This window comes from Rhipicephalus microplus, chromosome 6 (assembly GCF_043290135.1).
Source record: "Rhipicephalus microplus isolate Deutch F79 chromosome 6, USDA_Rmic, whole genome shotgun sequence".
In the NCBI taxonomy this organism is placed as follows: Eukaryota; Metazoa; Arthropoda; class Arachnida; order Ixodida; family Ixodidae; genus Rhipicephalus; species Rhipicephalus microplus.
Window position 1 is genome coordinate 97,669,872 of NC_134705.1, and position 72,089 is coordinate 97,741,960.

At 45.7% G+C, this 72,089-nt stretch overlaps 1 protein-coding gene and 1 non-coding gene across 4 annotated transcripts; both read right to left on the reverse strand.

The window, feature by feature from the left end:
• Positions 1-2,986: 2,986 nt before the first annotated feature.
• On the reverse strand, positions 2,987-53,887 carry LOC119167451 (protein-cysteine N-palmitoyltransferase Rasp). 3 transcript variants are annotated; one of them, XM_075866269.1, is made up of 12 exons: positions 53,631-53,887; positions 53,414-53,505; positions 38,448-38,515; positions 37,150-37,260; positions 36,237-36,431; positions 34,910-35,140; positions 33,773-33,888; positions 31,774-31,980; positions 27,810-27,845; positions 24,079-24,340; positions 4,851-4,995; positions 2,987-3,516 (listed from the first exon to the last, which is right to left on the reverse strand). In XM_075866269.1, coding segments are annotated over exons 1-12 (1,572 nt in total). In that variant the 5' UTR covers positions 53,633-53,887; the 3' UTR covers positions 2,987-3,409. The 3 variants fall into 3 exon arrangements, with proteins under 3 accessions (XP_075722384.1, XP_075722382.1, XP_075722383.1); XM_075866267.1 differs by having other exon boundaries at positions 53,672-53,886; XM_075866268.1 differs by having other exon boundaries at positions 24,139-24,340; positions 53,672-53,884.
• On the reverse strand, positions 22,247-22,408 carry LOC119168787 (U1 spliceosomal RNA). The gene has a single exon (XR_005109478.2). It is a non-coding gene; the product is annotated as a U1 spliceosomal RNA (small nuclear RNA).
• Positions 53,888-72,089: the final 18,202 nt, after the last annotated feature.

The following is a 72,089-nucleotide window of genomic DNA, read 5'->3' on the forward strand; positions in this document are numbered from 1 at the left end:
CGACGTTATGCGAATCATGTGGAGGGAAGGTGACAATGTTGCCATTTTTTTATTAAGTGACACGTCCTGAAATGACGCTAAATGTATGCACAGATGCTGTATGCACCGACATATGTTGAAGAGTTGCAGATGTTTATATAAAGAATTGTATGCACTTGCACAACAATGCCAACTGAAACATGCGTATTAGCAACACCAGAAGCTTGAAGCGCTGATGCTCGCGAGGATGCTGGCCCTGGACACTGCTACATAAATCAACTTCAGTGTAAGGCAAGTAACCACATTTGAAGTTAACCCGGCGTGACAGTTGCGTCGAATGAGTACATATGTAGTGTTTATGAAATTGCGTAGGCAGCACTGCAACCACTATTGACGTTTAACAAAGATTAGCGTCTATTTGAAAAGCAGTTCTGAGACCTTGCGTAGCTCTTCGTTAAAATGCTTCATTGTCACGCAGAATGCTCGGGTTTGATTCCAGCTGGGACGCTGACATTTATTCTTTGCAATCGTCGAGTCGATGCTACTTATGTATTGTATTTCTTAATGCTCGCGCGTTCAAATTATTTCTCATCGTTCCTGGGTAGATACTAAGTGCCAATCACTCTTGGCACATATCCGCATACCTGCGGCACATACCCACCTGTCGGTATGTACCACTATCTGGCGGAAAGTGTTTGACGATGTACGCGACGGAATTGTGACATTATTCATGTCTTGACCAGCGTGTCTAATTCGTGAAACCATTTTACCCTCCTATGATAATTTTGGTTCACACTAAGTTAAGGAGGTGACCGCGAGAGCACCCAAACGTAGGCGGCTAGATAGATAGATAGATAGATAGATAGATAGATAGATAGATAGATAGATAGATAGATAGATAGATAGATAGATAGATAGATAGATAGATAGATAGATAGATAGATAGATAGATAGATAGATAGATAGATAGATAGATAGATAGATAGATAGATAGATAGATAGATAGATAGATAGATAGATAGATAGATAGATAGATAGATAGATAGATAGATAGATAGATAGATAGATAGATAGATAGATAGATAGATACGCTCACAGTCGCCAAAGATGACTAAGAAATGCTTCGCATTTAAACGAAATATCAAAACACAGTTGTGAAGTTACGTCTAATGTGAAAGCTTTATAACGAGCAGAGTAATATTTCACCTGCCCTTTGGCGACGTTGGTGTTCGCGGATCACCGTGCTGGCGTTCCGAACATACAGCCTGCGGGTGTTCATGGCAGAAAATGTGTGCGCCAAGATAGTGTACGCAGTTACACTATCTTTGCCCACGCGCTCACTTCCCTTTAGACCACCTTTTGACTACACTATGCAATGCCCGTGAATCCTCTATTCTACCCTCCTTTTTTTCCTCGTCTTCAGCCTCACATCTCTCCTCCTCACTCTTACTTTCTTTTTACCGCCTCCTTGCTGTACAATACTGTGCATGGCTATGCTGTCCTTTATCCTTCATTCCCGCTGACATCGTTTCTATTAACCCTCACTATCTTTTCCCTGAACTTTGCTGGCAGTGGGTTATACAACCCCATCCCATCTTCAATTTTCTTCCTTCTTCTCCCTCTGAGATCACTATTCCCCACCCAAAATCTATTTTTTACCACTCGTTTCACTATACTACACAAGGCTACGCTGCCATTTACCCTCTCCCCTTTTACTTTTTCTGTCACTCGTCCTCACTCTCAGCTCCCTTACCCAACCGGCTGCTATACTATACTGTAGATGGCTATGCTATGCATGGCTGTGCTCTACATGGTTTTCTCTGCAACTACGATGCTAGATCATTACTGCATCTAGCATGCTCTCAGTCTACTAGATGGTGAAGTATTTTACTTCAATTCCCATCATTTTCACTTAATACCTTCTTTGATACACATCGTATCACGCAATGATCCTTGGTGGCATAAATAAAAGGTTCACCACCATCATCATCATCATCATCTTCATCAACATCATCATTATCATCATGCAACAGAGCACGTTGCATCCGTTGTGATTTCTCAAAGACGAACTCTGTTAGACAGCGTATATATGTGCGACTTCGTCCGTATGTATGCCAATGCACTCGAATTACGGGACAATTATTGGCGAGTGAGTGCGTGAACTAACTTTATTAGGTCACATTAGACGCGAGTTAACGTCACCTGGCAAGGCCCACTTGGGGACGGTCACGTTAAAACTGACCGCTGTCGCGTGGGCCCTCTGGACGGCCAGAGTTTGAGAGATCAAGTCGTGGTCCGTAATTAACTTGTTCATTTCCTTTTGGTGGAAAGGGGACCAGCAAAGTCACAGCCCACAGGACATGCTCGAAGTCCCCATAATACCGCAAAGGGGCAATCTGGTATTGGGAACAGTTTGGGGTATATTGTGTGCATTGCTGCTGGGCTCACGTAGGAATCGCTCTTTTCATTTCGAAGATGAGTGTGTGTGTGTGCGTGCGTGCATGCGTGTGTGTGTGTTTGTGTGTGTGCGTGTGTGTGTGTGTGTGCGTGCGTGCGTGCGTGTGTGCGCGCGCGCGTGTGTGTGTGTGTGTGTGTGTGTGTGTACGTGTGCGTGTGTGCGTGTGTGTGTGTGCATGCGTGCGTGCGTGTGTTTGCGTGTGTGTGCGTGTGTGTGTGTTTGTCTGTGTGTGTGTGTGTCCGTGTGCGTGTGTGCGTGCGTGCCTGCGTGTGTGTGTGTGCGTGCGTGTGTGTGTGTGCGTGCGTGTGTGTTTGAGTGTGTGTGTGTGTGTGCGTGCGTGCATGTGTGTTTGTGTGTGTGCGTGTGTGTGCGTGCGTTTGTGTGTGCGTGCGTGCGTGTGTGTTTGTGTGCGTGTGTGTTTGTGTGTGTGTGTGTGTCTGTGTGTGTGCGTGTGTGTGTGTGAGGAAGGGAGAAAGAAAGATTTACAAGTGATCTACCATAATTGAATAGTGTACATCGGATCGAAGGAGCACACGCATAGTCTAGATATGCAACGTTGTAAATATCTAACTTTTATTTATAAAAAAGTAAAGGAGCAGCTACAAATGAATGCTTTGCAGAATATTATATCCACAAAAATAGGAAAGAAAGAAACATGAATAAGTTATAATAGCAATCAAAAGTTGGCCGGAAACAGCTTACAATAAAACGCTCACAACGACACCTTTCTGGCCGTGTGTGCACACGTTGAACCAAATTGTCTCCTTCTTTCTCTTTGTTTTTTTCCTACTACATAACCCAGAAATATCAAGTTGCCGAAACGTTATGTGCGTAAATATTTCCACCGCTATCTAGTTATAACTGAACAGAACCGAAATATTCCACGAGCAACAGTTAAGAAGACGTAAACTTCCATCGTCCCTGCGTTCATAGGAGCACGCTGTGGTTCCTGAACAACTAACACGGCCTTTACTAGGTTTCCTTTCGCTTTCCAGTTGCTTCCCACTCTGCGACATCAAATGAGACATGGCAGGCACTGTACAAGACAACCAGAACGGGAACCAGTGGGCAGGGAAATCCTGTAAAAGAAATAATCGTTTAACTTTAGAGACAGTCTTTCTTGGTTTTTTTTTGCTTTCAAAATTTACTGCTATGTTTATACTATATATTACAACATAAATAATCACGCCTGTACTGTTCATCTCTTCTCACGACGCTCTGCCTTTTTATGAAAAATTCACATGAAAGGTTATCTAGAAGTAACAGCGTATTAATATAACAGCACGTAGTACACATGCACTAGCTTTTGAGAAAGTAGCATTCAGAGTACAGAGCAATGGTAAGCAGCAAAACAACAATAACAACACAGTTGTCTCACAGTGGCTACATGTTATGTGCTATTGTACAACAGTGACATCAAGTACAAGAGTGGTGCGTGTAGAGCGAACTGGAATTTTTCAGCCCACGTCTAATGAGTTACGGTGATTCCACCGGTTATCGTGATCAGAGTTCCGTTCATCCACTCATGTAACCGAACTACCGCGACTTCAAGGGTTTGTGGCATCGTTCAGAAAAAAGGCAAAAAAACACAATCTCAAGATAGGCCATCTAGTCCAGTTTCCTGTGCGGTATATAGTAATTATACATAAACCGTCAGAAAGTATTTGTCGTCACCACCAGTGCCACCATGTCGTTCCGCATATTGTGCGGGTATATATGAAACCGACAGAGAAAAATAGTCTAGAAGGAAATCCCACCTACGAAGCGTTATTAGTGTGTGCAGCCTGTCGAAAAATCATCACCATTAAAAACGAATATGCGCTAGAAAAATTTTCTTATTCCAGCAACCCATCAGTGGCCTATTAAAAATGAGAAAGCCAACCGCTAGCGCAATGAATCATAAACGGGTGTGGGCCAAGAAAATTTGGTAAATTGATCTAACCTCAACCACTTCACTGAAATTCAGGAAGCGATGAACGACGTGCCGCAGTGCGTTTACACTGCGTTTCACACATCAGGTGCAACGCTGTTGAAACTAGCGTCACTTCATGCATTCGCGTAGAAAAAAAAAGTGAACATTTTTTTTTTACTCTGAATAACCTTGTCTTTGCGTTTGTTGGCCCAATAGTAATTGAAGGTGTGGTGTACGCTATGAATAAACAAATCTCGATATGCAGCTGTTATGATACACTCATCGTCTTTTTGCTTTCATTTTTTTGTATTTTATATGCAGCCCGTTCAGCGTACTTCAGCTTTCGGGCTTTAGGCATACGGTGTACCTCACGATCGTATTGTTGTTTCTGTGTGCCTAATCCCAGAAAATGTTATTACAATAGCAGAGATCATCAAACCTATGATTAGAAAGCGTGACATTCCACCCCTTCGAACAAAATTCAGCATCGCTACGACTTACCAAGAAGGACTCCTTTGCAAAGCACCAGTACGACGTTCATTTCAGCCAGGTGAAACATGCAGGCGCAGATAGTGAGAAGGTAGTGCGGGGATCCAATCAACGCCTTAACCTCTCTCAATCTCTCAGGCACTGCCAGGTACCGACTCTGTAAAAGAAAGAATAACTGAGCATGGCTTGCGAAGATTCTTTAATACGGCAACGTGTAATCGAATTATTACGCCGAACATAGTTGCAAAACAGATAACTTCAACTCAAACTCATGACACCGTCGAAGAGTGAAACCATTTGGTGCCACCCGAACACGTTAACTATATGCCATGTTGTATATTGATTTACTTCCGAGTGAATGCAAAACTGCGTTTGTTTTAAGGGAGAGAATTATACGCAAAGCCACTCGTGTATTCCACGGGCACACTAAAGAATATAGGTATGGCGGCTCCTGTTTGACTGCATACACAAACACTGCCAGTCAATGTTTCATGTAATTTGCCAAAATAGAGTATCCTCGGTAGGTCACGCAGGACACCCCAGAAAACAAAGGCATGGTAAATCGACAAAACCGCTTCTTGTTAGGAAAATAGTGCCTCATGGTGGCGCGGTTGTTTTTTTTTTTAAAGCTTTTAAGATTTTTGTTTAACTACGTGTTCTCACTATACCAAAAATATACCGCGCTGGAAGTTATAAGATCTTGAAAAAGTTTCAGTCCTAGTCTTAAAAGTGTAAATGAATTCGTTCTTAAGTGCCGTAGAAAACTATATGCCTGCGATTATTGTTAATTTATATTTGCTATTACAAAAAATGAAAGCTGAAGAAAACAGGTCATGAATGCAACTGTGAGCTGTTTGAAAATTGTCATGAATTCTACGGAAGGATGAATGCTCCTGTAGACTACCAGGCCTAAAATAAGGTCAGCGTGAATATATTTAGAAGCAGACACAATGCATAAATTCTCAATTTGAAAATTATGATTCCTTTTTTATGGTTGCCTGTCTCAATTTTAAAATTACAAGAGAATGACGACAGTAAAGAATTGTACTAACAGAGACAGAGAGCGACAGATGTAGAGAAAGACTGGCAGGTTAACCAGATATCATCACCCGGTTTTTTACCCAGCTCTGGGGTGGGGAAAAAGGGAGCAAGAATGACGGCGTAGAACAACAACAAAAAAAAAACACCAACACGCATACGCAAGATAACAAACGATACGCACGAAAAGGACCTTCTGGTTCAAGTCGTTCACAAAGGCTGGTTGATCGCGAAAGTCAAAATTGTTCTAATGGATCACCAACAAGACACACTGTTGAAATTGCCGAAATTTGGAATGACTGATTACCACGGGCTTGGGGCTCAATAGCACAAGGAAATCCTAGCGGTTATTAGAGAGATCACATCTTAAACTTTGATGAAGAAAAAATGACAGCATAATCACGAAGTGAGCAATTATGAGTGTGTGAAGCTCCGTAGGTTGATAAGTATAACCATGAACCTTTGGTTCTTGCTCAGTACATCATCGAGAACGGCCGTTCGTCTGCCTGCCTGCCTGCCTGTTTGCCTGCCTGCCTGCCTGCCTGCCTGCCTGCCTGCCTGCCTGCCTGCCTGCCTGCCTGCCTGCCTGCCTGCCTGCCTGCACTTCGAGTACTAGGGTTGGCTACCACGATGAGCAAGCATGCGCCTTAAGGAGTTAACCTGAAACCTACGCCAGCGCGTGACGGTCTCTCTCACCTTGGATCTCATCTGGGTGGCAGCAACGTCCACCGTGGTGGATCACCGGTTATGGCGCCTAGCTTCCAAATTGAAGGTCACGGGTTCGGTACCGGTATCAGCGGTTACATTTTGCTGGGGGTGGATTGGTAGAGGCCCGTTTTTACTGTGCGATAAGTCAGACCTTTCTTGTCACTCTAGAAAGTGCAGTTTTATTAAGGTGGCAATTTCGACACGTTGGTAGTAGGGCTTTAAGGACAGTAAAAGTGTATCGTGTGTGTGTCGTCCTTGTTACCCAACTTGTTACTCAACAAATGCTTTTACTGTTCTTGAATAAGGATGTGGCCATGAAGGATTTTAGCAGAATATATATATATATATATATATATATATATATATATATATATATATATATATATATATATATATATATATATATATATATATATATATATATATATATATATATATATATATATATATATATATATATATATATATATATATATATATATAGATATATATATATATATATATATAAATATATATATATATATATATATATATATATATATATATATATAAAATAAGGGAAAGAATCGTATACCTAAGGGCTCGTTTTTCCGTGTTTTTGACACAATAATTATGAAAATTATTAGACAGTAATGTCAAGGAATGTACATGGGAAGTTATTAGAACCAATAGAATGTAAATAAGAAGAAAGAAAAATGGATGAAAAAATAACCAGCCGTGTGCACGATTCGAACCTACGACCTTTGAATAACGCGTTCGATGCTCTAGCCACTGAGCTACCACAGCGGCCTTCCCTCCATCCACTTTTTTGGGTTTATATGTGAATTTAGAAGTAGGAGTGACAGTCAGCGCCATTATAAGCCAAGTGACGAGTGTGCACCACTCTTTTATGTGCATGTTTGGCGTCACGTAGCACGTGAACATATTACGAGCGGCCAGCTGATTAATAGTCCCTCGTATACAACCTAATGACACCAAGTCTGCCAGTACGAGACCCTCGTTAAATGAAATGAGGGAAAGAAGTGTATACCTATAAGGGCTCGATTTTCCGTCTTTTTGACACAATATTATTGAGATCTAACAGACAGTAATGTCAAGGAATGTACATGGGAAAGTTATTAGAACCAATGGAATGTAAATGAGAAGAAAGAAAAGTGGATAAAAAAATAACCAGCCGTGTGCAGGAATCGAACCTACGACCTTCGAATAACGCGTTCGATGCTCTAACCACTGCTCCCCTCCATCCACTATTTTGGGTTTATATGTGAAGTTAGAATCTTATTTACATTTCATTGGTTCTAATACATTATATACATTCCATTGGTGCGGCGATGGCGTAGTGGTTAGAGCATCCGCCTCGCATGCAAGAGGTCCCTGGCTCAAATCCCGGCGCCGCGCAGTTCCCAATCGGATTTAAAAAAAAACCGCGTGTTGATGGAACTGCATTAAGATGCCTGGGGTGCAGCCTCACCGGCAACCACCGCCGGGAACGCACTCCCTCACCAGAGAAGGATTGGCCACCCTGGTGCAGTATCTGGCCACTACCTCCCGCATGCATACGCCAAATAACTCACGGCTCTCAGTCTCCAGCAGCTGCGAAGCAACTGACCACGGCGGCGGTCAGATCTGCAATGCAGCAGAGGGTGCTAAGAATCTCTGGATCCGGACAGGCCGCCATTGGAACCTGAACTTGGCAACATTTAACGCTAGGACTTTATGTAGTGAGGGAAGTCTAGCTGTACTATTCGAAGACCTAGAGGGTGTTAAGTGGGATATAATAGTGCTCAGTGAGGTTAAGAGGACAGATTAGGCCTATTTCTATTCTACAGAATGGGCACGTCCTTTGCTATCGGGGCTTGGCAGACAGAAGAGAACTGGGAGTGCGGTTCCTAATTCACAGAAACATAGCTGGCAACATTGAGGAATACTATAGCATTAATGAAAGGGTGGTAGGTATTGTAGTTAAACTGAATAAAAGATACAAGATGATGGTGGTACAGGCTTACGCGCCTACATCCAGCCATGATGACGCTTCAGTTCAAAGCTTCTATGAAGACGTGGAATCGGCAATGAGTAAGGTGAAAACACAGTATACTATTGTGATGGGCGACTTTAATGCAAAGGTAGGGAAGAAGCAGGCTGGAGACCAGGCAGTAGGAGATAATGGCAGCGGCACTAGAAACGCCAGAGGAGAGGTACTAGTAGAATTCGCAGAACGCAATAATTTGCGGATTTTAAATACCTTCTACCGAAAACGAGAAAACCGCAAGTGGACATGGAGGAGCCCTAATGGCGAAAACAAGAACGAAATAGACTTTATAATTACTGCACACCCAGGAATCGTAGAAGGATGTGGAAGTGGTTGGCAAGGTTCGATGCAGTGACCATAGAATGGTACGGTCTCGAATTCGCCTAGACTTGAAGAAGGAACGACAGAAACTGATACGCAAGAAGCCAATCAATGAGCTAGCACTGAGAGGGAAAGTACAAGAATTCAGAGTGTCGCTACAGAACAGGTACTCGGCTCTTAGTTAGGAAACCAACCTTAGCGTAGATACAATGAATGATAATCTGACGAGTATCATTACGGAGTGTGCAGTGGACGTTGGAGGCAGGGTAGTTAGACTGGACACTGGCAAGCTTTCCCAGGAAAAGAAGAACCTAATTAAGAAGCGTCAAATCATGAAAGTCTCAAGTACAACAGACAAAATAGAACTGGCAGAGCTTTCGAAGTTGATTAATAGGCGTAAGGTATGCGATGTAAGAAGGTATAACATGGAGAGAATTGAACACGCTCTCAAAAAACGGAGGAAGCGTCAAAGCAGTGAAGAGAAAACTAGGGATAGGCAAAAGTCGGATGTATGCAGTAAGGGACAAAGAAGGCAAAATAACTACCAATATGGATAGGATAGTTAAAATAGCAGAGGAGTTTTACAGAGATCTGTACAGTAGCCGAGACAACCACGACCTTAATACTATAAGAACTAGCAGTCCCCCAGATGACACTCAATCAGTGATGATAGAAGAAGTCAGAAAAGCTTTGGAGAGCATGCAAAGAGGCAAAGCAGCTGGTGAGGATCAGGTAACATCAGACCTGCTGAAAGATGGAAGACAGATTGTGTTAGAAAAACTAGCCACCCTGTTTACGAGGTGTCTCCTGACGGAAAGGTTACCAGAGTCTTGGAAGAACGCTAAAATCATCTTAATACATAAGAAAGGAGATGACAAGGACTTGAAGAATCACAGGCCGATCAGCTTGCTCTCTGTAGTATACCAGCTATTTACAAAGGTAATTGCTAACAGAATGAAGAAAACATTTGAATTCAATCAACCAAAGGAACAAGCAGGATTTAGAACAGGCTACTCAACAATTGACCACATTCATACTATCAATCAGGTAATAGAGAAATGCTCAGAGTATAACCAACCACTAAGCATAGCCTTCATAGATTATGAGGAGGCGTTTGATTCAGTAGAAATACCAGCCGTCATGCAGACACTGCGGAATCAGGGCGTAGATGAAGTATATATAAACATTCTGGAAGAAATCTACAGGGGATCAACTGCTACCATAGTGCTTCATAAAGAAAGCAACAGAATACCAATCAAGAAGGGTGTAAGGCAGAGGGACACAATCTCCCCAATGCTATTTACCGCGTGCTTACAGGAGGTTTTCAGAAGCCTAGAGTGGGAACAGTTAGGGATAAGAGTTAATGGAGAATACCTTAGTAACTTGCGCTTCGCCGATGACATTGCATTGCTGAGTAACTCAGGGGACGAATTGCAACTCATGATTACGGAGTTAGACAAGGAGAGCAGAAAGGTGGGTCTTAAAATTAATCTGCAGAAAACGAAAGTAATGTACAACAACCTCGGAAAGGAGCAGTGCTTCGAAATAGGTAATAGTGCACTTGAAGTTGTAAAAGCCTATGTCTACTTAGGGCAGGTAATAACCGCAGAGCCTAACCACGAGATTGAAGTAACTAGAAGAATAAGAATGGGGTGGAGCACATTCGGCAAGCACTCTCAAATTATGACAGGTAGATCTCCACTATCTCTCAAGAGGAAGGTATATAAAAGCTGTATCTGGCCGGTACTTAGCTATGGAGCAGAAACCTGGAGACTTACAAAGAGGGTTCAGCTTAAATTGAGGACGACGCAGCGAGCAATGGAAAGAAAAATGGTAGGGGTAACTTTAAGAGACAAGAAGAGAGCAGAGTGAATTAGGGGACAAACGGGTGTTAAGGATATCATAGTTGAAATAAAGAAGAGGAAATGGACATGGGCCCATCATGTAGCGCGTAGACAGGATAACCGCTGGTCATTAAGGGTAACTAACTGGATTCCCAGAGAAGGGAAGCGGGTTAGGGGGAGACAGAAGGTTAGGTGGGCAGATGAGATTAAAAAGTTTGCGGGTGTAAATTGGCAGCAGCAAGCACAGGACCGGCTTAACTGGCGGAACATGGGAGAGGCCTCTGTCCTGCAGTGGACGTAGTCAGGCTGATGATGATGATGATGGTTCTAGTAACTTCCCCTGTACATTCTTTGGCTTTACTGTCTGTTAGATCTCATTATTATTGCGTCAAAAACACGGAAAAACGAGCCCTTAGGTATACACTTCTATCCCTTATTTTATTTACCGAGGGTCTCGTACTGGCAGACTTGGTGTCATTAGGTTGTATACAAGGGACTATTAATCAGCTGCCCGCTCGTAATAAGTTCACGTGCTACGTGACGCCAAACATGCGCATAAAAGAGTGATTCACACTCGTCGCTTGGCTTATAGATGGCGCTGACTGTCACTCCTACTTCTAAGTTCACATATAAACCCAAAAAAGTGAATGGAGGGAAGGCCGCTGTGGTAGCTCAGTGGTTAGAGCATCGAACGCGTTATTCGAAGGTGGTAGGTTCGATTCCTGAAAACGGCTGGGTATTTTTTAATCCACTTTTGTTTCTTCTTATTTACATTCCATTGGTTCTAATAACTTCCCCTGTATATTCCTTGGCATTACTGTCTGTTAGATCTCATTATTATATATATATATATATATATATATATATATATATATATATATATATATATATATATATATATATATATATATATATATAATGAGACTACGTTAGGATACAGTCATTGTAAGGCCACGTGTTCACGTGTCAGAAATTGCTCATTGCTCAAGACATGCAACTAGGAACTTGCCATTGAATCCCCGAAGTCGAACACACAGGGCTGCCGGCTGTGCGGCGAGTGACGGCACAGAACACTTCCGCCATCCGTAGCCCTTCTGACAAACCATCTCTCATTAGCCCTCAGTCAGAATGATGACTTCCAAAAACTATTAAATGCGAATGCATTTCTTAGTCGGGCTATGTTGGGTTTTCATCGGGATCCATTCACCGCTCTCTCCCATAGCAACAGCTGTGGGCGCGCGCGTCCCTAGTAACCGGGGCCACCACTATTTCACGCTACGACGTCGGCAGCTGTCAGCAACAGCTACAGGTGAGAGCGCTTATTCTCACGCTATAGTGCCTAGAATATAATCTAGGCACTATACTCGCACCTAGAAGCCGGAACCCCCCCGCCTCCTTTTCTTGAACGTGACTTGCCACCGGCTCATTGCAGATGAGCCGGTGGCAAGTCACGAAGTCGCGAAGTCGCGAAGTGGCGAAGTTGAAAAACGTTACGACCACCTGAGAAAGCCTCGAAATCCATACAGCTGGAGGTCACCTAGTTATGCCGGCAGGAATCTAGCCAGCCAGAGTCACCATTAACAGCCAGATTTATCCTGCAAGCTTCGTCGCACGACAGGATTGCTCAAAAAATGTCATCCTTGGCTTAAACTTCTTATGCCTTCATCGTGCTGTCATCAACCAGAGAACAAAGTCGATAACACTATCAACCGAAAAAACATGGCTGCCTCCGATGCCGCCATCAAGGCACGCCTTAAAGAGCTCGTAAATCACTCCAGATATTTTTCAAGCATTTCAAGTAAACGCCCGCATCGTGTGCAGAATGCCATCGCGATTAATGATTCTTCACGTGGCAGCACTAGGAACTTTGGGCAAGCCATCAATTTTAAGAAAAGCCCCTCCTTTTTTCTGCGCCTTTCAGGCCTCCACATGATGTGCTGTGCCACATCTCTGATGCACCGAGCCACGTATGCTAAATATGCTGTGACTGGTTGAGCAAGAATGACTTTCGGTCAGTCTGCAAGCAGCTGTCCGCTCTGCTTGTTGGTCGTCCTGTTTCCCGCGTACGTCCAACACGTGCGGGGAACGACGTGACCCCATATAAGTTCATCGCATTGGCAATTATTTGAATGCGTGCGCAACGGAGGTTTCATACCAGCACGATTACAGCAGCAACAGTTTGCCAACGAGCACACAACTACAATGCAACTGACGGAGTTGACGGCTGCAGTCGCGGCAACTGGAAATAGACGGTGTTTTAAGCAGCGCGTTATTGATGATGTATGCAATGCGAGAGCGCAAAGGAGCTTGCGAGAGGATACCAGCAGAGGAAAGCGCAGGAGAGAGTGAAAGTTGTGATCGTCACAGCTTTGATAATCAAACCCGTTCAAGTCTGCTATTACCATATTCACTCGCACAATCGATGAACCCCTTGTTTGGTCGTGGAAAACTTGATTTTTTTAATTCCGCACATAATAGGCACACTGGGTCCGGCGATGGCATAGTGGTTAGAGCATCCGCCTCGCATGCAAGAGGTCTGTGGTTCAAATCCCGGTGCCGCGCAGTCCCCAACCGGATTAAAAAAAATCCGCGTGATGAGGCAACTGCATTAAGAGGCCTGGGGTGCGGCCTCACCGGTAACCACCGCCGGGAACGCACTCCCTCACCAGAGAAGGATTGGCGCACCCTGGTGCAGTATCTGGACACTACCTCCCACATGCATACGTCAAATAACTCACGGCCCTCAGTCCCCAGCAGCTGCGAAGCAACTGACCACGGCGGCGGTCAGATCTGCAACGCAGCAGAGGGTGCTAAGAATCTCTGGATCCAGACAGGCTGCTATTGGAACCTGAACTTGGCAACATTTATCGCTAGAGCCTTATCTAGTGAGGGAATTCTAGCTGTACTATTCGAGGAGTTAGAGGGTGTTAAATGGGATATAATAGGGTCAGTGAGGTTAGGAGGACAGATGATGCCTATTTCTATTCTACAGAATGGGCACGTTCTTTGCTATCGGGGCTTGGCAGACAGAAGAAAACTGGGAGTTGGGTTCCTAATTCACAGAAACATAGCTGGCAACATATAGGAATACTATAACATGAATGAAAGGATGGTAGGTATCGTAATTAAACTGAATAAGAGATACAAGATGATGGTGGTACAGGCTTACGCGCCTACGTCCAGTCATGATGACGCTTAAGTTGAAAGCTGCTATGAAGACGTGGAATCGACAATGAGTAAGGTGAAAACACAGTATACTATTGTGATGGGCGACATTAATGCAAAGGTAGGGAAGAAGCAGGCTGGAGACCAGGCAGTAGGAGATTATGGCATCGGCACTAGAAACGCCAGAGGGAGGCTACTAGTAGAATTCGCCGAACGCAATAATTTGCGGATTTTGAATACCTTCTACCGAAAACGAGAAAACCGCAAGTAGACATGGAGGAGCCCAAATGGCGAAAATAAGAACGAAATAGACTTTATAATTATTGCACACCCAGGAATTGTGAAGGATGTGGAAGTGGTTGGCAAGGTACGATGCAGTGACCATAAAATGGTACGGTCTCGAATTCGCCAAGACTTGATGTAGGAACGCAGAAACGGACACGCAAGAAGCCAATCAATGAGCTAGCACTGAGAGGGAAAGTACATAAATTCAGAGTGTTGCTGCAGAACAGGTGCTCGGCTCTTAGTGAGGAAACCAACCTTAGCGTAGATACAATGAATGATAATCTGACGAGTATCATTACGGAGTGTGCAGTGGAAGTTGGAGGCAGGGTAGTTAGACAGGACACTGGCAAGCTTTCCCAGGAAAGGAAGAACCTAATTAAGAAGCGTCAAATCATGAAAGTCTCAAGTACAACAGACAAAATAGAACTGGCAGAGCTTTCGAAGTTGATTAATAGGCGTAAGGTATGCGATGTAAGAAGGTATAACATGGAGAGAATTGACCACGCTCTTAAAAGCGGAGGAAGCGTCAAAGCAGTGAAGAGGAAACTTGGGATAGGCGAAAGTCGGATGTATGCTCTAAGGGACAAAGAAGGCAAAATAACTACCAATATGGATAGGATAGTTAAAATAGCGGAGGAGTTTTACAGAGATCTGTACAGTAGCCGAGAGAACCACGACCTTAATACTATAAGAACTAGCAGTAACCCAGATGACACCCCACCAGTAATGATAGAAGATGTCAGAAAAGCTTTGGAGAGCACGCAAAGAGGCAAAGCTGCTGGTGAGGATCAGGTAACATATGACCTGCTGAAAGATGGAGGACATATTGTGTTAGAAAAACTAGCCACCCTGTTTACGAGGTGTCTCCTGACGGGAAGAGTACCAGAGTCTTGGAAGAACGCTAACGTCATCTTAATACATAAGAAAGGAGATGACAAGGACTTGAAGAATTACAGGCCGATCAGCTTGCTCTCTGTAGTATACAAGCTATTTACAAAGGTAATTGCTAACAGAGTAAAGAAAACATTAGAATTCAATCAACCAAAGGAACAAGCAGGATTTAGAACAGGCTACTGAACAATTGACCACATTCATACTATCAATAAGGTAATAGAGAAATGCTCAGAGTATAACCAACCACCATACATAGCCTTCATAGATTACGAGAAGGCGTTTGATTCAGTAGAAATATCAGCCGTCATGCAGACACTGCGGAATCAGGGCGTAGATGAAGTATACATAAACATTCTGGAAGAAATCTACAGGGGATCAACTGCTACCATAGCGCTTCATTAAGAAAGCAACAGAATACCAATCAAGAAGGGTGTAAGGCAGGGGGACACAATCTCCCCAATGCTATTTACCGCGTGCTTACAGGAGGTTTTCAGAAGCCTGGAGTGGGAACAGTTAGGGATAAGAGTTAATGGAGAATACCTTAGCAACTTGCACTTCGCCGATGACATTGCATTGCTGAGTAACTCAGGGGACGAATCGCAACTCATGATTACGGAAATAGACAAGGAGAGCAGAAAGGTGGGTCTTGAAATTAATCTGCAGAAAACGAAAGCAATGTACAACAACCTCGGAAAGGAGCAGCGCTTCGAGATAGGTAATAGTGCACTTGAAGTTGTAAAAGCCTATGTCTACTTAGGGCAGGTAATAACCCCAGAGCCTAACCACGAGATTCAAGTAACTAGAAGAATAAGAATGGGGTGGAGCACATTCGGCAAGCACTCTCAAATTATGACAGGTAGATTGCCACTATCCCTCAAGAGGAAGGTATATAAGAGCTGTATCTTACCGGTACTTAGCTAAGGAGCAGAAACCTGGAGACTTACAAAGAGGGTTCAGCTTAAATTGAGGACGACGCAGCGAGCAATGGAAAGAAAAGTGGTAGGTGTAACTTTAAGAGACAAGAAGAGAGCAGACTGGATTAGGGGACAAACTGGGGTTAAGGATATCATAGTTGAAATAAAGAAGAGGAAATGGACATGGGCCAGTCATGTAGCGCGTAGACAGGATAACCGCTGGTCATTAAGGTTAACTAACTGGAGTCCCAGAGAAGGGAAGCGGGTTAGGGGGAGACAGAAGGTTAGGTGGGCAGATGAGATTAAAGAGTTTGCGGGTGTAAATTGGCAGCAGCAAGCACAGGACCGGGTTAACTGGCGGAACATGGGAGAGGCCTTTGTCCTGCATTGGACGTAGTCAGGCTGATGATGGTGATGATGATTGCAGATTCTTTGAAACGCGTTTGTACCGTTTGCGCTGTCTTGGCACAGCCTGAAAACAGTGAGTTCTGAAAGCCCTTGTGTTGTACTGAAGGCGGTGGCAAGATCTCTGAGGTGATTACGAACGCATGTAGGAAGCGTTCATTGAAAGATATACCCAATGAGCTGACACTTGAGCGCGTCAATGTGTCCAGCGAGTGTTTCATTTGCTTGGTATCTCTGGCGGCTGGTGCTCTCAATACATCGGTGGTAGTTGCATTGATCTCGCTTTATTCTAAACTGTGGCGTGCGCATGCTTCTTAAAAACCCTCTCCCTGTACACTTTAGTGACCACAACGATATGTATATAGCCGTCTCATTTTATCCCGGTAAAGTTAACAGCAATTGTCGAGCCCATGTGGGAACTACATCATCTCGTCGTTTCAACTTTTTTTTTTAAATGTGAAGCATTTCTTAGCGAACTTCGGCGATTTTGAGCTTATCTATCTATTTAGCTAGCCGCCTACGACTTTTAGCTCTCCTGGCCATTTCGATTATGGTATCAATACCAAACTTGGTATGGCATAACATGACTGTATGAAAAACATATTTGATTAGAAAAAACATGAAAATCATGACATGCATGTCATGAATTTTATGATTAACAGTTCATGGTCCTGCAGCTCTTGCGGCGGTTTCGTACACTGGCATGTTGCAAAACAGGTATGGTATGGCATGACTGCATGTCGAACACAAGCGACTGACCCTAACATAAAAATCACGGCATGCGTGTCATGTAACAACATAGCTACATGGCACGCTCCTGATGCGCTCGCGGCCATTTCTCTAGCGCCACGTATACCAAATTTGATATTACATTACGTGAATGGATGACGAAAGTATGTGACTGGTGCAGACATGATAATCATGAGATGCGAGTCATGTAACATCATGACTGCATGCCACACTCATGATGCGCCGGCGGCCGTTTCGCTAGCTTCACTTATACCAAATTTTGTGATACGGGACGTGAATGGATGAAAAAGGTATGATACTGGTGCAAACACGATAAACATGAGATGCATGTCATGTAACGACATGACTACATGCTACGCTCAAAATGCGCTCGTACCAGTTTCGATAGCTTCTCATGTACCGAACTCAGTATTACGTGACTCGAACGAACGGCATAGGTAAATGACACATACAAACATGATAATCACTACATGCGTGTCATGTAACAACATGACTACTTGTCACACTGATGATGCGCTCGCGGCCGTTTCATTAGCTTCACATATGCCAAATTCGGTATTACGTGACGCAAATGGATGACGAAAGTATGTGACTGGTGCAAGCACGATAATCTTGAGATGCGTGTCATGTGAGAACATGACTACATGCCACAGTCAATGCGCCAATACATTTCGACGTGACGCGGTGCGCGTGCTTACCGGCGTTCATTTCGTCGCGTCACGCCGGCGTTGCCATGGAAGGCGCCGGTCCTGCTATATACTTGCAGGCGCGCGCCGCGCTGCGCTGCTCTGACGAAAAGAGTGAGACGCCGTCTTGTCTCGATAACGCATTGGCGCGAAATGCAACATGTCGTGTTTTGCGCCGGTTGCTGTCAAACTGCACCGACGGACGCTGGTCGCGCCTGGCATTAGACTATGGAGTGCTCACGTTTTGCTAACGTAGCATTGCTGCGCCCAGTGTGCGTGTTCGTCAACGCCACAGTGGAGTATATTGGGCCCTTCTTGATGCACTTCCGGCCGTTTTGCTAGGTCCACATATGACAAATTTTGTGTTACGTGATTTCTAAGGATGACGAAATATATGACTGGTGCAAACATGATAATCCTGACACGCGTGTCGTGTAAGAACATGACAACACTTCACGTTCATAGCGTCCTCGTGGCCGTTTCGCTAGCTCCACGTATATTAAATTTGGTATCACGTGACGTCAATAAATTGATTGATTTCAATTGATGTGTGGGGTTTAACGTTCTAAAACCACCATGATTATGAGAGACGCCGTAGTTGAGGGCTCCGGAAATTTCGACTACCTGGTGTTCTTTAACGTGCGCCCAAATCTGAGCACACGGGCCTACAACATTTCCGCCTCCATTGGAAATGCAGCCGCCGCAGCCGGGATTCGATTCCGCAACGTGCGGGTCAGCAGCCGAGTACCTAATTCATTAGACCACCACAGCGGGGCATGATGTCAGTAATTGACAAAGGTAAACGACGCATCCAAACATGATAATCATGACACGGAAGTCATGTATGGCATCATTTACCACCACCTCGTAACGTTGTGCTGATTTCAAAGTGACATATTTATTTATTTATTTATTTATACTGCAGCCCTAATGCGGGACTATAGCAGGAGTGGATTAGTCATACAAAACTAATATAAACAGAGCAACAATAATAAACCAACAATAAAACTTAAGTACAAAAGAAAACATCCCTATGGTATTGTAAACACGATCTTTATCTATTTTCTAAATGGGCAATAGTGGCATCAATGAAATTTTGAAAAGATAGTGAACGAATACTGCCCGGTAAGGAGTTCCATATGTCTACAGTACGTGGGAAAAAACTACATTTGAATGTGTTAGTACGAGCGAATAAAGGCTTTATGTTCAAGATGGGGGAGATTCGGGTGCAATATTTTTCCATCAATGCGATGTAGTTACCACAAAAGATGCCAGGAGAGGATTTGATGACTGTATATAATAGTTTTAAAGATTCGATGCAATAACGAGAATGTAGTGGTACGATGTTCAGTGGTTGCAGAGGCTGTCTTGGTGAGAAGTTGTGGCTATAGTTGCGGCATATGAAGCGGATGGCCTTACGTTGAACGCTATCAATGATTTTTAGGTCACCTTGTTTGTGAGGGTACCAAACGACAGATGCGTATTCTAGAATAGGGCGAATCAATGTTTTATACAGAAGTAATTTGGCATCACGGGGGGATTTACCCAGAGTACGGCGCAAATAACCTATTATTTTTAGAGCTTTCGGGCTGATATATTCACTGTGGTTGGTTCAGGAAAGATTTTGTCAGGATCACACCCAAATATTTATATTGTGAGACCCTTTCAAGTTGTATACCATCCAAGCAATATTCAAACAAAAACGGATTCTGTGCATTGGTAAATGACATGACGACTGTTTTATTGCAATTGACGTTCATCTGCCAAGTTTCACACCAAGAGCTGAAAGAAATGAGCGATTGTGAAAAATGGTGATGATCTTCCGCAAAATTAAATGGTTCGTATAATACGCAATCATGAGCATAAATTCTTATTTTAGAGGATAATCAGTGAGGTAAATCATTAATGTATATCAGGAATAATAATGAGCCTATTACAGATTCCTGAGAAACACCTGACGTGACGTCAACAAGGAATGAATCCACTGAGTTGAAGAAAACAATTAATAAGCAATAATGAAGGAAACTGGCAATCCAAGAAACAAGACGGGAATTATTGAGTATGGTATCTAATTTCACTAGCAACTTTGAATGAAGAACAGAGTCAAAAGCTTTAGAGAAGTCAATGAAAATGGCATCTATTTGATTTCCTACGCCTAGGTTAGAGGCGACGTCATGAACAAAATCGACTAATTGTGTAACCGTGCTGAAGCTTCGACGGAAAGTGTGCTGAGCAGACGTTAGAATTTCTTCGGAGTCGAGAAATTCAATGATGTGCTTGTGAATAATGTGTTTCAAAATCGTGCATGACTGTGGTGTGAGAGATATTAGCCTGTATTTAGATAAAAGCTGTTTATCACCAGATTTAAACAAAGGCAGAACTTTCGCAGTTTTCCATGAAGATGGTACTTCACCACAGTCTAGGGACTTTTGAAAAATTACAGTGAGGTAACTGGCTGTCCATGCGGAGTATCTCACAAGAAAGGAATTCGGTATACCGTTAGAACCGGAACATTTCTTGGTGTCGAGATTCAAGATTAAGCCTAATACACCTTCAGTGCTTCTTTCAATATCACCTATTTTATTGGTTTGTACGTCATGATTAAAATTGGAAGAACATGATTGTCGAGGGTGAAAACTGGCTGAAAATAAACGCTAAATGCATTAGAAACTACGACGGGGTCGTTTGTAAAGGTGTCATTAATCTTGAAAGAGGAACTGGTTGTTGTACTAAGCAAGGCTGAAGTCCAGAACCTGCAAGGATTGGATTTAAGTAATAAAGGAAGTTGTACAGAAAAGTAGAAGTCTTTAGCGTTTTTTGAGCAAGCGCGAAGTTCTGCCTTGGCTTTCTCAAAGGAAGCTTGAAGCTCAGGGTTAGCATGTCTGGTTTTACGCAGTCTGGCAACACGGCGAGATAAATGCAATATATCCCTGTTAATCCAAGGCAGATTGTTATTCACCTTTTTTTGTTTTTAATGGAATGTAATTATTGATGCAGAATTTCACTAATGTCTCAAAATAACCAACAACACTGTTGACAGGAGACACAGTGCTAAGTGACAAGAAATGGTCAAAACTATCCGCCAGAGTATCAGAAATAGACGCGTCATCAGCTTCGTTGAAATCCCGAAATGTAGAGTAGCTGTAACGTGCATGCGGGATAGGACAATTTATGTGTGCAAGGACGGCATCATGGTCCAAAATTTCTTCTAATATATCGTATTTAAAGCCAAAGTTCGCAAGACTGTCACTGATAAAGACTAGGCCGAGTATGGAGTTCTGCCGCGTGTTCTCTTCAACAACTTGTATCAGGTTATGGGACGAGAAAAATGAAATGGTTGCCCTACAGATAGATGAATTAGTGGTGGAATATGTGAGCGAAGGCCAATGAATGCCCGGAACATTGAAGTCACCAAGAATGATTAAGTTTGTGCGGTCGAGGCTATGGTCATGAATGAACTGACAAATGTTATCGGACAAGTCACTGAAGCTTTCAGCAGGGCGATAAAGGCCACAAATTGTTAAATTCTGCTTATGTGCTAGTAACCTGCACCAAACTGATTCTACGTTAGGAGAACCTCAAAAAATTTTAAAGTTAAAATCATCGCGCTAGAGTAAAGCAACGCCTCTCCCTTTCTTATACTGGCGGTCGCACCGGATGGCGATGTAACCAGGAGGAGTGAATTCCGTATCATGGATATCCTCATGAAGCCATGTTTTACTGATGCATTAAACATGAGTGGAAGATGAATAAACTAGCGAAAAAAACTGTGGAAATTTGTTAGCTATGCTTCTATAGCATTAACATTCAAAAGTGCCAGCTGCGTAATAGTTGATTGGGACTGTCAACCTAATGAAAATGGTGCGTTTGGCGGTTTGGTGCTTATAGGTTCAAAACCAGGAGCTCTAACCAAACTATTCGTGATGCTATCCCAGTTACAACGAATATTATCAATGAATAAGTGATCAAATCTGATTTTAATGTTAGAGCCATTGTTACGTTGCTCAACCGAAGCATCCCAAAGTTTCTTGCCTAGTGAGCGCACTCTAGATGAAAAATCTTCGGAGAGCTTTAGACCGGTCTGTTTCAGCTTATGTGCGTTTTTCAACATTACTCATTATCAACATTTTCAACAATACTCATTCGTGCTTCGCATATAATGGGTTCGCACTGTATGTGGGATCTGCCATTTTTTTATCTACAGCAAGGCTGCCTTTTGCGTGGCCAGAAGGCACGCCAATAGTTTTTTCGCTACAAAGAACTATTGTGTGTCAAGGGGATGCTCCATCCTTTCCAATGTGACGTCGCTGCATTGGCAAGGACCACGTACTACCGTAGCATGCAGTATTTCTCACTTTTGAACAAATTAACGGGGCCTGCGCGTGCGCCGAGCCCCACTACCAAAAATTACATGCCCCATCTGCCCCAATTAGGGGTAGTGGCGTGCTTCAACCAACCACAGTGTAGTGGAAGGCCTCGACACGGGGCGCTGACCATGGTGATCATCAGCAGCCCGACACCAAGTAAGTATGCTGAGGGGCGCGTGGTAATGGTGGGCCATTTCAAAAGACGCGGTGCTAGGCACTGGTGCCAAGCACTGTTTCATGTGAATAAAAATACTGTTTTTAGCTATGGTACCTCGTGAAACTACTGGTGAATATCTAGAAGATGGTTTGACACAATCTTATAATCTTTTATTGCAGTATTAATGAGCATAAATATGTTAATTAAATGCAGACAAACTGCATTTTTGGTGGTGCAATGAACGTTTAGTGGCACTTGGATTCAGTGACTCCTGGTAACACCAAGGAACACCCTTTCCGCGCAGGCACACTAAGTGGTCAAGAAGTCGTCATGCCGTCGCTGTTATGCTATCGCCAGCCTGCCAGAAAGGTCACACAAGTGTCGTTATTCCGGCGTTCTGTTGACGCTAAACGATGAAGATTGCACAATTATGGACTCAGTGGCTATCAATTCTAGTTAAAAAGTTAATTGTGTTAATTTCTATAGTTACTGCCGTATTTATTGTTTGTACTCGTCTGTAGGTAACTTCTGCCAAAGGAAGGCAGCGCCGCAAGTAGAACGCAGATACCTCCTATCTGTAATTAAAAAAAATGTTAGACATATTTCTTGAAACACTCGGTATATATACAGAAGAAGCGGCCGTTGTAGAGCTATGATGGTGCAGCGGCCGTAGTGGAACTATGATAGTGCAGCGACGATGCAACTACATAGAAAGAGTGACAGTGATGGGTGTAAACCTGTTTGCTGACAGAGGCAAGTACGCTGCTTGTACAATGTGTGTTGGGGGCGCCGCTTTCCTCATGATCGTTAACATATTGACATTATACTTATGATGGAGCTTTTGCGAGTGCAACCAAAGCATGCAGCCGGGGGTGTGCAATACTTGTTAAAGCTTTCATATACTCTTTTTTATACATATGTCTTAATGGTATGCATATCTTCCGCCACGGTGTATCGGTGGCTACTGTGACGCGGCTGCTGACCGCAAGGTCACGTGTTTGATTCCGGCTCTGCGGCGGTCGCATCACGATGGAGGTGAAATGGCAGAGGCTAGTGTACCGTGCCATGTCAGTGCCCGTGTAAAAACACCAAATGGTCAGTATTTCCGAAGCCCTTCACTACAGCGTCAGTCGTTATTACGAATTACAGTAAAACCTCGGTGAGGTGATCAACAGCTCGTAGAAAACTTGGTGTGATGCGAGTATCTTCGTGGCGCCAGCCAGGGTCTTCAGCCTTCAGTGTAATGCAGTATGGTTGTTGCGAAGTTGTTTCGTGATGTTCCATACGAAAGTACGCTTGTGCGCAGGTAAGGACACGGGCTGCCCGCACTGTCACGGAAGACGTGGCAATAACGAGCGGGTGCGAAAATCCAATCGTGGGCGTGCGTTCTGCGCATAGGTTTGCGCAGGGTTCCCCATCAGGGGGTGGGGCAAAGGTTCGTCGCGGCATCCACCGCTGAAAATAGTATTTCAATGCTCCCCCTGCTTGGGCCAAAGTGGTATCTTGTGGTATTTCTACATAATTAGTTAAAATAAATAAAATTAGTTCAGTGGAATCCCGAAAAATAGCGGTACTGATACCAATCAAATAATTCACAACTACCCGTTCGTAGTACAAAGCCTCGATAAAGTCCGCACGAATTGACAAGGAGATGCGAATGAGTTTCTACCTGCTTACCCATATATTTCCATACGGATTTGAATGTGGATGCTTTGTTGTTGGCGTCGCAGCTCGTACCTCGAGATTCTTGACGAAGGACGACTTCCTTGCGTGGGCCACGAGCACTTCGATGGTAATGCCGAGTACGCTGAGTGCGCACCATATCCCGTCCGACTTTGCCATGTCATGCCAGAACCAGGTGAAGGCAAATGACGCCGCTGTGCCCAGCACCAACCACGTTGCCCCTTTACGGCCACCCACCACCGGTTCATAGAAGTACCTATTGGGGCAAGAAGTTATGACACATTTTGAAGATAGACAGACAGGTAGACGGTTGGACAGACAGACAAAGAACTCTATCACGGTCTTGAGGAGCAGCGCAGTCTTGCAGAGTTTTCCTGACTTGCTGTCGGCTAACAGAATTTTTTTCTAAATCATACTTTAAAGATGCTCAACACAAAAAATAAAATACAACTTATTGAATTTCCCCGAAACCTCCCCGAGTTCAAATATGTGGTCACTGTTTCTCCCTCAAGTTTGCTACCATTCCTACAAGCGCTAACAGCTCTTGTCCTATAGTTCGACATAAAACGTCATTAGGAACGCTAGCAACAAGCATTAATTTTTCCGCATTTCACACTCTTCGGCTACGCGCTGTTATCTGAGCTTTTTGCGCCGATGATAACGCAGAAATTGAAGAGAAATTAGTTTATTGCGTGTGATGATCCTGCAAAATGCGAATATAGACAGATGGGACACGTGACTGCAGGAAAACAAGCGGGCTATGAAACAATTTGAACTGACATCTCCCGTATATAGACCACTCGACAGCTACATGCTCTCATGACGTCACGTGAACTGGTTGTCAGCGTCACAAGCTGTTCCGAGAAGACGACCAACGCCTGGGGAGAATAACTTGCCGTTTTCTTATTGTAGTTCCAGGGGTTGTTTAGTTGCCCTTGAGCTATCCAAATTACCTGCGGGCTCTTATGCCTGCAGCGGGTGATTTTCGCAATAATCTAATTCACCAGGTGGGGAGACAGATTTGATTGATTGATATGTGGGGTTTAACGTCCCAAAACCACTATATGATTATGAGAGACGCCGTAGTGGAGGGCTCCGGAAATTTAGATCACCTGGGGTTCTTTAACGTGCACCCAAATCTGAGCACACGGGCCTAGGTGGGGAGACAGAGATGCACACGCGTGAAAAAAAGTAGCAATTACTGACCTGGTGTCAAGTATGAAAATTGCTTCACTAGCTTGAATATCAAGGAGGCTGCTTGCACCCACTCATTAAGAGATTATGCCAGTCACGCCCTGCAACTTTGCAACTGAAACAATCAGTTAAGAAAAAAAAGAAAACGCCAGGCCTGCGCCGAAGGAGCAGAACAGTCACAGCGAAAGCTAGAGGAGCGGCCTTTCGGAGCCTTTTCTTAACACTCATTCAGTAGCTGCTGCAAGTACGCTTGCTTTATACCAACTACGACATTAATAATAAAAAATCTTTGGTAGTAGGCCAGCGCTCGCTATGCTATTTTCATCATTGTACTGAGAATCGCGGTATCCGCTAATAACTTGAAAGGGATTTTGTGCCAATTGTTCATGCAGTAGCTGATGACAATGAAGAATTATTCCTGAAGTAGGTATGTGCCAGAGTTTAGAGTTGAACAAGGAAGAGCTTATGTAACGCGTTTGAGCATTGGACGACCCACTCGTTACGCTATTTGCATTGTGCGCCGAGTGGTTGTTGTTTCGCTGTTTTAAAACGCGTTATAAGTCCAATTACGCAATTGCTTTCCCGACATCAAGCCTGCATATGTTCGAAATAAGAGTTCACTACGTATATCGCAACCTTCACCACCTAGAGAGGGTGCTGGTGCAAGCCCAACATGGCTGTCGTTTGGGGGATCGTGCAGCCGGCGCACCGGCAGCCGCCACTGACGTGCCCGTCATTTCGACCTCTGTACTATTTTCGGCTGCAGCCACCGTGTTGTCAAGGCTTTGCTGAGAAGGATATTGACTCGAACATGTATTATATCGCACACTGCGTGTTGAGAAACGCATGTGTCGTGTATATTGATGGAAAAGAAGTTTCGAACGCCGGGCACATCGTCTGCTGCGGTGTACGACTTTGTGAACGCTGCTCGTGCCACGGCCGGGGAAGACCGAGCGGCCGTGCTCGTTCAAAGCAGAAAACATCGCCTTTGACTGCACGGCGTCTGTACAGCAGCATCCAATATATTTTGTGATTTATCTAGCTCAGCAAGCAAACAAAGAATAAATCACTGCCACTACGACTCGCAGTACCTGTCTGACTTCCCAATAACCGAAGTAGAAATCGCCTGCGACAAAATATAAAGCGCCAGCGAGCCGCCAAAGCCGCAGTTGATAACGCCGACTGAACGATGGCATGGGCTGGCTGCTTGGACATACCCCAAACGACAGTTATGACGGATGCCGCATGGCGGTGTCACCATCTGTGAAAGTTGCGAATGGACAGGGACAAGCACTTGTCACTGTCTGCCCTGTCCGCGTCTACGTAGTGCGTTCTTATTTCAAGCAGTCATGCATCACCAACTCGCTCAATCAACCATATTGACCTGCCTAAGGCAAGTTTGCCAATAGGTCCCAAGCACCAGTGTCGCTCAGGGGTGGAACACTGGGCTGTCACCCAGCGGACTGGGTTCAAGCCCCACAGTGTCAATCACACTGTGCTTTTTAGTTTTGTGCAATGTGACTGCGGACAACTACGGTTTGATCTCAATCTCAGATCTCAGATCTCGGTTTGATCTTAGTTTTGGTCTCAAAATAGCTTTCGCTGTAAAAAACCGAAAATATTCCTCAGGAAGACAGCTAATTTTCACCCCGGTATACCGATATGTTAGCATGTCCTTGATCTGCAAACATACGTCGTATTGTTATGTCCATTTTTGTTAATTCAAGTACCCTGACACACTCGATTGATGGGTGGGCTTTAACGTCCCAAAACCACCATTTGATTATGAGAGACGCCGTAGTGGAGTGCTCCGGAACTTTGGACCGCCTGGGGTTTTTAACGTGCACCCAAATCTGAGCACATGGGCCTCAGCATTTTCGCCTCCATTGAAAATACAGCCGCTGCAACCGGGATTCAATCCCGCGACTTGCGGGTCAGCAGTCGAGTACCTTAGCCACTAAAACACCGCGGTGCGGTACCCTGACTTCCTCGTTTTTAGGGTAATTCTTACAAATAACAGCACAGTGCAGTCGTTGATAACGCTCGTGAAAAATGCCGGTTCGACATATTGTACTTCGTAGGAGAGGGAACTTCCCGAGACGGTTCATACGTATTGGTGAACTAATCAAGTGCATTCTAATGAGCCAGCTGTGAAATTATTAGGCACTACCAAGCACGGTATTGCAAATACTCCGTAATATTCGTTATCTAAAATATTTGTTTGAGCTGACGCGCTAAAGGTTTCAGAAAATCCACGAATTTATCGTTGTTCGTTGATATATAGCACTTGGTACTCTTCTACGGGAGAGCATAAAAGCGTCCCAGTAAGTAATAACACATCTGTCACACTGGAATATGCAAGTTCTGTCGAGACCAATCATTGCGGCCATTAGGACGTTCCTAAGATGTAGGACTACAGTGATACAAGCTTGCGAACGGTTCCAATTCTCAGGTGTGCAACAAGTTTTTTTTACTCATCTATATTTAGAGTGAAAAAGGCTGTAACAAATATGATATTTGGTAAGCCTTACCTTCTTATGTATAGATGCATTCCTCTATCAAAGTACCTGAAAATAAAATAAGCAACTTGAAATAATGAATAAATAGCCATAAAATATGATGTTTCAGCTAATACCCTTCAACTTCTGGCTTTTTTAAAACTCGTTTGCGAGCACTTTTCCAAATCAGAAAACAACAGTAGTTTGGAAGTTAGGTATCTGCCGATTTTCGCCCCTGACAAAAAAATGCTTTTTACTTTTTCTAAACAAGTTCACGTATACATTTGCTTTTCTTAACAGCATCAATCATTCACCTTAGTGGCATAATTGGGACAATAATGAGTAGCCGGCGCCATAATGGTGCGCCAACATCTCCTTATATATCATATCAATAAAAAAAATTCCTGGCCGAAGCAGGGAACATATTCTGTGTGGTGCACAAAAACATTTACTTTGTTCTCAAGTGTGATTCACTCCGGTTCGTGAGCTATCACCAATCCTTGTAAAAAAAGTAATAATAATAGTAATAATGTTACTGCGAGTTGTATTGAAATGGTTTTATTTACAAGGGACGAGCGATGGTCGTTCGTGGTAGCGCACTGCGATCTTGCCAAGCCTCTTCGTCTTCTTGTCTTTCAATTCTCTGCCTTTCGCATGTCCGTTACATTTCCCCGCAAGCAGGTGAAGCCCGTAGGGCGAGTTATGATGCAAAAGGAGGGTAAGAAGGTTTTAGGCGAGCAACGTGAGAGAGCTGCATTCTGCTCGATCATTGACCATTGGGCAAAAGACGAGCTATTACGTAGGTGAGCTGGCTGAGATGCTCCAAAACTGCAAATGTACCTGAATATTGTTACAGAAGCTGTTGACACAATTCACGCTAGCGTTGTGGTGTCCAAAGCAACACAAAGTCACCTTTTTCGAATGATACTGGTTCGTGACGGTCGTCGTATCATGCCTTCAAACGATGTTGAGAGGCCAGAGTCCCAAGATGAGCGATTCGATGGGCTTCTTCCGCGAGGCACAAGGTGTTCGATACAGAATCGTCATTGTGTAGAAGGAAGTGTAAGAAAGTGTCTAGAGGGCTTAGTGGAAACCTGGCGTACAACAAATAAAATTGGCTAAAGTTGGTTGTTTCATGTTTCGCCGTGTTGTACGCGTACGCTATAAAAGGCTGAACGTCATCCCAGTTCTTGTGATTGGAAGAAACGTACATGGCAAACATGTTGGTCTACGTTCTGTTTGTCCGTTCAACGAGGCCATTCTTCTGCGGATGATACGGTGTGGAATGACGGAACTGTGTCGTGTACATGCGAAGCAATTATTCAGTGGAATCATCAGTGAACTAGCGGCCACAGTCGCTGATAATAACACGTGGTGGGCCATGGCGAAGGACCACGGAGTGGAGCAAGAAGTCGGCCACGGAAGCAGCGGGAATGGCCGTGGTTTCGGTATACCGCGTAAGATGATCCACGCAGACAATTATCCAACGATTCTTCCTGTTAGTTAACGCAAATGAACCCGTAATGTCAATTTCCACTTGTTCAAAAGGCGTGCTAGGTGGTGTTAATGGCGGAAGGTGACCTATAGTGTTGCGGTGGCCGGGCGCTTGTGACGTTGGCATGTCTCGCAGATAGTGACGTAACGCTTCGTTATTTCGTACATATTGGGCCAGTAAAACCATTCCTGCGTGCGGTGCAGCGTTCGTATGAAGCCGATATGACCTGAAATCGCATCGTCATGCATAGCACGTAGAACATAGGAGCGAAGGCTCTCGGGGACAACTAACACAAAACGTGCTCCAGGTCTAGAGTAGTTAGTCTCATAGAGCAACTTGTCTCGAACCTTAAAGCGACCATTGTGTTAGGAGGTACGGGCGGCGGCGAAAAAAGGATCCAGGTTAAGATCGTTGCGTTGTTCTCTCTGAAAATCAGCCGCGTAGGGGAACGTGCTTGTAACCGCAGCAAGGCAGTCGTCCAAATTCTCAGCATTGTTGTCGGTAGTCGCAAGAGGAATCCGTTAGAGGCAGTGTGTGTCAGTGTGGCAACGGCCACACTTGTACGACACCGTAAAGTAGTATTCCTGAACTCGCAGCGCCCAACATGTGAGCGCCCAACAAACCGACCAGCCAGCATAGCGAATGACGATTGGTGTTTATCCTAAATGGCCTCCGTAAAGATAACAACGGGACTTCAGTACGGCGAAAACAGCTGCCAGACATTCCTGTTCCGTAACTGTGTAGTTGCGTTCAGATTTGCTCAGGCAACGGCTGGCATATGCCACGACATGCTCTGTGCCACTGTGACGCTGTACATGCACCGCTCCTATGCCTATACCACTATCGTGAGTGTGGACTTGAGTTGAGCAAGAATAATAAAGTGACGCAACAATGGTGCTGACGTTAGTACAAACTTAAGTTCTGAGAATGTCGCGTCACACTCTCGTGTTCAGTTGAAAGTCACATCCAGTCGCAACATGCTTGTCAGCGCGTACACGAGCTCCTCAAATCGTGGAACAAAAGGACAAAAATATGAGCATAGGTCTACAAATGAGCGAAGTTCTCGTGTGGACTGTGGTGGTTTGAAAAAGCGCACTGCTTCTATCTTGCGGGATCGGGTCTGACGCCATCCTTGTCGACTAAGTGCCCCAGCATCAGAGTGTGATGTTCGCCATAGCGACATCTTTTGGAATTCAGAACCAGCCCGGCGTTTTCGATGCAGTAGAGAACAAGACTGAGATGGTTGTTATTTCTTCAAACGTGCGGCCAAAGATCACATCATCGTCAAGGTAGCACATGCATATCTCCAGTTATACTACGTATTACAGTCTCCATAAATCGTTCGAGGTGACAGGAGCATTATAAAGGCGAAAAGGCATGACATTAAATTAAAATGGGCCATTCCGAGCTACGAAAGCTGTCTTTTCTCTGTCGGTGGGTTCCATAGGTATCTTATAATAACCGGATCGCAAATCAAGCGTTGAAAAAAAAAGTAGGCGGCGTGCAAGCGATCTATGACGTCATCTATCCGCGGTAAGGGATATACATCTTTCTTCGTCACAGTGTTTACACGCCTGTAATCTACTCAGAATCTGCCTAACTTTTTTTCAATGACGAAGCTGTATATGGGGATTCCTAAAGATTTGGTCGGTAGATAAAGACTAGCACCAAGACTTGTCATCGTCAAGAACGGCTGTGTGTCACAAAAGCTGCGCAAGTCCCACTACTCAGCGCTGTCCCTCTAAGTGTAACGAACGCAAGAGAAGGGCGGCAAACACCAGTAAAAATTTTGGAAAGACGTCACGACTCACCGGTAACTCAGAAAAGACTCGATAAACCATCGGGATCAACCCAGTGATAAAGACTTTGGCCCCGCGTTTCAGCTATGCTGAAACGCGGCGCCAAGGTGTTTATCACTTTAACACTCCGTAGTGACGTTTCAGCTGTGCTGAAACGTCGCTACGGAGTGTTTCGGGAGTACACACAATAAGAGAATACGAGGGGAAGGAAAAGGCAATGGTGGCAACGGAAAGACCCTGAACTGAGGGAATCCCTACGTGAACAATGACGTGCCCGTGGGTCTATGGAAGGCTCGAGTGCTCGGCTTCAGCGCAAATCTCTGACTCTCACTTAGGACTGCTGTGTCGTTCCCGCGTCTGTCCGTAATTTAACTCAAACCTTCTGCATTGAGAATCAACCTACATTGAACTAAAATCAACCATATAAAACGTACCAACAACCTAGCATCACCTAACTAAAGCCTAGCAACAGCCTAAAAGTGATCAGCTCCTTGCTGAGTCCCGCAAAGCTCCTTGAACCACCCCCCGTGCTAAGTCCCGCTATAGGCTTGAAGCTTAGTGGGACTTGGCACGAGATTCACCATTTTGGGATGCACGAACATTCGTTTCTTTACTGAGGCTTACATTTATTCCAAGTAGGCGTTGATCAGTGTTTAAAAGTATGGCTCGTTCGGAATGTTAGGTCACTCTTCGATAGACTCACCTCCAAAATTGAGAGCAGAGGTTCAACCTCGCTATGCACTTGGCGTGCAGCGGGAGCTCGATTCCTTCAGCTCGGGCCAGAGCACCGGCGACTCCGTAGTTGAACACGTAGCGCACGTAGAAGAAGAACAACAGTGATAGGCCGAAGCCCACAAGGCTTGCCGGGTCGAGCTTCCCGATCATCCAGGGCCACTGGGACATCGCGGAACTGCGTGGTTGGCGTAGGATATAACAGCGGTAAAGATGGCGTGAGAAGAGAACACATCCGCGGCTTTGCACTAACAACTAAGCTTTGTTGTAAAACAACAGAAATATATAGGAAACCGCTATATGCGCAAAATCATGAAACATGAGCAGAAAAGCCCATACATGTGATAAAGGCCGTTCAGTAAACAGACAGGAACGGCACATTCAAGCGGACCGGGGTCCATGCTTGCAAAAACGCCTTACGCTGAGTCCTTTCGTAGAGTACTATTTTTGACAATCGCGATGCGGTACATTTGATAAGCGAAGTTGACTCACCAATGAGAAAGTGCACTCAGGAAAGAAAGTTTTTGTGAATTCGGCGCAAGGTCTACTAGTTACGACTACATTTCGGCTTGTCGCTGCAAGTAGTTTATGATTTACCGGTATTTCTGAATAATATTTGTTCGTGTTGTTGTCTGCGCCCAGTTTTTCATGGTATCGAAAAATTGCTGCTCCTCAATACGTTGCTGCCTTTACTGACAATGTGTCTGACGTCGAGATTTCACCAGAAATTTTTTTTTCTGGAAGTGCTGGAACCTCTGGACTATAAGAACATTTTTGGGAATGAAACCTTTGCGAATCCATGTTTAGGCAAATGCTATTGTGCGCAGAGTTAACATGGTAATAAAAATCTTCATGGCCGTTATGAAAAAGCAATGAGAAATAGAGACTTTTGCTTCTCAATCACAATGTGCAGAAAAGTTAGTGCCGATATTCATTTCGAAAAGCAAGCTCATAAAAATACGCATCCCTTTCAGGCACCGAACAAAAAGCTGTAAATATTCATAAAATGTGCTTTGTTGTCATTGCTTTTACACAAACGTGGGTATATTTTGTAAAACACATATCTTACACTAGTGTACGCAGTCCGCGGTTTATTGAGAGCACTCCTTTCATCAATAAAATACATTCATTGTGTCATTCTTAGGGCGACTTCAATGGAGATGCACCAGTTATACTTTCATATGGAAAAGAAAAACTAGGCACTTCTTAAAATATATGCATTATTAAATTACTCATTTTTTTAGAATCAAACATATTGTATCACTGAGCAACTTCCCCAAGACGTAAGAGACCGATTCATTCAAGCGCACTGACAATGACTGTTGAAAACTGCGCAAGAAAGTGAAAACTGGACTAATATTACTAGCCTTAGTGCAATAAGTTATAAACAGGACAAGGTGCTCAGTAGGCTGGCACAAACCTTCTCACTACAAAGTCATTCTATCGACACATTTGGTACATATAAAACTGGAGAGGCACCTATGTTGAAACTTATTATACCCCGCCTGTGAATATTCATCCTGTAACTGCCTTCGAGTACTATCCCTTAGATCGTTCGTCCCACCTGCCATACACGCGTGATAGGTAACCTGAGTGCCTCTACGCACGAGTTACACCGTCATCTAGTCACTGCAAACGAATTATTCTTCAGTATCTTCACATTAATTACAATCGCAACAAGACAACTAGTGTGATGCCGATTTAAGAAACCTTCTATTCGTACGTGCTTATTTCTATGGACCATCCGGCTTCGCAAGTAGGATGCGTAGCATTAGGATTGGCTAAACGTTTCTGTTAGAATGAACAGCAGAAATTCTGGCGTGAAACGTTTTGGTCACCATGGGCCCGGACATGCGGCAACCAGTACTCTTTGCAAGAGGCGTTATAAAAAGCCATGTTATTTTATATTCCTCTTTCTTGCATTGGTAACTATTATCTGGAAAAATGCCAATGAGCACAAAAGGACGCACCTGTACAGGTAGTGGGCCATGACTTCAGCCAGAAGAAAGTGAGCACAGCTTCGGAGCACACCTGATATGGCGGCGCCCATTTCCCGCAGAGTGCACTGCGACCTTACTTTATCCAGCTGTATAAAGGTTTGAAGCCTTCTTACAAACATCACCCATCACGTAACAATACCTGTGATTGACCGTCCCAAAACCACTATATGAATATGAGAGACTATGTAGTGCAGGGCTTTACAAATTTAACCACCTGGAGTTCTTTAACGCGTACCAAATGAAAGTTCACCGGACTCTGTTGACAATACAGCCTCCGAGGCTGGTACTCGATCCTACGATCTTCGGGTCAGCAGTCGAGAGCCACAACCACTAGACTACCGTAGCGGGGGCACCACACATACAACCGTTATTAATTGTCCATTTACACGTGGCGTATATACTCTAAAAGGTTGAACAATTGAAGTTCTGCGCTACTGAGTATAGTTCCGAACATAGGATATGTAATCAAATTTCATTCATAGTGCACACGCAGAGCTTGACTGAATTATAAACTGGCTTGGCGGAGGTCATTTGCCATTCATGGAGCATTACCAAGATTATTGAAAGGAACTGGGGAATGGGGATCAACACCTTTATTCAAAACGAGAAACAAATTAATTAGAATGATTTCATTAGCTAGAAAAAAATTCAGCCATTCCTGATGTAACGCATGTTCTTAAGCAAGTTAACTTGCAGATGGCGAGGAGCTTTTATGAAACAAAATCTCGCCTAAAACTGCTCTAAGTACGGTATTTATGGCAAGCTGTCAAGGCAAATGTATGCTAAGCCGTCCTGCCAATGTCCAGTCTGCCAATGACATGTCTATTAGTAAGTGAAGCCAACTTCTCAATGATCAACTAGCCCGTTATTTGGTTAGCAATATACCAAGCCAGCTTACCAATTACGTAGCTAATAATATAATAAGCTACCTTGTCAGCTCGTTAACTCTGGCTTTGCATCTCAACATAAAGTTCTCCATATCCTCAAATCTATACTTTAGGGTAGCAAGTGAAATGTGCGTTTTTCTTCACCTTGTTTTCTTTCTCTTATATTCATGACGCAAGATCATTATGCTTTAGATGTTCAAGTATCACACACAAACAGTACCTGTGCCGCATAGTCGTAGTAATTCTGCAATGGTCCAAGATACACAGTAGGCAAGTACATCACGTAGGCTAGCGTCTTCCAATACGGAGGCCACCGGCTGCGATGGTACTCGGGCTTTTCTCGCTGGGTGCGTATCAAGTCCAAGCTGAAGCTGAGGCCGCGCAATATATTCCAATGGAATGCGACGTAGGTTACCATGTTTGTCTCAGCTCCGTACTTGTCGTACACATACTGCACCAAAATAAAAAAAAATGAATAGTATACAAACCTTCGGATGCCTAACCGTCAGGCGCGTATAATTTTTACATATAAATATACAAATACGTTCTTCGGTGGCAGAAAATAAAAAGATACGAGGTATTGTTATCAAAACGAAACTTTCTTGCGAACATCACCGGATTCGCTGACCATGCTGCTCCAGAAACAATTGTTCGCCGAGTTCAAGCTTGCACAGTTACGCTCACCTTGGATCCAGCTTTCGGCTGCCTTTTCCATCTCTTATATCCCAATTCGCTCGTGGTTTTCTTGACTTCACACTTCACTTCCGATCAAAGCCTAGCCAATTGAGGCCACTATTACAAGTTTCGTCGCATAATATTATCTGGGGTTTTCACAATATGATTACGAGGCACCGTAGTGGAGAACCCAAGAAATTTCGGCCATCTGGTATTGATTAATGTGCCCTCACATCGCACAGTACACGGGTATCACCTTAGCCTGGTTGTGACCGCCATGGTAGGGATCAAACCTGTGACCTCGGAATCAGCAGCCGAGCACTGTACCTATTGTTCCACCAAAGTAGACAAGTTCGGTCACAAATGGTCGTCGACGTCTTGGACATCAGGCCACGTTAGAGAAATTGGTGAAAAAAAAAGTGATATAATTACAATTGCTCATTGAGGTGTCGCATCCCATAACTTTGACGTGATTAAGAGGGACACCTTAGTGGAAGGATCCCGAAATTTTAACCACTTGGATTTATTTAACGGCAGCTAAATCTGACAATATATAGGCTTCAAGAATTTTCGGTTTTACTGAAAACGTGGTCACCGCGGCTGGAATCCAATCCCGCGAGCATCGCGGCAGCAATAGACCAGCACAACAACAAGACGACCGGGACAGGTGGAAGAGTAATATCGCAGGACGCTCTTTCAGCATGTGGGCCCTCCTGTTACACAGGGCGTTATATTTTTAGAGGTTTTCATATGTGAATGTTTTTGAACATTTTGTTTAACTGGCTAAGTGACAAAAAGCAGCTGATGATGTCGATTTCTCTTACTGATCCTGCCGAATAAAACAAGACAATAGGAAAGCCATAATTTCTCACGTGAAAGAAGCTTGTGTCAAAGACTTTCTTCTGCAAGAGCATGATGGATGCAAAGACGTAGCAGAACGCGGGCACCCGCAGTGAGGCCACTGCGAGGAATGCGGCATGCTGTGCCAAGAAAGCGAGTGCCACTTCCCAACCCAGTTGGACGGCCACAAACAGTGATGCGTACAACGCGTAGAACACGGGCATTGCCTGCGAGAAAAAATGCAAAAAACCTAAAATTGCGCTATTCCGGTGCACTTGTAAAGGTTAAATTCATGTATGCCAAGTTATTCTTTTGTAACTGCTCTTTGAGCCCGTAGCCGGGCACCTACAATTAATACATGCCCCCGGCAGTGGTATTGATGTTTGCAACATTGACTCAGTTGACTTTCTTGCAAGGTTTTTTTGCTACCAGGAACTTCAGTTTACACAATCACTTTTGTTACCAAACATGTTCTGAACGAATACTGCAGTTATTATACGTTGTAGTGTTTCTGGTGAATGTTTTAGTGAATGTTCTATTCTAGTGAGTAAGCAGTCGCCAACGACAGATTCCTGAGCAAGGAGATACTGTGAGGCGTGTCATTCTCATGGCCCGCCTCAAAGTAACCCCTTGCTCAGGAATCAGGACACACAGTCAACGCATGGCTACCGGAGAGTCTTCTCTATCTATCTATCTATCTATCTATCTATCTATCTATCTATCTATCTATCTATCTATCTATCTATCTATCTATCTATCTATCTATCTATCTATCTATCTATCTATCTATCTATCATCTATCTATCTATCTATCTATCTATCTATATATCTATCTATCTATCTATCTATCCATCTATCTATCATATATCTATCTATCTGCGCTTCTCCAGTTAAATGTGCGCTTTGACGTAAATCGCTACGCTAGATACTGCACGTCTGGCTCACCGATGGTGTGATACGGGCAGTGGTCCGGCCCAGCAAAGGGTGCAGCAGGAACCATATCCAATTCTTCGTGACGAAATGCCTCGTCGACTTCCATTCCCCATGCGTATCATCCTGTGAAATTAGGAGCGCGGGTATATTATTTTGCGGCATTTGATGTATTTCCGAATATGAACCGCCTACCTCTGTTCGCAAAAGAATAAACAACTGACACATTAAATTAACGCAGTATTCGTGAATGACTGACGGACTGCGTATAATATTCTGCATTTGTAATAATTTTGAAATTATTTAGCCAATATTAGCCATCACACAGGCAAAAGCATGTTGGACTTCGCCATGCTACCTCTCATACGGCAAACACTAAGCAATATTAGCGAGTGCAAAAACGAGCAAGTAGCACATTCCCGTTAAGGAGAAGAGATCCGGATGTTATGTTCTGTATGGCGCCCGTAAAGGTTGACTAAATGGCCACGAGAGGCTGCACTCTTCGCTCAAGTAGTCTCTAGTTCCATTCGCGTCAGTTTTCAAGTGTTATTTGCAAGTGACGCGTGTATACCACTGAAATTTTCGACTATTGTCAAAACATACTATAGCAGCAACTCGCTTCCTAGCTTGTTTCGTTGCACAAAGTTAATAACGCATCTTCACTGCGACCACTGAAAGCATGACTAATGGGCAACCCCAGCAGTCGCGAATGTTATTTCTATAGGTTCTACGTAGATCCTTTGGTCGATAACCTTGATCCGTAAAATTTTACACCTCATTGTTACAGCTCGATTGCACAAAGCTATAGGAGTGGTGCTGCTTGTTGCAGTGGTGATGACACCAACTGCAGCATTTTATTTAATGAGCATGCTGTGCAGGTTAGTAACACGAAAGCTTCAGAGACATCATGAAGTGCGAAAATTGACCGCCGGCAACAACACCAGAGATGTAAAATATTATCACATGATGATGTCACCTTGACGTGACAAACCGCTTAATTGGGCGTCGTCACTACACTATGGCAATACATAGCGTGTCATCGTATGAAGACGTCATCAGATAAAACTAGCTCTTTGGGGGGTTTCTCAATTGCGGAGGCAGTGCTAGACTGGCTGAGATGCAGGAAGCTTGCAATTCCTCACATCTTATAGGATGCGCCAAACCATGTTATCGGCGCAAAGCCTTCGGAAATGGGAAGGATTAACACAATGATTTGGAAGCAACAGAAGATGGTTTACATCTTTGATTAAGCTTAGGCGAGTGGCTAAGGAACACTTTAAGTATTTATTTTTTTGTACAGCGCGGAAACTCACCATTTTGCGCTGAAGGCCGTACGGACTGCTTTTGAAGGCATGTCGCATTTCTTGTTGTAGAAAGGCATCTGAGATAGAAAACGCATAAATTGGAAGGATATCGTGAAGGAGTCAAAATGAAAAAAGGAAACGAACGGCTGTAGAATTTAAACGTCGTTGGTGCTTTTGAGCCGACAGGTTCGAGTGTAGTAATATGGCACATGATTATCACAACAAATGTAGTACAGCTAGAAATTTGCAGCGTTAATGCGACTGGCATGCGTAAGATAAGTACATTTCTAAACACAGTTGAACATTTCTGTTCGCAGCGAGTGTGGTTTTTCAGCAGTATAAAAATGCATGACGAAATATACTGCGTTATGAGAGAACATTTTCGTACAGCCCCCGTGGTGGTCTAGCGGTTATGATGCTGCTGACCAAAAGGTCCTGAGGTTATATGCCTAACTTGCGGAGCATTTTTCCATGGAGGTGATATGCTAGAAGCCCACGTGCTTTGATCTCAGTGCACGTTGAAGAACACCATCTGGTCAAAGTTTCCGGAACGTACTGGCTACTGCTACATTGTCCCTCAAAACCGTATGCGAATTATAAGGCATAAAACTTGAATGCTCATCATTTCAACGCTGATTTACAATGAAATTATACGTAAGTATACTTCAATATAGGCATCATTACGAGGCTGCATTGAGCAAATAGGTCGGGCATGCTAGCTATCCCAAAGCGGATATTACATCCAAAGCGGATACTACATCGAAACTACTTAATGGAGTCTCATGCCTCTGCAAATGCTTAAATTGTTCATAAATTTCTATGTCAATTATACGAGTGTATACAGCGCAATTCGGTGTATCCGCATGCATTTTGTGTCTGTTTTTGAGTTGTTCCATTGATATCGTTTAGTTGCGAATTTTTACGAGAGTGACCTCTAATTCTTAAAATGTGTGAAGTAAACTTCTTATGCTATTTATGTTTGAATTTTGTGTGTAGAATTGCAGGTTGCTTGAAACCAATGTATTGAATATATATATATATTGTTTGTCAGTGCTGATGTCTAAGCTTTGCACTGTCACGGACTGCGGAGGGACAAGGGCCTTTGTCAGGCTGTTCGCCTTTAGCCCTTTGCCCCTGCAGTGAGCTCTGTATCCGTCTTACTGTAAATAAAAGTACTACTACTACTACTATTAAGCTATTTATCAATATATCATTAACATTTCACAAACAGAAGTCATCATTATCTTAAAGACCAACTCACACCTTGACTGAGCAGTTTAATGAGAAGCGTTGATACATGCATATAAAGAACCCAAGTTCATGAAATGACCGTAGAAGCTTTTCAGGAATCTGAACCCCCTTGTTAGAATACAAACGGTCAAGGTGAGTTCCACGCACGATGCGAGTGCGAAATGCACTCGAAGCAATTTGGTTTTCTTTCTGAGCCCTCGTACTTTGCATGCAGTAGGTTGGCGTCATTATTGACGACATTTATGCAGCAGAGGGATGACACAGGAATCATGCTTGAGTATGCGAAAGGAATATCGTGATCTACAGCTGCAGTTCGTGTGTCCCCGCCGCGGTGGCCTAGTGGCTAAGGTACTCGGCTGCTGACCCGCAGGTTGCAGGATCGTATCCCAGTTGCGGCGGCTGCATTTCCGATGGAGGCGGAAATGGTGTAGGCCCGTGTGCTCAAATTTGAGTACACGTTAAAGAACCCCAGGTGGTCGAAATTTCCGCAGTCCTCCACTACGGCGTCTCTAATAGTCATATGGTAGTTTTGGGACGTTAAACCCCACATATCAATCAATCAATTAGCAGTTCATGTGTGCTCAGTCTATAAATTATTGGACAAAGAATCGTGGGTTTCAACGAACTTTCAGGGCATGTGCTCTATTTAGAAGTGTATCATAATCACCAAACTTATTTTTTGAAGTTTTACACGCTTTTAACTCTGTATGAATAATGACTGTGTGCAGCGCTGGTGCACAAACCCTCTATAGCAGATCAGCACACGACATAAGCATGAGAAACCACTTGTCCATTATACATCTTGCACAATCTTATCTTTCGTCGTTTTGAACTTGATAAAAAGCGTAGGCTTCACTTAGGGTCATCTCTGTCTGCATCCAGAGAAATCTTTCACGGAATGTCCCATCCAACTTATTTTTCTTAATACTGAGAAATTAAAGGCTTGCGGACAAACAACTGATTTATTAAAAACACATCGATTCCCAAATAACTCGAGGTGCATGCATGAGTCACAGTAATAAGCACCGCGTCAATGTCTGTTCAACCTGTTCTGGCATGTCGTCGGCGAAAAACATTGCAGCTAAAGGCTACAGAGTAACTGCTGAGGGTTATGAAAAAAGAAAGAAAGAACGGACCTGGACAAGCGGCTATGATAGGGATGTCGCATTTACATGCCAGATTCATGGAATCTCATTGTCTATAGGTGCTTGTCTGTGTGTGTGATGTGTCATGTACTGTCTTCCTGTCTGTTTCCTTTTTTCAATCTCTCCGATCCAGTTCCTACGTGCAGAATAGCAAACTGGTTACTGAACTGTACTGGTCGACTTTCCTGTCTTTTTTCTCAACCATTTATTCCTATTATGCTGCTTATCAATGCTAAATTGTGCATACGGCCTAAGTTACGTGCGCTGCCATGCTCTCTTCAATAAATCAGTTTTTAGTTGAGCCCAGTCTTGTAATTTATTGTCCTCATTTCGTTGTGCCTCGAATGTTTTAATTACGCATGCTTCGAATAGTGTCCACAGAATAAGTGTTTACTGATTTAGAGTACGTGGAACTCTACTATACTACGAGAGAGCAGGGAGCAGACCCAGTCAGAGGAAAAAAAACTAGTTAGGTCAGTGTGTTAAAACAAGTGTTTAACAATTTGGAGTACTTTCTACTCAACTATGAGAAAACATTGAGCCATCTTTAAACACTAAGAGACAGATGTTATACCACTGAGTGTGTTTAGAAAAAGTTGTTATGATTAGTGCATTCCGTCCCGTGCGCTTCACCTTTTATAATGCCGAATCCACAAAAAGTACGCTATGAACGAGCTCATGGTACAAAGCGTTGGAAGCCCGTGTTTGGAAAAAATGGTTAATGATTTAAAGTACTTGGTACTCTACCATGGGAGAATGCAAAGCCATCCCGGGGTGGACGGCAGCGATATCGGTTGAATCATCAACAATGACATCATAGCAAGTAGGCCATGGTGCAGTCATTTCTACGAATCGAAGCACCTTTTTATATATTTAAAATATGTGATTTGTTCTTCTATATACACGTTCCTGTTGCTAGTCTTTCATTCAGCTAACTCGAACTTTTTGCACACTTGAGCAAAGATATTGGCATGACAGCTCTGAAGGAGGTTGCATTAGGTACATAATATTAGCTTTTGATTATTTATATGAGTAGTAATAATATCGTTATCAACAAAAAGACGTTTGCATTTAACAACGGAAATCTTCCGGCCCAGCTTAAGGGGAGGATGAGGGTGGGGGCTCCCATTGACTTTAGGTTGCAACCAACTATGGCTGTTAATTACACACTCATGGTCATAATCATCACCACCATACTTATAATCCATCACGGGGCGATGACGTCTCCGAGGGCTCTTACTTCGCCGTTTGATATCGAGATTCGAATCCCGGCTTCGGCGGAGGCATTACGATGGAGGCAATATGAAAAGACCTTTCATGCGCTTGATGTTAACCAACCCTACATGATCGAAATTAACCTCCGAGTATCTCACTACGGCCCACCTCTTGATCATATAATGATTCGTGCTCATAAGCTCCACCTATTGTTCCAACGATCCCAAGTTATCCTTGTCCTGCGCGAACTCATTGCCTTTGATGTTTTCGAACCTACTGATTTCGTAATCTCCCCCTACTTTCTGCTTTTTTCAGCTGCGATCCGCATCTCTTGTTGTACACTACGTTTCTTCAATTGCTCTAACTGACCAGAGGTTACATGTCCAAAGTTATTGTTTGTTACATTGGTCTGATTGAGCTAACTGACTTGAGGCTGTCTGTCCTAGGCATAACAACCCACATAGGCCTGTGTCCATCATCATATGTTGATACATACCCCTTTCCTTTCCTCTAACAGTTTCCACTCTCTCGTTATTTTTTTTTTCACAAATGAGCACTTCACTCTCGTATGCACCTCTGGACCCCATTAAAGAGACCGACTACTGATTTTTTTTCGGTGCCCCGCCGCGGTGGTATAGTGGCTCAGGTACTCGGCTACTGACCCGCAGGTCGCGGTGGCGAAAATGCTGTAGGCCCATGTGCTCACATTCAGGTGCACTTTTAAGAACCCGAGGTGGTCCTAATTTCCGGAGTTCTCCACTACGGCGTCTCTCATAATCATGTGGTGGTTTTGGAAGGTTAAACTACACATATCAATCAATCAGTTTTTTTTCTGGCGTCACAGATAACTTACTCTTGTTAGCGATCGTAGCTGCTGCAACTAATCCCGAAAGCACGTATAGTCTTTCGGTGAATTTTGAGTTTCTTGGCTGCAAGACCATTCTTTGTGTTAACAGAAGATGGCCCAACTGAGCGACGCTATACTTCCAGGGGTGTCCCTCAAGGCGGAGTTTATAGGCCGACGCTAATCAATCTTGCACTAATTGGCTAAAGTACCATTAAAATCTCAATATACGCAGATGACATCTGTGTCTGGACTTCGGCAGTCACACGTCCTCAGATACGTTTCCGGATTCAAAGAGCAGCAACTATGATGGCCAACAACTTGTTAAAACAAAGTCTCAGCATATCACCAGAAAAATGCACGCTGGTGGCCTTCACTCACAAAGCATTGACACATTACTGTCATCTCAATCTGCGGGCAAGTCATTTCTTACGCCAGAACCCGCCGGTTTCTGGGCATCATTAATGAAAGTGTTGTGGAGCTTATGCACTAACGCGTATGCGCCTTCCAAAGAGAAGAAAAAACCCCGTGCTCTGATTGCACGAGAACCTGGGCCGCCTTTGCCAGACTTGTCGTACGGCCATTTTTCGTTGCAACATCGTTGCGACTTCTCCGGTTCAATAAACGTCATCACATTTGGTGGAGGCTGCTGAGATCCCCAAGCAGACCTGGAGCTCCGCTTTCGCAAGTTGCCCGAGAGACCACCGCGAAACATGACTGACGCAGTCGCCAACCCACCCATCCCAGCCCAGCCAGCACTACCGGCTGTCCCGTCTACCTGCCCCGACGCTACTCACCAACGAGACCCACCAATCTTCAGCGGCAGTGGTGAGCAAGACGTCGAAGACTGACTCTCGTACGAAAGCGTAAGCGCCAGCAACAAGTGGCACAACGACTCTAAGCTCGCCTACGTTATCTTTTACTTGGCAGACGTAGCTAAGCTTTGGTTTACCAACCGCGAAACCGCCATCGCCAACTGGTCCTCCTTTAAGACACCCGTGACTGAAGCGTTCGGCCGACCAAAGGTCCGCAAGCTCCGCGCTGACCAGCGCCTGCGCCACCGAACCCAGCAGCCTGGCGAGACGTTTACTAGTTACATAGAGGACGTGCTCGACCTCTGCAGGCGTGTGAATCCATTTATGCTCGAAGAAGAGAAAATTCGGCAGATTCTCAAGGGCATCAAGGATGGCGCATACCAGATGTTGCTAGCGAAAAGCCCGAACACGGTGGCAATCCTCATAAGCCTCTGCCAGAGCTTTGATGAATTGCACCGTCAGCGTTCCATCACCCGACAGAGTGTCCCACCGCCGGATTCGGTCTCTGCCGTCGCACTTACAAACGCCAACGTTCGCCGAGAAAGTCCGTCGAACCAGATCAAAGACTTCATCAGGGAGGAAGTCGCCCGACAGCTCTCCCTGCTGCCGCATAGCGACGCGCCCAGCGCAAGCCTGCCTTCGACACTGCAGCAGGCCATTCGCACTGAAATTTGTGATCTCCTCCCTACAGTGCAGGCCCCTTACCCAGCACCTCCACCAAATGTGATGACGTTTATTGAACCGGAGAAGTCGCAACGATGTCGCAACGAAAAATGGCCGTACGACAAGTCTGGCAAAGGCGGCCCAGGTTCTCGTGCAATCAGAGCACGGGGTTTTTCCTTCTGTTTGGAAAGCGCATACGCGTCAGTGCATATGCTCCACAACAATGAACAGAGGCACTCAGACTCGGATCGCCACCCATCTACTGCTCATTTCCCATCCCCTCGTCACTGATCGCCATCGCCTATGCGTCGTCGACCACCTCCTGAGGAGGAAAACTAATCAGTGCAGTTCCGGAGGCAAGAACTGCAACTTGTGCGCAATTCCCAAGGCCTCCGTTTTCGCCGCAAAATGTTGTTGATGTCGATGTTGAGGGAGTCCCCACAATAGCGTTAATTGATACCGGGGCCGCCGTTTCTGTGATGGACGCCAAACTTTGTCGGAAACTGAAGAAAGTGACCACATCTCTCTGTGGCATGGTGCTGTCCACGGCTAGCGCGCAAAGCATTCATCCCTCGGCTCTGTGTACGGCGCGCGTCGTCATCCAAGACGTTTTGAACGTCATACAGTTTTTTGTTCTGCCATCTTGCTCTCATGACCTTATCCTCGGTTGGGATTTCTTATCACGTCATGAAGCTATCATCGATTGTTCCCGCGCCGAAGTGTCCCTTGTGCCAACACTTGAATTTCCACCACCCGACCGGTCTCCTCGGCTCTGCAAACTCATCGCTGACGACGACATCACCTTGCCCCCCGAAGCTTCGGTCCCTATAAGCCTTTCATGTGTGGCGCAACCTGACGCCACGGTGGTGTTTACGCCATCTCCGGTTTTTACTGAACGCAAGGACATCGTTCTCCCATTTGCCGTTCTTACAATTGCGTCTGCTTTAACCGTAATGCTGGTTACCAACCACTGCAACTACCCCGTTGGCTTACTTCGTGGTGAAACGTTGGGATATGTGCAACCTGTCGACCATATCGATGATATTATTCTTTCCGACGAAACGCCATGCCACATTGCCGCAATAACTCATGCGTCTGAGCCATCAGGTTTGTCTGCCTTCGACAATGCTATTGACGCAGACCTTCCCCTCTCGCATCACCGCCAACTTGTTGCTCTCCTTAACAAGTTTCACTCTTCTTTCGACTTTCAAGAGCCCGCTTTCGGCCGCACCACGACTATCACTCATACTATTGACACCAGCTCACATTCGCCTCTGCGACAGCGTCCTCACCGCGTTTCCGCCGAAGAGCGCCGCGTCATTACAGAGCAAGTAGACGACATGCTTAAACGTGGAGTGATACAGCCTTCTCAAAGCACTTGGTCATCACCTGTGGTTCTGGTAAAGAAAAAAGATGGCACCGTTCAATTTTGCGTGGACTATCGCCGCTTAAACAAGATTACGAAGAAAGATGTCTACCCGCTACCACGAATAGACGATGCTCTTGACTGTTTACAAGGCGCCGAGTACTTTACATCCTTGAATCTGCGTTCTGGGTATTGGCAGGTGCCAATGGCTGAATGTGATCGCCCTAAAACAGCCTTTGTAACGCCAGATGGCATATACGAGTTCAAAGTGATGCCATTTGGGCTCTGCAACGCACCTGCCACATTTGAGCGCATGATCGATACCATCTTGCGTGCCCATAAGTGGAAAACTTGCTTGTGTTACCTGGACGACATCGTAGTCTTTTCGTCTGATTTCCCGACACATCTTGCTCGCCTCCATGAGATTCTGACGTGTCTAACTTCTGCAGGCCTACAACTTAACTCCAAGAAGTGCCACTTCGCAGCACGAAAACTAACCATCTTGGGACATGTCATCACAGGAGACGGTGTTCTTCCGGATCCCGATAAGCTTCGAGCTGTCGCTGACTTCCCGTTGCCCACATCACTGAAAGCCTTAAGAAGTTTCGTCGGTCTCTGCTTCTACTTTTGTCGCTTCGTGCGCAACTTCGCGTCCATAATCGCACCTCTCATGAGTCTGCTTTCCAACAGCAAAGGTATATCTGCATGGTCACCTGCATGTGACGACGCATTTCGCCAGCTGCGCCGCCTGCTGACCTCACCACCTATTCTTCGTCACTACGACCCCGCTGCTGCCACAGAAATTCACAACGATGCAAGTGGCATTGGTCTTGGTGCAGTTTTGGCACAACGGGGCACCCAAGCCGAATACGTAGTCGCCTATGCAAGTCGCGCTCTCAAGAAGGCTGAATTGAATTACTCCGTGACAGAGAAGGAGTGTTTGGCCATAATCTGGGCCTTGACGAAGTTTCGCCCGTACCTTTACGGCCGCCCTTTCGACGTGGTCACAGACCACCACGCTCTATGTTGGCTGTCCACATTAAAAGACCCGTCTGGACGCCTGGGACGTTGGGCACTTCGATTGCAAGAATACGACATCTGTGTAGTATATCGTTCCGGTCGCAAGCATGCGGATGCCGATGCACTTTCGCGATCGCCATTAACCCCAGGTGTGGCTTTTCTGTCACCACTTTTTACCACCTTGTGACGAATAGACACCTCTGACATGCTTTCGGAGCAGCGTAAAAATCCATATCTTGCATTGTTACTCGACTACCTTACCGATCCGTCTGCTGTTCCTTCCACGAGAGCGCTACGCCGACAAGCAGCCCACTTTTCCGTGCAAGACCGCATTCTGTACTGCCGCAACTACATTCCTGGTGGTCGGAAGTGGCTCCTTGCTGTCCCAACTCATATGTGCTCTGACATCTGCATGAATTTCCATGCAGACCCCCAAAGTGCTCACGCAGGTGTCCTGAAAACCTACGAAAGGCTGCGCCAACGATATTACTGGTGAGGAATGTATCGCTTTGTGCAGAAATATGTTCAGTCTTGCACCGTTTGCCAACAGAACAAGACACCTCCACAGCACCCTACTGGCATGTTACAGCCGCTCTCATGCCCGGCTCGCCCATTCGACCGCGTGGTTATCGATCTCTATGGCCCCCTCCCATATAGTCGCTCTGGAAACCGGTGGATTATTGTCGGTGTCAATCATCTGACACGCTACACTGAGACTCCAGCTCTACCGACAGCGACCGCCCACGAAGTTGCACTGTTCATTCTGCGCAGCTTCATTCTCTGCCATGGGGCTCCACGTGAATTACTCAGTGATAGGGGTCGAGTGTTCCTGTCGGAGGTCATTCAAGCTATTCTCGCTGAATGCAACATCATCCACCGGAAATCTACCGCATACCATCCAGAGACGAATGGTCTCACTGAACGGTTCAACCTCACACTTGGTGACATGCTGAGGATGTACACCTCCTTCGACCCCACTAACTGGGACGCTGTCTTACCTTTTGTTACCTTCGCTTACAACACCGCGACGCAAGCGACTACCGGTTTTCCCCCGTTCTTTCTGTTGTACGGCCGCGAACCATCCCACCCGCTTGACACCATACTCCCGTACCGCCCTGATGCATCGGAGTGCTCCCCGCTTTCGGAAGTCGTCAGATACGCTGAAGACTGCGGTCAGTTGGCTTGGTCTATGACAAGTGAGGCTCAAGGTCTACAAAAAACCTAACATGATGACGTTCATCACATGGCGCCTACGTTTCATACTGGCTCCCTCGTGTGGCTTTGGGTGCCCCCGCACGTTCCTGGCCTGTCTTCTAAACTTCTGGCCCGGTACCATGGTCCGTTCCTTGTCATTGACGCAACCTCGCCGGTGAATTACATCATCGAGCCCCTAACACAATCGCCAGATTTGCGCCGTCGAGGACGCGAGACCTTACACGTCGACCGTCTCAAGCCCTACTACGACCCCCTCATTGTGCCTACTCCCTGAGTCGCCAGGATGGCTACTCTTCACCCCGGGGGGTATTGTAGTGGAGCATATGCACTAACGCGTATGCGCCTTCCAAAGAGAAGAAAAAGCCCCGTGCTCTAATTGCACGAGAACCTGGGCCGCCTTTGCCAGACTTGTCGTACGGCCATTTTTCGTTGCGACATCGTTGCGACTTCTCCAGTTCAATAAACGTCACCACAAAAGGAACTTTGTTGGATTCCGCATGTGGCCTATATTAAGGAGCGCCTGATCGCTATTTCCCAATCGTTCAAGTTCCTGGCAGGAAAAACGTAGGGGATTTCAGTAGACGCAATGATGGAACTCTACAAAGCCCTGTTTCTCGGTTTCCTGAAATGTAGCTTGCCCGTGCTTAGCAATACCTGCAAGACCAATGTTCATGTTCGACAGGCAGTACAAGCCCGAGCAGTGAGAGTGTGCCTTGGTCTGCCCGGATGTGCGTCAACAGAGGCAACAATTGTAATTGCTGGTGACAAACTCACAATGTTGTAGAAGTCCTGAGAACGCACATCAGACACTTCTCACGTGCTCCCTGTCATCATCTTGCACTGTTGCCTTCAGAGAGGCGCCAAGCATCGTTTGCTAAAATGATTGTGAAGTACAATGAGAAACTGCCCTCGGGCTTTACTCCTGCATCTAAGCCATCGATACTTCCTGGTGTCTTGCTTGACTCACAGTGCAAATTAGTGTACCAGAGATTCGGAGGAAATCTGAGCTTCATCACCCGTGCTGAAACAACTGTCTCTTCTTCTTTTTCACGAGAAATATTCAGACAGTGTACATATATATATATATATATATATACCAATGGCTCCACGAACCGGCAGTGTTCGTCAGGTGCAGTAGTTGTCCCAGTAAAAGGTGTTACCATCAGCTTTAGGACTGAGCTCTCCACTATACACAGCCTTCATAGATTATGCGAAGGCGTTTCATTCAGTAGAAATATCAGCCGTCATGCAGACACTGTGTAATCAGGGCGTGGATGAAGAGTATATAAACATCCTGGAAGAAATCTACAGGGGATCAACTGCTACCATAGTGCTTCATAAACAAAACAACGGAATACCAATCAAGAAGGGTGTAAGGCAGGGGATACAATCTCCCAAATGCTATAATTAGCGCGTGCTTTCAGGAAGTTCTCAGAAACCTTGACTGGGAACAATTAGGGATGAGAGTTAATGGAGAGTACCTCAGTAACCTGCGCTTTGCCGATGACATTGCATTACTGAGTAACTCAGGGGACGAATTGCAACTCATGATTACGGCGTTAGACAAAGAGAGCACAAAGGTGGGTCTTAAAATTGATCTGCAGAAAAGGAAAGTAATGTACATCAACCTCGGAAGAGAGCAGCGCTCTGAGATAGGTAATAGTGCACTTCAAGTTGTAAAAGATAATGTCTACTTCGGACAGGTAATAACTATGAAGCCGAACCACGAGATTGAAGTAACTAGAAAAATAAAAATGGAGTGGAGCAGATTTGGCAAGTACTCTCAAATTATGACAGGTAGATTGCCACTATCCCTCAAGAGGAAGGTATATAACAGCTGTATCTTGCCGGTGCTTAGCTGCGAAGCGGAAACGTAGACAAAGACGGTTCAGCTTAAATTGAGGACGACGCAGCGAGCAATGGAAAGAAAAATGGTAGGTAAGAGACAAGATGAAAGCAGAGTTGATTAGCGAACAAACAGGTGTAAAGGATATCATAGTTGAAATCAAGAAGAGAAAAGGGACATGGGCCGGGCATGCAGCGCGTATACAGGATAACCGCTGGTCAATAAGGTTAACTAACTGCATTCCCAGAGAAGGCAAGCGGGTTAGGGGCAGACAGAAGGTTCGTTGGGCAGATGAGATTAGGAAGTTTGCAGGTATAAATTGGCAGCAGCAAGCACAGGACCAGGTTAACTGGCCGAACATGGGAGAGACATTTGACCTGCAGTAGACGTAGTCAGGCTGATGATGATGATATTGATGATAATAATGATGATGATTATTATGATGACTCTACGGCTTCTACAGCAGCGGAACTATCTGCTTTGCGCGCTGCACTTAGAGTGGTCAATCGGGAACCACCGCAACAGTGGTCGATTTTCAGCGACGAAAAGGCTGCCCTACAGTAAGTGCTCTCAGCACTTCGTCGCGGGCCGTACGAGCAGCTTGTTTTCGAAATTCGATGCGTTCTCCACACTTCACACGAGAAAGGGCATCATTCACGTTTCAGTGGCTGCCAAGTCACTGCGGCATCATAGGGAATGAACATGCCGATACTGCCGCGCGGGCCGCTCATAAAGGAACACGAGAAGAAGCTATACCACTTTCGCGGACCGATAAAGCCTGTAATTTTCGACTACTTGCACGTGAAATCACGCTTTCACTATCGTGCCCACCAAGGAACGAGACGAATCGTCAACACCGCCTGTTTTTCATGGCTCTTCGCATGCCCACTGGGCTCGACTGAAGAGAAGCCACCTTTCTTCATCGCTTATGGCAAAGAGTGGAATTTACAAAATCTTATTCCTTTGTCATAGGAATGGCCGACAACGCTCTCTGCGATGCCTGTCATTGCGAAAAGACGCTACACCAGATCCTGTGTGACTGTCCGTTGTATGACATCCAGAGGCAGTCACTGGCGTTCTTTATTGTGCGCATCGACAACAGCCAAATGTCTGTCGACACTATTCTGTCAAGTGCCCGAGAGAAGACATTGCAACAGAAGTCGACAAAAGCTCTGTTGAAAGTCTTACGTGACACGGACTTGAACAAACGGCTGTAACAGCAATGTCACACACCGTGAAAGACAAGACTGGACTATGAGTGTTCGCGCATGTGCTGCCTAATGTCTGTGTTTATCTCTCTTCCCTCTCCGCTCTCTATCTTTCATCTCCCCCATCCTCTTCCCATGCGCAGGGTAGCAAACCGGCTGCCTATAGGCTGGTTAACCTCCCTGCCGTTCTTTTATTCCTGTTTTCCTTCCTTCATTATGAGCAGAATTTTTTTCGATCTGAGAGCTTTTAATGTAGCAACGCTGAAAATTGATAGCGATACCGGTAGTATATATCTGGCGACTCATGCATGCTGCCGTTCATCTGCTTCCATGGAGTTCCTGTCACTATGCCTGACCACGTTTATTCTGAGCGTTACAACTATATTTATCAGCATCAAGTCGTTACATTGAGACGACATGGCTTTTTACAGCTTCCGTGTATTTGTACCACGTTGCGTGCGCCTGCGCCCAAGCTTGTTGCGCCTGTGTCGTGGATGGCTTGTTTTGTCGTCGTTACTCTCAGGGCACACGAGACAAGCCAAGTCACCAAAAACGTCATCGCGCATATGCGCGGCCGTGCCAACTAGCACTACACCTCATTTCTGAGCCAGATTGTAAGTAGAAGAGTGAAATCACTCCAAAATCTTGGTAACCAGAAAAAATTGCGTGCATGGTTTCATGAGTATACAGACAAATTGCTCATGCCGCGCTGACAAGCATTAGATTATTACGTCATGCAAAAGCAGCGCAACTATAATTCGTGGTACGAACGTGGACCTATAAATACATTTTTATGGAGCAGTAGATTTTACTACAAAGAAGCAAACAATATTTCATACTAACAGGAAAATCGTTGACCGCGTGCACTAGCTTACGCGGTCACGTGACAGGGTACATCGGCTAATTGAATTTTATGCCACCAGCTGGCGCCACAAGATATTTTGCGGTTTTGTATGAAGACATAAAAATATGACTTCACTTTTCACGAGAAAAAACAAGGTTGGTTTGAGTCACTATGAGAGACAACCTTTCCATCCGTGCAGTCACCTCATTTCATGTTCATGGCCGTTGTCGGTACTATTAAACCTTAATGACCCCGCACTTCTCCTCCCTACTCCCCACTAATAATAATCATATAGGTTACAAGAAACAGTGCTAGCAAGTTCTCGCGCCACCCATTACGTTCTATTAGAGGAACGGAACCCGAAGCTCCCTGTTGCCCTTGTCCTGTCAAGCACTTTTCGGTAATTACAAGGTTACCCAAACAATGCCGAATACCAGAATGGGGCCAGCGAAGTTTTTTCGCCACGTCCTTTTTCTAGTAGCTTATTACCTTTTCTGCATAGCATAAGTGGGCAAGGGATGCAAGTTTAATTTAAAGCTTTCGCTTTTATAGCTAACAGTGTGGGATAAAGTAGAACATTCAAACTCTGGCAAACACCCATGCTGGGTGCTTGGCCAAGAATTGGGCAGCTTCAAAAGACAGCTCTCAAAGAAGAGGTTAAATTCTGTCCAGTTGAGGTGAAGGAAGTAAAATATAAGCAAATACTGGAAATTTAGAAACACATTTGTAGTACTTGGAGCACATTAGAAATGGGGCGCCAAAATCAATCAATCCAACAAAGTGATTTGGAAAAGTAGAAGAAACTGAATTAAAAATTGATTCTATACCCTAAATCTTTTTGAGCCTTTTAAGAAACTCCAGCAAAACATTGGCAACCTTTCAGTCACTATGTCCAAGCTACTGAATTTTGAAATGAACTACATTTGTTGCATTTAAATCTAATAGGAGTGTTGGGAATACGGCCCCGAAAGTAACATTGCACAAGACATAGTATCAATATCAGCAAGAGAGGTCGTGCTCCGCTTTTTCATGTACTTCTCGAAAAGAACAATGAGAGGAGGCAGCCAGACCAGCTCTGTCAAAATAAAAACCTGTAGCCGCTGACAGCCTAAGAATAAGTACAGGTTCCGCCCACGAGGCCGCATTGCCCTTATTTTTCATGCTTCCTCCGTGTTGCCACTTCGATGCGCAGAAACGACAAAACGCGATAAAGCGTTGCAAACCAATCCAAGCTGCTTCAGATTTCACAATCACAAACACAATCACAAAAAAATTCACAATCACAAGCACCAACTGCATTGATTAGGGACAGTCGAGGATGTAGCTGTGTACGTGCGGACGAGGGTAGTCTTCTTTATTACGTCTTCCTAGCCATTGTGTCATACCAAAGGTCAGTACTACAGATGGACACGCATAACACAAATAGATAGTGGTACACTGTACTATTTATTATTCTTAGCTTGTCACCAACAATAGATATGGAGCTTGGTAACGTAATGTAGTGGTTGTAGGAGAGACAAATATGGTCGTTCTGATTACTTACTGTCTTCGTTGACCGAAAACCGCCACATGGCGTAGAGAACGGCCGATACAAGGAACACCCAGTGAAACACCTTCTTCCGGTTCCATTTCCACCTGGGGCGTCAGAAATTCCCGGCACATTTACATTCCCGAACGTCAACTTACGACACATTTACTTCCACGCGCACACAAGATGGCAAGCAATCCGTGTTAAAAAGCTAATCACTGGTCAAACTTACATATGACGCAGCACCAAGTATCGGGCACTTCGGCAAGTTACCTCTCAACGTCATTTTGTCCTTCCGCTGTCAAGTCTGGCTTTTCTTCTACAGTAGTGCCATCTCCTGACATTGTGTGTTGTTTTACGAGCATTCTTCGTCTCCTGGCTCTTAACTTTAACCGTGTAGACACTGCCAGTGTGCTCAAACTTGCCGATTAAGATTCGAGCAACCGCAAACGTCATGAACATCACTTATTGTCCCTTGCCTTGAGCGAGAAGTGAAAGCGACAATACAGCAAATTAACAAAACATGAAAGGCTATAATTTCATTGGTGTTTCCTGCACTCTGTCAAGCAATACGTCAGCAACGCGGGAAATCGTTGTCGATGGACCTGCATCTTAAAAACAGATCAGCAAAAAATATAAAAGCGAGCAGCTATACTACAAAGAAGCAATGAATAATGGTTTACAGAAGATGAAGATGGTATGCAGGCGGCAGCTGTTTTTAAGGTTAAAGGTACACATGAACCCTGCATGTAATAGTTATAGAGCTGTGAATACCACCAGTCTACAGGTGAGGCGTCAGTTGAGACGACAGTGGAAGCTGCTTTTAGCTTGCAGACATCTAAAATAGAGCCTAAAGTGAACGCGCTTGCTGACAAGCCAATAGCTCTCCATGTATCTTATACGCTCGAACTTGATTATGAAAATTTCAAGTGGGGAATAAACTTAGATCATCTGCTAATTTTGGTAATCCGAAAAATGGCAGCATATCCATGAGTGAATGATGGATAGTGGGGCAAAGCATCCGTCCGTCCATTCGTTCTTGCTTCCGTCATCCATGTGTGCTTTTGTGTGGCCGCCCGTGCGTCCACCCGCGCGTCCGTGCGTGCGTCTGTTCGTGCGTCTGCACGTTCATCTGTGCGTCCGTCCCTGCTTTCGTTCATGCATCCGCTCCTGCGTCCGTACATGCGTCCATCCGTCCGTGCAGCCATCCATGCGTCCGTCTATGCATCTGTCTGTATGTTCATTCGTCCACCTATTCAACACTCCAAGTACCACCATTTCCATCTGCCATGAACTGTTCGCCACCGCTAAACAAGCGCTGCCAGTCTACGCTGCGCGCGCCTTCTATCTTATCTCCCTCTTCCCCTTCCCTTACCTTTCGTTCTTATAAAAAAACCAAGCCGGACAATAAGCACTCGCTTTTTGCCCTGGCCACTATGTTCGTGCATTTCGGGGCGCGGCCCAGCCGCGGGGCCGGTTATAACAGTGGCGACGAGGATTTCAACAAAGAACGAGACCCAGCTGCTTCCTGAAGGTGGGCAAGCAGCCACCCCATCGACAGGCATGAGTCACCGCCTCCCGGAATTCAACGACGACACAGATAAGTGGCAAGCGTACCTCGTGAAGGTTGAGGCATATTTTGAAGCAAACGAAGTCACTGACGATGCCAGGAAAAGAGCCCTGTTGGTAGCCGCACTTGGGTCGCGAACGATTGATGTGCTATGCGGTAGAGTGGCACCGCAGAAGCCAAACGCACTCGGCTACGATGCCGTAGTGAAAGTTCTAAGCGAGTATTATGACCCCCGACCAAACAAAATTTCAGAAAGCTTCAAGTTTTTCCACCGAAACCAGCAAGAAGGAGAGTCTGTTCACGCATTCATTGTGGAAATACGGCGCCTAGCGCATAACTGCAACTTCTCGTCCATGCTGCCTAGGATGTTAAGGGACCGTATCGTGTGTGGGGTACGTTCAAGAAATTTGCAAAAGCAGCTGCTTGCGAAACCTGAGTTGACATTACAAGAAGCAGAGGCACTTGCGTTGGCGGCAGAAAGGGCAGAGTCAGATTCGGAGAACATAAATCGAGAAACACCCCCGGTAACAGTGTCGGCAATGAAGGAGCAACGCTGGGTGCCGCGAGGCCAGAAGAAAAACTAAGACGGAAAGCCATGCGAGTGCTGCGAAAGCGTAATCATAAGCGCGCGACCTGTTCAATGCGTGGGAGGCACTGTTACAAATGTGGAAAACAAGGGCACTTGGCACGCATGTGCCAAAGGATCGACAACGTGTTGAATGTAACAGCCCAAGCCAACGACAGTGACAGCAGCGCGTCGCAACTGTGGTCCGTAACTTCGAAGAACTCATTGGTGCCACCGATTCAGGAAACGTTCACGTGGAACGGCGTAAAGCTGAAGATGGACGTTGATACCGGCTCGCCCGTATGCGTCATTCCTAGAGCAACCTACAAAGCCCACCATCATCAATTGCCGAAGTTGCAGGAGCCAAAGATAAAGCTGGCGTGCTATTTGGGGAAGCTACCCGTACTCGGAGTACTGTCATGCGTGTATGCCACAAATCGGCGGAGGTTGATTGCAACCTAATCGTCTTGGACTGCGAAGGTCCTCTCCTGTGCAGTCGTCATTTGCTGCAGAAACTACAAGAGCAGGGCGCAGCAGTACTCCACGTAGCTGCGCCACCACTCGGGTCGAGCCCGGAGTCTCCGCCCGCGCCTGCTGTGTTGGACCACTACTCCGCCCTGTGCACAGAGGGCGTAGGACTCATGAAAGGCCCACCGGTGCGCCTTCACATCAAGCCTGGAGTGACGCCAAAGTTCTTCAAGGCAAGAAAGGTACCCTACGCTCTGTTGGATAAAGTTTCAGAGGCATTAGAAGGACTTGTGGCAGCTGGCATTTTATCACCAGTGACGCACTCGGAATGGGCTACGCCCATTGTTCCAGTCTTAAAGGAAGACGGCACAGTTCGCATTTGCGATGACTTCAAGGTTACATTGAACTTAGTATGCGAGCTGGAACAATACTCGCTGCCTCTTATCGAGGATATTTTTGCGCAATTAGGTGGGGGGGAGCGGTTCAGCATTTTGGATTTGCGCGACGCCTACTACAAGATCCCGCTAGACGAAGAGTCTCGAAAATTTGCCGTGATAAACACCCACAAGGGCCTCTTTTGCTTCAACCGCCTCCCGTTTGGGATTGCTTCGGCACCGGCGATATTTCAAAGGCGGATTGAATCAATCCTACAGGGCTTGCCTGGGGTGAAAGCGTACCTAGATGACGTGTTGATAGCGGAAGAGGGTGACCTCCGAAACCGCAATCTGATAGCTGTGCTCGAGCGCTTCCGTGAACATGGCATTAAGCTTCGTGGTGATAAGTGCCGCGTTAGCGAGCCCTCTGTTACATATCTGGGTCACCGTATTGACGCGAACGGACTGCATCCCATGGAAAAGAACGTGGATGCTATCAGGCTAGCCCCCTCTCCACAGAACGTCTGCGAACTACGCTCATTTCTGGGCATGGTAACCTTTTACAACAAGTTTATGCCCGACTTGTCTACCATTCTAGCACCGTTGTACAAACTGCTGAAAAAGGGCGCTAAGTGGACGTGGAGCACCAAAGAAAAGAAAGCCTTTGTCCAGGTGAAAAATGCGTTGTGCGCGGCACCCATACTCACTCATTTCGACCCGAACCGTGAGCTCTTCTTGGAGTGTGATGCGTCCCCATACGGAGTTGGTGCTGCACTTTTTCATCACACCGAAGGCGAGAAGCGACCCGTAGGCTTGCGATCGAGAACGCTGACAACTGCCGAAAAAAAGTACTGTCAGATCGAGCGCGAGGCGTTAGCCTTGATATTTGGTGTTACTAGGTTTAGGGACTACCTGTTGGGGCGAGAGTTCACTCTGGTTACGGATCACCAGCCGTTGCTGGGCCTGTTAAGGCACGACCGTCAGACCCCCGTCATGGCGGCAGCCAGAATACAAAGATGGGCGCTACTACTTGGTGCATACAAGTATAAACTGCTGTACAAGCCGGGAAAATTTATGCTCAACGCGGATGCATTAAGCTGGTTACCGCAGTCTCTTGAACAGGAGCTGCAGAACGACGAGGATGCCGCCGAGCACGTCCTCGTCGTGGACCAGTGGGATGAGCCGGCGGTGCCCATGAAAGGGCTTCAAGCCCTCACGCAGTCAATTCAATTCAATTCAATTCAGTTTATTCCGACATCACAGGAGACATTACAAAAGTCACAACAGTGATGCTGTGGGGCGAAAGCAAAAAGCCATTAAGGCTTGACGAAGGCTTTCGCACCATTTGACAACATAGCAACAGCAACAGCAGCATGAGATCATCAGTTATTATACAATATCAAAACATGTACTTCAAGGTCATGCCGATTTGCATTTTATTAACACGTTGAAAAACATTTACAGAACGGAGCAGTATAAATGGTTTATTGTAAGAAACTGTTTAAGGTTAGTGGCAGTAAGTAGCTCATCATCTGGCGACCATAGTTAGTACGTGTGTAAGGAATTTTCCAGTCATCGGTAGCTCGTGTGCTATAGGGGCAGGTATAGGGTGTCAAACGCGCTAAATCAGTAAGAAAAGAGTCGTGATTCTTTAAGGAAGTACGATATCGCTTCATTAAAATTGTATTGTATATCTCAGGCATTGGTTGTAAATTAAGGGCTTCGAAAATGGGTTTGGAATGTTCATCGCGAGGAACACCTGTAATTATGCGCACAGCCTTTTTCTGTAATCTATATATTCGGCCTAAGTTCTTTTCCGATGTGGTGCCCCATACTAGATAGCAATAGCTTAATGTAGATAAAAATAGCGATTTATATAGTAAGAGTTTAATTTTTTGTGGCAAGAGAAAACGTAAGCGCGATAAGATACCTACAGTACGAGAAAGTTTAGCATGGACAAACTCAGCCTGATCCTTCCATAGCATGTTCTCGTGGAAAAAAACTCCCAGAGTTTTCACTATCGGTTCAATCCTTATAGATTCTGAGCCAATCACTAATGATAAATCGCAGTTTACGGGCTTATTTATTGGACGAAAGAGCACAGATTTTGTTTTTGAGGTGTTTATAATTAGCGAATTTCTTATGCTCCAAATGTGCAGCAGTTTCAAGACACTATTTGCTTTGTCAACTAGTTTATGCAAATCGCAGTCTTTAAAAAATAAGCTGGTATCATCTGCATAAATAATAAATGTTGTATTGTTATCGATGTTTGTCAAGTCGTTCACATACAGATTAAAAAGCAGGGGACCCAGAATACTTCCTTGGGGCACGCCATGTGACAGTTTTTTAAAACTAGATGCGTAGCCATTTATATCTACTTTTTGCTGTCGGTATTTCAAATAGGTTTTTATGACACTTATAAAGTTCCCCCGAAAACCGTAGTGTTCTAGTTTTTTAATTAATGTAATGTGGTTGATTCTGTCAAATGCTTTTGAGAAATCTACAAAAATTCCAAGTGTATATATTTCCTTTTCAAATGCATCGAGTATGATTTCTTTTTGCATTAGTAGGGCAGTTTCTGTTGAGCGCTGCTTTGTGAAACCAAATTGAAAAGGCGTCATAATGTGGTGCTTGGTTAAGAATGACACTATTCGTTTATGTAACAACTTTTCAATTACTTTAGAAAATACAGGTAAAATAGAAATTGGTCTGTAATTGGTCATGCTATTTTTGTCACCACCTTTGAAAATAATAGAAACTTTGGCTATCTGAAGACGACTAGGAAACGTGCCCAATGAGAAGATTAAGTTAATGATGTATTCTAAAATAGGAGATATGACATGAATAACATGCTTAACTGGACGGATTTCCAGGCCGTCTACGTCACAACACCTGCTATTCTTTAGTGACATGAAATCTGCCGTAACCTCCTGTGTAGTCACTGGAAATAGAAATGCACTTTCGCCTACTTGCGAACCCATGAATCGCGCAAAATTATTGTCGTGCGAGCTCTCTCCAATAGAGGTAAAGAATTTATTGAAAGCTTCAGCAAGGTCATCACCAGTTAGAACGCGGTTGTCTACAATGAGTTTAGTCGGGTATGTGCTATCATCCGAGTGTGGGTGGAGCAACATGTTTAACTTTTTCCAGATGGCTTCGGACGTTTTGGTTTTTTCAGGGCTGAAAAGGTTGCTAAAATATTCAAGTTTGCTTTTCCTTAATAAGGAGTTTGTAGTATTTCTATGTTTTCTAAATGTCTTCAAGTCTTCTTTGTCTCTAGATATTAGAAATTTCTGGTAAAGTGCATTTTTTACTTTTATAGCTTGAAGGCATTCCGAAGTAATCCAAGGCTTTCTTGCCTTGCGTGGTCTGCGTTTTGCTTTGAGCGGAAAGCACTTGTTGTAGGCTTCACTAAAACGTTCGATGAAAACATTATACGCTGTGTCTGCATCAGTTTCACGGAAAACAGCGTCCCATTTTATCTTGGATATATATGCAGCGAACATATCAATTGTGCTAGGACATATGTACCGGAATGGGGTAGGCGGTGGCTTTGCATCCCTAAGTTGAAGCTTCTTTTGACTTAAAATTGAGTAAACAGGCAAATGGTCGCTAATATGTGTCTTAAGGACACCCGAGCAAAGAGGTGCACTTGTGCTATTTGTTATAATGACGTCGATAAGTGTGCAGGATTGGGCATGAAATCGAGTGGGGTGTTTTATAACATTTTTAAATGCGTTTGATTCCATGATATTGCAAAGTTCAAGACGTTGGGGGCTGGAAGTTAGCATATCAATGTTTAGGTCACCCCCGATAGTAAGATTGTAACCATTTTCATTGACCCACGACAGGAAAGTGTCTAAAAACGTAAAAAAGTTGCACATGTTACATTTGGGGGGGCGGTATACCACAGAAAAAATACCCGAAGAACATTTTACAGTCATAATCTCGTAATCGTCAGTAACCACAGAAAAAGCCTCGAGTATTTCACACTCAAACACATCTTTGACCAGGAGCATAACACCACCACCTAATTTATCACTGCGGTTCAAGAAATACGTGGCATAGCTAGGTATACGAAGAACGTCGGATTCATGGCGATACCAGGTTTCAGTAACCATGATGACGTCAAAGGAGAACTCAAACGATTCAAGCAGTATTGCTATCTCATCTGCCTTGTTTCTGGCTGATTGCGCATTTATATGAAGGTAGGAAATGTGGTGTTTTCTACCAGATACCAATAGGCTCAACTGGTGTGGCGTTAAGCAGTCTGCAGCCATTTTCTTTTTGCCCTGTTTTTCTTCTAGCTTTTTTTTGCTAAAGGATGAAGCTCAACAAATTTAAACAATCTTTTCGAGATCGCTCTCAGTAGTTATCTGAAGCACCCTCGACTTCTCATCCTTTCGCGCAAAAATTTTGCCGCCTTTCGTCCAGGCAAATCGCCATTCGGCTTCCTTCTTGCGCGCTACAGTTTGTCCCAGTAGTTTTTTTAACTGTGAGCATAGGTGTTCATTGACGTAGACAAATGTCTTTCCTGGGAAACCAATATCAGCTGTCGTTAAGCGCAACTTTTTCGCCTTTTCCAGAACTGCGTCTCGCTTAGACCGGTTGTTGAACTGCACAACAATATGAGGGCAAGATGCATCCTTAGCAGTCACGCGATGGCAAATTTCTATGTCATCTTCTTTCACTGATTCGCCGACAGCTTCACCAATCTTCTGAACGACCCTGGTCAACCGTTCACCCTCCACGAAAGGAACATTTTTCACTTCAATATTTCGGTTTCGCGAGTACTGTTCTAGGGCGGTAGTCCTACGTTCATTGTTGAGAACGACCTGCTTCAGCTGACTGCAATCAGTCTTCAGAACATCATTTTGAGCCTTTAGCTCACCGTTTTCTTTTTCAAGCCGCGAGCACAGAGCCGAAATTTCTTCAAACTGCTTATTAAAAAAGTCTAGACAGACGGCATACTGTCAAGTGTGTGCAGATACGTCATCCAAGGTGGGCCACAACGCACTGCGGAGGAAGGCACAGAGATGCGGGAGTATCACAAAAGGCGGAACGAGCTGTCCGTGCAGCATAACTTGCTTCACTGGGGTCATCGTGTTGTGGTTCCGGTGGAAGCCAGGAAGAAGTTACTGAAGTTATTACATGGAGCTCATCAAGGAGTTTCTGCAATGAAGGCAGTTGCACGGTCAAAATTTTGGTGGCCTGGCTTGGACCACGATATTGAGGGCTTAGCTGCTGTGTGTCAGCACTGCGTACAGGCGTTGCCCATGCCACCCGCGCAAGCACCCATTCGCTGGCCAGAGATGCAGGAAAGATGGTCGCGATTGCATGTCGACTTCGCGAGTCCGATCCAAAACAAGATGCTTCTTGTCGTCATGGACTCTCACAGTAAATGAATTGAGGCCATTCCCCTGGCTGACGCGACCTCGCGCAACACAGTCAATGCCCTGCGAACGCTGTTCAGTAGATTCGGTCTGCCACACACAGTAGTGTCTGATAATGGCACGCCATTCACCGGATGGGAGTTCAAGGAGTTCTTGCAACAAAACGGGGTAGTTCACGTGCGGGCACCCTCCTACCATCCACAGAGTAATGAACTCGCCGAACGTGCGGTGCGAACCATCAAAGACGGACTAAAGAAGTGTGGGGACGCGGACTTGTCAAGGGCGCTGGCTAGAACACTGTGCCGCTATAGAAACACGCCGCTTCCGTCCGGGCACTCACCATCAGAAATGTTGTTGGGTTACCAGCTCCGCACCCTATTAGACATGTGTTTTCTTCCCAGGAGCTGAGCAACAGGGGATTCCCACTCTGCTGACAGCGCCGAGTGGAACTTCGCACCGGGAGATCCTGTGTACCTTCGCAATTACGACCGTGGTGACAAGTGGACACCTGGGAAGGTCCGGTCAACCTCTGGTGCACGCATCGTGTCTGTCGACATGGAGAACGGGCTTGTTCACCGGCCCATGGACCAGCTCAGGCAGGGAAGCATCGAAGAACCATCGAGTCCAGAGGCTCTCACTAGCCCCCAGGTAAGCCCGGACACTCCAGTACAAGACTGCGAAGCTCCAACGGCTACTGGTCCCGGTCTTCCGGGCCACCCGCCCCCAGAGCTAAGACGTTCCACACGGATCAAGAAGCCAGTGGAGTGTTATGGATTCTAAGGAAGAAGGAGTGCAACGAACTGTTCGCCACCGCTAAACAAGCGCTGCCAGTCTACGCTGCGCGCGCCTTCTATCTTATCTCCCTCTTCCCCTTCCCTTATCTTTCGTTCTTATAAAAAAGCCAAGCCGGACAATAAACGCTCGCTTTTTGCCCTGGCCACTCTGTTCGTGCATTTCGGGGCGTGACCCAGCCGCGGGGCCGGTTATAACACCATCTTTTCATCATATATTAGGGGCGAAAATTCTTATAACGGCTCCCGTTCGTCCCCTGTAGTATGTAACAAGTAAAACATTTTGACCTCCAAGGTGATGCCGGTGAGAGACTTCTTCTGTGCGTTGTTGAACAATAAAAAATAGTGCTCAATGTACATGTCAATGGCTGCTAATGGGGAATGAGAGACAGGAGCATTTGGCTTTTAGTTAACGCGCAGGCTGCGATCAACAGTTGCAGCCATTCAGTTGCAACAGTGCTTGAGCACTATCTGACAAGAAAGAGTTGCTAGGTTATGCTCGCTGGGTGTAACCTCCTTAGCTTTAGAAAGGTTTAGCGAGCGTTGAGTCGCAGTGACATGAATACAATGAACTTGTATATACCATGAATGAACTCGAGGTGGTTAAAAAAGGGAAGTAGATACGAAGCGCAAGCCGTAAAAAAGTAAAAGCCGAATTCCCCGCCTCTCATTTCCCATTAGCAGCCATTGGCATGTACATTGACCACTATCTGACTGAAAAAAACTCCCAAACATTTCCCCGAGGGTGAACATGGTTAAGTGCGAATACACGGGGTGATGCTATAAGGCGTATTTATTAATTCGCACTATTATATTTATTAATCACACTATGGTGTCTTTATGGTGTAATGGTTCCTCGGAATCGCAATTTGATCACACGGGGGAGTTTACGTTAACTCACTGGCGAATGCCAATGGATTTCAACTTTACTCCCCTTCACGACCCACTCTCGACGGGAGACTGAGAGAGAAGGCAGGCGTGAGAGAGAGAGGGGCGCGCGCAGCTGCAGCAAGCGAGGAGAGCGGAGGAGCGAGCGAAGAGGGAGGGGGTATAAGGCGTGTTACTGACACCGATATCAGCATCGCGCTGCGGCCCGCCAAGTCCTCTTTCTTTTAAAGATAGAGAGAAGACTGCGGACGCCACCGACGGCGGTGGATTAATTCGCACTATTATATTTATCAATCACATTATGGTGCCTTTATGGTGTCATGGTTCCTGGGAATCGCACTTTGATCACACGGGGGAGTTTACGTTAACTCACTGGCGAATGTCAACGGATTTTAACTTTACTCCCCCTCACGACCCACTCTCGGCGGGAGACAGAGAGAAGGCGGACTCGCGAGAGAGAGGGGTGCGCGCGCAGCTGCAGCGAGTGAGGAGAGCGGTGGAGCGAGCGGAGGGGGAGGGGGTATAAGGCGCGTTACTGACACCGATATCAGCGTCGCGCTGCGGCCCGCCAAGTCCTCTTTCTTTTAAAGATAGAGAGAAGACTGCGGACTCCGCCGACGGCGGTGGATGGTTTGGGGTCGCCTAAAAAGTGTATTCACACTTAAACGTTTGCTACTTCCTACTCGCTGGGCGTAACCTCCTTGGTTTTCGAAAGGTTTAGCGAGCGTTCGGCCGCAGTGCCATGAATGCAGTGAACTAGTATATACCATGAACTCGAGGTGGTTAAAGGTGGGAAGTGAACCCGAAGCGCAACCCGTAAGAAAGTGTGCGTGTGCCACCTCTCGTTTAGTCCTTGGAATGTCCGCTGGATGGCGGTGCTTCTATATGGGGAATATATGATGAAAAGATGCGAGATGGTGGTACTTGAAGTGTTGAATAGATGGACGAACGGACACATAGGCAGATACATGGATGTACGCATGAACGGACGCAGGGACGGCTGCATGGACGAACGCAGGGACGGACGCACGAACAGACGCATGCATGGATGGGCTGATGGACGCATGGACGGTCACACTGACGGACGCATGGACGGACGGAAGCAAGTAGGAATGGATGGACGAATTCTTCGCCCCACTCTCCATCATTCACTCCGTGGATATGCTGCCATTTTTTCCTCATATAGAAGTACAGCCATCCAACGGACATTCCAAGGACAGAACGAGAGGAGGTACACGCACACATTCTTACGGCTTGCGCTTCGTGTCTACTTCCCACGTTTAACCACCTCGAGCTCATGGTATATACTAGTTTCTCTCTATTCATGGCACTGTGGCCCAACGCTCGCTAAACCTTTCTAAAACCTAGGAGGTTACGCCCAGCGAGTATAACGTAGCCACCCTTCCTTGTCTTCTGTGTGTTGTTCGCACAGAGTGCGTGTTAACTAAAAGCCGAATTATCCTGTTTCACATTCCCCCTTAGCAGCCATTGGCATGTACATTGAGCAGTATATTTTATTGTTCAACAACGCACAGAAGAAACCTCTCACCGGCACCACCTTGATAATTTGATTTGTTTGTGGGGTTTAACGTCCCAAAACCTCCATATGATTATGAGAGACGCCATAGTGGAGGGCTCCGGAAATTTTGACCACCTGGAGTTCTTTAACGTGCGCCCAAATGTGAGCACACGGGCCTACAACATTTCCGCCTCCATCGGAAATGCAGCCGCCGCAGCCGGGAATCGAACCCGCGACCTGCGGGTCAGCAACCGAGTACCTTAGCCACTAGACCACCGCGGCGGGGTGCACCACCTTGGAGGTCAAAATGTTATACTTGTTACACACTACTACAATGGCTACAAAGGAAGAACGGGTGCCGCTATAAGGAGCTTCGCCCCTAAAATGCCAAGCGCTTCAGTTGATTCACTTGATATTTTCTTGCGCAACAAGTCGATCTCACGCCTTGCCGCTGACTGTAACACGATTTTTGCTATAATTGTGACACACTGCGGACAACTGTGCTTTTGTGCGAACTGACCCCACAGAATTTCGATTGTTGCAAAGTGGTTCATCCCTCAGAAGTACCGTCTAAAGATGGAATTTTGCTTTCTTTAGGGACACTTACATGCTGCGGTTCACACCCAACGCGTTCGTGTTTGCCATTTCTAAGTCACTCCGATTATTTCGCAACTATGGAGCTCCTGATGTAACAAGTCTCGGTGTACCCCGTTTCATGCATCAGGTGCAACGCTATAGAAGAGAGCGGGAAGTTTTGCAGTGCACGTGCTCCCACAAAGAAACAGTTCCATGAATTTACAACCCGTAATGTGTATTTATTTTCTTTCGTTTTAGGGGCGAACTTCCTTAAGCCATGGGTCTGAACATGAATGTATCTCTTGGTACGTGATTTCCTATAGTTCTATGATGAACCCAGAAGATGTAGACGGACGGATGAATGAACAGACCGACAGATAGACAGACAGACATACAGACAGACAGAGAGACAGACAGACAGACAGACAGACAGACAGACAGACAGACAGACAGACAGACAGACAGACAGACAGACAGACATGGATGGATGGATGGATGGATGGATGGATGGATGGGTGGATGGATGGATGGATGGATGGATGGATGGATGGATGGATGGATGGACGGATGGATGCATGTATGGAGAGACAGACAGAGTGACGTATGGATGTGTGGATGAAGGAATGGACAAACAGACAGACGGATGGATGGACGGACGGATGGACAGATAGACAGACGGACGGATGGATGGATAGATGGATGAACGGACGGACGGATGGATGGACGCATGGACAGACAGACAGACATACAGGGGTGGATGGATGGATGGATGGATGAATGGATGGACGGACGGACGGACGGACAGACAGACAGACAGACAGACAGACAGACAGGCGGGCGGGAAGGCAGGCAGGCAGGCAGGCAGGCAGGCAGGCAGACAGATCGATTGATGATTTGATTTCTGGGGTTTAACGTCCCAAAACCACCATTTGATTATGAGTGACGCCGTAGTGGAGGGCTCCGAAAATTTTGACCACCTGGGGTTTTTTAACGTGCACCCAAATCTGAGTACACCGGCCTACAACAGTTCCGCCTCCATCGGAAATGCAGCTGCCGCAGCCGGGAATCGAACCCGCGACCTGCAAGTCAGCAGCCGAGTACCTTTGCCACTAGACCACCGCGGCGGGGCACAGACAGACAGATCGTATGTATGGATGGACGGACTGATGGATGGACAGACATACAGACGGACGGACATATGAACGGACGTACGGATGGATGGACGCACGGACAGACAGACAGAGGGATGGATGGATGGATGGATGGATGGATGGATGGATGGATGGATGGATGGATGGATGGATGGATGGATGGATGGATGGATGGATGGATGGGTAGATGGATGGATGGATGGACGAACCCTATTGCAAAAACCAGTGCCACTTGATACCAGCGTCCAGCGCCAAGCCTGATTATGGGCCCAGTATAGCGCTGGTGCCAACGCTTCCCAGCGCAGGTACTGGGATGCTGGAGAGGCAGCGTCCCAGTTCTCTGCGCAAAATGGCTTCACAGGGTTAGAACGGGGATGCCTATTCGCCATAAATAAATAAAACTATATAAGTAAAATGGCGCGTATTCACACTGAAAATAAAAAAATAAAAAAAATAAAAAGCCTTCTGACGGGATTTTAATTCGCCTCTTCCTGATCTTGAACCGAGTACGCTACCCACTACGCCACGCCAATTTTGCATGTTTTTGCATGTATTTACTAAAGTATTTGCGCAATGAATACAAATCAAGCGAACAAAAGTACAATCGAATCGCGGAAATAAGCGCTCAAGCGTTACTTATAAACACTCAATGGCTAACGTAGCGTGAGTTCCTCAATGAAGAGTTCTTCACATCGTGTTATGCAAACAAAACAGGAGCCAGGTCAAACAGTTCTCCAAGATGGAGTACCAGTCCGGTCTAAAGTCTAGCTCGTTGTAAATGTTTTGAGGTGGATAGCCATTTGAATAAAGTGTGTGCTTGAAGAGGTGGTGGGCTCTGCATTGCAGTCGTGCATTCGTGTCTTCCACAAGCTGTGCATACCCATCAGGAAAAAGATGTCATATGGTACTTCATGAAGACTGCGTTCGTGCCTGCGCCTGCGTTCCTTGTTCCCTCCTCAGGTTTGCGGTCAAGTAGCCAGCGGTTACTTTTATTTTATTAGATCTACCTGTTGTTCCGCAACTGTTTTAGTGCATTGATAAGTGTAACTTCTTATTTCATGTCTGTTTCTTCTCCGGGCCAGAGGCCTGCCCTCTGGTCAGCCTCTGTTCCCCCTCAAGATCTTCCCCTGGAGTTGTTTCTCCACAATGGAACCAGTAGCATTCCTGTCGCTTTGGTGCCGACCACCGGTGGGTTCATCCGCATGAAAAATCCCAATACAATCCAAACGGAACTTCGTGCGATCACTCCCCCCTCTCTACTGATAACAGAGGTTCATCAGTTTGGACGCGGGGGGATACTATGCTGCTCACCAGACAAGGCTTGCATCCGAGACCTCCTGAAGTGCACTACTTTTGCATCACTTCCGGTGAGCTCTTTTCTCCCACCTCATCTAGCTTGCTGCAAAGGATTGGTTCGGGGGGTAGACGCAAGTCTAAGCCCAGCAGAAGTCTTGGACATCTTTTCCTTAGCAGGTGTTATTTCTGTTTACCGCTGTTCCAAACAGGAAAACCAACAGAAAGTTCCCAGTGAAACTGTAATTGCCACATTCGCTGGAACAGATGGCCCTTTGGAGATCAAGGCATGGCCGCTTATCTATAAGGTCGAAGCTTTGGCTCCCCGTCCGCTCCAATGTGCTAAATGTTGGCTCTTTGGGCACAGTACTAAAGGTTGTCGATCGGAGACTCGATGCCGCATATGCGGGGCCATATACGGGGCTGGTCATAGTACTGCTGAGTGTTAATCAGACAATAAGACATGCTGTTTGTGCAAGGCAAATCACGCTGCAGACAATCCTAACTGCCCTGCAAGATCAAAGAAACTTCAGGTGATTGAAATATTTGAAAGGAGACGATGCTCTCGTAGAGAAGCAATCGCAGAAATTCAAAGCAGGAATCAGGGTTATGCCGGCATAGCAGCTCGTCCAGCTATTTCTATGGATGCTTCACTTTCTCAGTCCATTTCTGCTATGGTAGAAAAGGCCGTGGAAAAAGTATTAGAAAAATTTTTACTCAATCTGTCCGACTCACTCAATAATATTATGGATTCACAGATGTCGGGTGCATCTGATCGAATAAATAAGCGTATCTAATCTCCTAGTGCCTTAATTAATAAACCTGCCGAACATCAGTCAGATGTCTGTATTGATAATGAGGCAATACCTTCCAGATCTAACACAACTGAGCAGGAAGGTATAACTGATTCAGATTCAATAAGTAATCGGGATGTAGATATGGATGCTCGCCTTTTGAAATGCACCAGATCACCCACTAGCAAACTTAATAATTCTTCTCATCCAAAAACAAAAAAGAGTGTGAAGGAACCTAGGACTAATGCGGACTTCTTAAAAGAGAGTATCTTAGATCAAGCAGTTGCTACTGCTTGCTTATCATCATAGGGTGCCTTAGAGTACTTCAGTGGAACTGCCGTTCAATTCTCTCTGCAACTACAGACTTATATTATACCTAACTTCTCAACAATCACCAGACGTCATAATTTTACAAGAAACTTGGCTGTCTGCTGATCAAAACTTCTTTCTAAAAAACTATCAGTGCTTTCAACTGGACCGAGACTCACGTGGTGGAGGACTAATATTTTTCATTTCATCCAAAATTTGTCATAAAGCACACTTAGTTTACCAACAATTATCACACGATTATGAAGTATTGGTTCTGGAAATTCACTTTCCCGCATGCGCGCCACTATGCATAGTCAACAACTACTTTCCGGCTGGAATACAAGATGAAAGAGCCCTTGACGTGACTGTGAGTTTTTGCAGAAACAGCATAATATTTGCGGCAGACTTCAATTTCCATCACGTTTCATGGGGATTCTGCACTGATTCATCAGGAAAACGGTTGTGGGACTGAACTAATCGGAATAACCTTACTTGTTGGAACTCCAGAGTTCCGACATTCGTTCGATGTAATTCGAGGTCCGTCTTAGATTTGACATTTGCTAGCTCAAGTGTGGCAATATCGTCTTGGACTGTTCTTGATACCGCTACAAGTAGTGATCACTGCCCCTGGTATTTGAAGTAAGCATTCCTTTAGTGACGGTAGATCGCCAGGTGCAAAGTTTTGTAAACTACTCTAAATTTAAAAAGAACTTACAGTCAACGCTGTCTTCCTTGCCCAATATGGAAGCAAATATGAAAGCTATGAGCCTTTGTTCCAACCTAAAGTGTGCAATCAAAAAATCACAGTTCACTATATCAGAGACACCGCTAGGGGGCCGCGGAGTGCGAACGTGTTGCGCGTCGGCTCCGCAACTTTTCTATGTTTTTGGTGGATTGTCGAATTTATCGGGCAAAACGCTTCTCACCATCGATCGGCGGCAGTTTCAAGGACTTCCCTGACACCAAGTTTTGCCAGGTGGGACCACTTTTTAGCTACTTATTGGCGCCTTTTATTCCACCACGAAAGCAAGAACGCCAAGTCCAGCGTCTCTGCGCACGACGCCATAGGCCGGCCGCTGCGGCGGTGGGGCCTGCAAGCCTAACGTGTCGCCGGACCTCCTCGGAGCTCCCGATCCCCGACGGCAGCGTACAAGGCCTTTGCCAGGGCTAAATGGATGTCGTAGAGGTAGAAGAAGAGGACATTCGGCCGGAAGATTTCGGCGAGGGAGCAGGATGGTGCAGCGTAAAGAGAACGAAACAGGCCGACGGCGCGTCCGAGTCAGCGCAAGACCAGAAGACGGAGACGCAGCAACAGGCGGCTGCCGCGGAGACTACAGGGATTGCCCCGGATACTGCCACAGCGGCGCAGAATAAAAAGAAGTGTGCTCTTTACTTGCAGCACCTCGCTAAGGCGAGCCGAATGCCAGAGCTACCGCCCGATGACTACAGGATCATTGTGCGCCCCCGCGGCGGATTCAACGGGGCTGAATACAAGATAGATCGCATTTACTGCTGCCTTCGTAACGCGGCAGGTATCGGTAGAGAAGCGGCTAGAGAGGACAGCATCTGCCTCAACGTTAAACAGAACGTTGTGGTGCTCAGCACTCCGTCCGCGGACAGAGCCAAACGATACGGAGCCATCAGCAAGCTTTGCATCGGGAACCGAGAGTTCGAGGTGAACGCCTATCAGGCCGCCCCGGAGAACACTTCCAAGGGCCTGATTAGGAACATTTCCAAAGACGAGAGCCCGGAGGACATCGTTAACAACCTAGTGACGCAGCGCAACCCCGGCGTGCTGCATGCCAAGCGAATGGGCACCACGGACAACATCATCGTATTGTTCGACGGTTTCCATGTTCCCAGACACGTATACTATGGACCTATGCTTGTGAGATGCTCCCTCTACCGAAAGCACATCGACGTGTGCTACGCGTGCGGGAGGCTGGGCCATCGCTCCGACGTGTGTCCCAACCCTGCCGACAAGATTTGCCGTGGCTGCGGAAGCAGTAACCCACCGTCTGACCATCGCTGCGAGCCGCGGTGTCAACTGTGTGGCAAGGATCATCTTACGGGTGACCGCGTCTGCAAGGCGAGATACAAGACTCCTTACATAGTCAAGCGTCGCCGCCTAGAGCGAAAGCGGCGTGAAGAAGAGCAAGTGGCCGCAGCGTCCGACAGCATCTACAACATCGGCATTAGCACAGAAGGCAACGGAGGTTACTACAATCATTATGCGGCGTTTCACAGTCATTCATCCAACGCCACCCGAAGAGGACGCTCGACAAGCCGAGACGCGAGAGACGGCGGCGGTAAATCCCGGTCCCGCTCTCGCAGCCGGACACCAAGGCTGAGAAGCATGTCGAAGACGCGCGGTGGCGCCGTTCCGGGCGCCGCAGCTGTCAACCAAGGCACCCAACAAAGTCAGCAGCATCAGACGTGGCGGCAGCCGCAACAACAAGGACCCATGGGCACAAGGCAGCAGGTGAGATGGGCGGATGTAGCCGCCTTTCGCGCCGGCGGCGTTGTTTCGGCGGGACGTCCTGGCGGTCCCGCCGTCGGTGGCGGCGGTGGGGCGAGCTTAAGCTAGCGGTAGAGCGAGTGCTAGAACAACGCCTAGGACCATTACAATCGATAATTTCAGAGCTGAAACGCGAGAACGCCACCCTTAGAGCGGAAAATTCCAAATTGAAAGGAGAGGCTCCACGAATGCAACAACCGCAGCAACAGTCGACGGCGCCGCCACCACCGACGCCTCGGTCTTCGACTCCGTCGAGACCCGAGGCGTCGGGGATGGACACGAATGACGAGAGCAGTTCGGGAGAGGGGGCAGGCGGACGCGAAGACCGCCTGTGTATCGCGAAAAGGATAGCACTAGATCCTGCCAGGCACGAATCCACACAGCGATTTGGCCGTTATGATACGCTACAGAAACAAATCGATACTATCGAGACCAGCCTCGATGAACGTTTTGCTAAACAGGTGGCACAGATGAATGACATG

Excerpts from the sequence above, each read along its gene's own strand:
- LOC119167451 (XM_075866267.1), bottom strand. The coding sequence starts at position 53,763 with ATGCTCGTAAAACAACACACAATGTCAGGAGATGGCACTACTGTAGAA. Across the intron at positions 53,506-53,671 it reads GGACAAAATGACGTTGAGAG|GTGGAAATGGAACCGGAAGA; the intron begins GTAACTTGCCGA and ends CTGACGCCCCAG. Across the intron at positions 33,889-34,909 it reads ACTACGACTATGCGGCACAG|CTGGATAAAGTAAGGTCGCA; the intron begins GTACTGTTTGTG and ends ACCTTTATACAG.